Genomic DNA, 72,089 nt, shown 5'->3' with positions numbered 1-72,089 from the left:
TACCGTAATGCTTATAAAGGTAGCTGTGCAAAACGTTTTTAAAAATTTTCATCTTTTTGGATTAACACTAATTTTTCCTTTCTTAACATAGAATTAGTTTTCAATATAAATATTATCTAAATAATAAACTATGGAGGAAAATGAACAAATAAATTGAAAATATAGTATGCTTTTTTGTCCTTTGGACAATTAATAATGCCTAGTGACTAAAGAGAGATTAGGCAACCAGAAACGACAGTTTGAAAAGAAATTTCAAGTAGCAGATAACATTTTCCAGTACTTAATCCTTTCCCTTTTTTGGTGACTTCTGGACAGGGAAGGAAAATATTGGTACTTGATAGCAGAGTCTTTGTTAAAAAGTGTATCTGAAACTGGGGAGAGTGGTGAGGAAGACTCTAAATATAAAACATCCATGGGCTTCTCAGATGCCAAAGATGGACAGCAAATCACTCTTTGAAAGATGGTTCTTCTATTTGTGTTAGAAGAAAATGGGAAAGAAAAAAAATTGGTTATGATTAGGAAAAAAGTTATGATTTAGCTCAAATCTATAAGTAGCAAAAAATGTCTTTGCCTGCTAATTATTTTCTTAGTGAATTAATTCATGCAGTTTTAAGAGATTTTGTAATTATTTTGGAGGGATTAGGAAGACAGGAGTTTAGGGATCCTGCAAATGGGAAACAAGATTAAGAGGACCTAGAATTTCTGCTTTTAGGGTGAATTAGGAAATGAAGGCTATGTGGAAAGAGAAATTCTAAGAAAACCTTTTGAAGATGTATACAAGAGATAACAAAAAATAATATTACAAAACATCCTTTTTTTAAAGTGAGGTTTATGAGGTATAATTTACAAATAATAAAATTCATCTTTTTTCATATGTATTTCTATGAATTTTGATAAACATATATAGTTAGGTAAACACCACTGCAACCAAAGTGTCTGACACTTCCTTCACTGCATAAATTTTTTTCGTGCACTCTTTTTCAGTCTGTCCCTTTCCCCTGCTCCTGGCAACCACTGATCTGTTTCTGTCCCTATAGTCTTCTAGAGAGCTTTGCCTATAATATAAATTGGATCATGCTGTTTGAGTCTGGCTTCTTTTTCTTAATATAAAGCACTTGAGGTTCATCTCTGCGGTTGTATATGTTCATAGTTCATTGCTTTTTATGTACCATCTACTTTTTGGTTGTTTTCTATTTCATGCTGTGGCTGCCTTCACCAGCTTCCCACACCGTCTCCAAAATCTTGGAAAAAAAAGTTTTATTAACTTATAAATTTGATTTTAGCTTTACATTGCTCTGCCTTGGAGAACCAGATACGTTTTTTTCATATTTTACGGTTATTGAAAACTGGAGTAAGCTGATACAGCATTGTGAGAGCTGATCAAAGAGTTATTGGGAAGAGGAGTTGGCAGTAAGAGGTGTAAGGAAACAACTGTTCGCATTCCCTCCCTTAGCTCATCTTTATGAATTTTCAAAGCAGGACTCTAATTTCTGCAACCATATATGATCCAGCTTGAGTCATTTTATTTAGACATTAAAGAAAAGTTAATTTCAGTAGCTAGAGAACCTGGGGCTTTTCTGGTTATAGATGTGACTGAAAGTTTGTTAAAATTGAAAAATAATACCCCAAATCAAATCCAGAGCATGACACTAATCTCTGTCCTGTGAAAAGAGATATAGAGAGAGTGGTGTTGTCTAAATTTTACTTCTGCCTTTGTTTAGTACTAACATTAAAACATAGCCATTATGTTTCTAAGCAAACACAACAGTAAATGGTAATTCCTCAAGATAAAGTTCATTTTAGATTTGGCTTCTGAAGTTCTTATAGAAAATTCATTCTACTTTTATATGAAATTTAATGCAAGGAAAGAGAACACATACTAAGATCTCCAGTAGAAAAAATTGAAAAATATTAAGGAGAAACTTAGCCAAGTGATTTTATGAATTATCACATGCATCTCACAAGTTTGAAATAACTTTGTGTTAAATAAAAAATATACATTATACCAAAAGTCTTGGAAAGGGCCAAGTAGCAGTCAAATCTGAGGAGACATTTTTCCTTATTTTTATGACATTACCTTATTTAACAAAAGTCATTTCCCTAGGATATGAATTAGGGAATATGACTCACTAGTTCACACTTCACTACTAGTTGAAGATTTGAGAAAGGACAAGAATGATTAGTTAACATGACGTATATTGTGTAATAAAATAGAAGTCCTAATTTTGACATTTTAATTTTTTAAATGAGTTATAAGAAATTTAGTCCCTTGCTATAGAGTTGATACTTTGTAAATTGTTTGAAATGCATAGGATTTTTTTACAATGATGTATGATTCTGTCATTTCAGAATACTTTATAAAAATAATATATTGTTGATAAATGACTTTTATCAACAGAAACAGAGTTAATTTTTTGATCAATATGTGCCTTACAAAAATAAAATTATAGCAATTACTCATGGTAACATCGATCACTTAAAGTTGTACAGGATCTTTGTTTTTATATGTACATTTGATTGAAAAATAAAAATCCACTTCCCAGATGTCACTCTTTTTCTTTTAAACCAGAATAATATATTAATTTGAGTGCTTAATTTTTAAAGCATTTTCTTCTTGAGAAATTAGTCTTCTGTCAGCTCCTCCTCTGTACACAGTTGGAATTCATAGCATTCCACCTAAGAGGCTTAGCTTTCATCTTTTATTCCACGGTCTTTTGCTGTAAGAAAAGCTGCAGCTTGTTTTTCTTTTCAATCATTTCTTTCCTAGTAAGACCTTTTTTTAATTTTTCTAATACTGAGTAAGTATATTTCTACTGTATTTTTTCAGACTATTTTGTTTTGCTACATTGGTTTTCTAAAGGCTATATAACATACTCATTAACAATGTGCAGTTCTATGTCCCAAATGGTAGCCTTGATTCAGATTACGTAGGGGATAGACTGCAAATACTCTTTCCCAAGCAGGTGTACATTTTCTTTGACCCTGCTATGCCCTTTCACTCAGATCCCCCATGACTATAATATGTCATTTGCTGTTTGTTTTTGTTTAGAGTTCAAAGGGTAGATGGAAGTGGAGGTAAATTTTCAGTGAGAGGTCAAGACTATGACCTTGTCAACATAATCTTCTGTCAGTGTTTTTACACAAATATTGTTTGCTAGATAGTCATTAAAAAGTAGATTTCTTTCCAAGAAATACTTTGCCAAGAAGATACTTAACTATTTCATACAGATCATTGATATAATCTAAGCATTCCAGTGATTATCCCTAATTTACAGACAAATATACTAAACCCTAGAGCTTACAAGTTTGCATAGTAAGATGTAGCAGATTATGGATTTACCCATGTCAGTTGACTTTGAGCTTCTATTTATAAGCACTGGGCAATAGTGATATCCAAGAAAAAATTATGAGTAGTGAACATGCATTCACTTTTTACAAAATTCATTATTTAAAAAGTAATAAAGGCAAACAATAGACACTAATATTTTAACAAAACTTGATTCTATTGCATATTTCTCTCTCTTTTTTTTTAACCTTTGGCTTTTACTTAATTTCTTGTCTCCTTGTGATCTCATTCAACCACATCCTGCTTTATTTTAAGAATTTTTCCACTCTTACAATTTAAAAAAAAATGGGTAAGAAAACAGTTTTTTAAATGTGGACTAAGGTCTGCACTATATAATATTGGAGGAGAAGGTGGTGGAAAGATTATTGCATTCTTACTACACAGATTCTTTGCTCAGTCCAACTTAGAATCATCCTAATAAGCAAGATCTGTAAAAGTTAGACCAAATGTGTATCTTGGTCTAGTCATATTTGGCTAAATGATTTTACCCCAGGTATTGAATTCTCTAAACTTTCATCATATCTTTTGTAAAATGAAGCTAAAACTTCTTGTCACACAGGCTTGTGAGAGGATTAAATGAGATGACACAGGAAAAGCTCCTGGAAGATATAGAAGCCAAATTGTTATTATGTGTTGCCTATACTGTACTTCCTGTTTGCTGTACTTCAAGTGAGTCAGAACTCTTAGCATAGTAAGTTACACAGTTGTCAGCACATAGCAGTAATCCATGAACAAGGCTTTCTCTTCCCTGATTTCTGTTCCCTCTATTACAGACCCTGTCTTAACTCTGGTCTCATTTTGCTTGACTTTGAACTTTCTGCTGACCTCGATATTCTGACTTTTTTTGTGGGACTATTTTTTATTTATTGACTTTTCATGATTGATTTTAATAACATAAGTGTTAATCCATGTTACCCCATGTATTCCCTGGTGGGACCCTCCTTCTTCAATTTTGAATTTGGCCTGTGGAGTCCAAATATAACCCTAAACCCATGGTCAGCTACTTAGGGCACCTCAGCCTCTGCATCCATTTCTTGTGAAAGAAACATTCAGATACTTCTCCTGTTATGCCACTTGATTTATATATTTTAACACTTAAAAAAGAAAAAAGACTCATCTTGATTTATTTTTAGTGTTCTCAGTTGTTTGTATCTATCTATCTATCTATCTGTCTATCTATCTATCTATCTATCTATCTATCTATCTATCTATCTATCTATCTATCTATAGTTTTCTCAGTGGTCATCCAAAGAGTTGCAGTTCACTTGTACAACTTATAGCCTACTGGTATTGATGTTTTACCATTTCAGTAAAAGTGTAGAAATTTTATTTTTATTTAGATTCCTTTACCCTCCCTATTTTTAAAATATAGTAGCCTTAGGTTTTTCTTCTGCATACAACACATCAGATGGTGGTCTAATTTGTTCTTCAGTCATCAAATATGTCTTAAGACTCATGAGAAAAAAAGATAGTCTATTGTATTTACCCTTGTTTTTACCCATTTCAGTGTTTTTTTTTTTTTCTGAAGTTTCAAAACTACTTCTGTGATCATTTTCTTACTGTTTATAGAATTTCCTTTAGCTGTTTCTTAATGGTAGAGTTGCTAGTGACAAATTATCTCAGTTTTCCTTCATCTGAGAATGTCTTTATCCTGAAGGATATTTTCATCAGATGTAGAATTTGTGGTTATTTTTGTACAGCACTTGAAAAATGGTGTGCCACTTTTTCCTGGCCTTTATGGTTTCAGATGAGAAACCCTCTGTCATTCGAATCGGTGTTCTCAAATAAGCAATGCATCATTTCTTTCTGCTGCTTTCAAGATTTTTTTCTTGTCTTTAGTTTTCAGAAGTTAGAGTATGATGTGTCTTGTCATTGATTTCTTTGGACCTATCCTATTTGGGATTTGTTCAGCACAGCTCCACACAGAGAAACACACATGCATGTGCACTCACAGATCTCTTTTAAAAGAATACAGCTAGAGGATATTGGGTTTAAAGACAATTTGGGCTTAATTTTCAGTCTTTTAAAGTCATAACAATTGAATAAAGCCTAGTAACTCAATGACTTAATGTAAGACTAGTTCAAGTTGAAACTAATAATTACATCTGTATTGCTTCTATATTACAAATGACTACTTAAATCTATGGCTAAACTCTAGTATCAACTTCACAAATATGTTACAGGGAAGTTGAGAAAATCTGTGAATATTTGACTTGAGACTAATTTTCAATTATGAGACTTTTAAAAATAATCTAGTGAATTCCTTTAAAATGTCATCTTTTGGTGGGGATGTTACAGCTTAAGTGATACATAGCACATGCCCAGAGTGCAGGAAGTCCTGAGTTCAATCGTCAGTACCTCCTCCAAAAATAAATAAATGAATAAACCTAATTGCACCCCCCCCAAAAAAAAGCAATAAAAAAACTGATAAAATGACATCTTTTGGAATAAACAGAGATACGTATTTTGAAATTACTTTCAAAAGAAAATTGAAGAACAATGTCTTTGTGTGTAGTTGGTTGAATTTTAAAGGCCACAAATTCAAGTGTACAAAATGAGAAATTGTTTATGTCTTATAGAATTTTACTTAGTTTTCATATAGCATTTTCTCTATTGATGGAAAAATCATCTACTGATTCTAAGGAAACTCATAGCTTCTAATGTTTTTTGGATAATCAGTAATTTCTGCCTCCACCTTTTCCTTCTATTTTTGCCAGATGGTAAAACTCAAGATCAGGTGAAAAATGGCACACTCAAAGGAGTAAAGAAAGAGAGTATGAAGACAAGATTATTTATAAAGATACGGGCAAGGGATTTGAAAGAGGAAAACGCTGTTACTACCCCTATACCTAAAGAGGCAACAGAAGAGGCAACACTGGAACCTAGGGAAAATGAATAGATGTAGGTTATGAAGAGGAAAGCAGCCATTGCCAAAATGTGTCTTGGCAGATGGAGTGGGGTGAGGTATGTGGAGAGTAGGTGGGGCATATAATTAAATACCTTGACCTGTTTCTCCTCTTTCTCTTATCTTTTTCCTGTGCTTCTTATTGTCCAAACCCAACCATGATCCAGGTGGCAACAGAGCCTGCCCAAGTGAGGCAGTCTATATAAGTAAGTGTCTAGGTTCAAATGAAGGCAGAAAACAATAGCTCTGGAGGGATAAATAAGGGATACCAATCAAGGGCTCAAACATTATTCTCAAATAGAGAAAAAAATGTCTTGTCTCTGTGCCAACAAGCATCTTCCTAGTTTCTACTGTGGTGTATAGTTCCCACTGGTTTTCAATCATGGGCTCCTGTTTGCTCAATGTTGGGGTTTTATGGACCCTATCACTGTGAACATTTAGTCTTTCTGCTCCCTCCTCATCCCAGACATATAGCTCTTAGCTATCTCTGTGCTTTGGGGTGGAAATGAAGGAACCTTAAAATTCTTGTGATTCTCTGAATGCAAGAAGATTTTGGGGGCAGTAGAGATCTCTTTCTGCCAGTTCACGCCATGACATTCATTCTTGGAACTTTCTCCTTACAGGTTCCAGTATAAGAAAGTGAGACATCAGTCTTTGTGCAGTTAGATTTCTTTTGAACTACTGGCCACTTATCATTCACTCCCAATCCTGGTAAGCCTCTTGGGGAGTGAAGATCAGTGGGAAAGGGTTTGAAGGTCTTTGTGACCTTCAAAGTTATCTAATTTTCTTAATTTTCTTTCAAAGTTCTTTCATTTCAAGGCATATATCTTTATTTAGTTTGAAACAAGGAATTACTCTTATACTATTATCTGTTTTTTCACTTAATTGTTTTTGGTATCAACTATATACTTTGATTTTTGAAGTAAAAACAAAAATTGAAAACTGTGGGAAAACATCAAAACTTCTTTCAAACAGTCCAGCTATTTAAATTCTGAAGTGCCTTGGTTTAAGACTATAATATAAGCTATGGGTTTTAGAACAATCTCCTAAGAAATTTGGCTGGTTATTTCACTTTTACTTGTACCCTCACCACACAACCTTCACTTGCCCAGGCAATAGATACTACTAAGCCAATGGGTAGGAGATCAAGGTGGCAAGAAAAATTAATCATGGAAAGGAAATCAAATATGCTATTATTTCCCAATATTGTTCTGCCATATATAGTTGAGCAGAGATTTACTTTGGGAAGTTTCACCCTTAAAATGCGGAATGGTATACACATAGAAACCACAGTGCCAGAAGTTTATAAATTTATGTGTCTAATATGCTAGAAAATAATTCTTTAATAATAGAAGCAATTTGAGTACACTGTCACTTCACTTGTAAACCAGTATTATACATTTAAAAATGCATTAATAATAGTATCTGTGTACATTTTCTGTACAAACATTGAAAAAAAAGCATCTGAACCACATAAATCTTATCAATACAATAGATTCAGTAGAGACTCAGAACACTACAAAAATAATGTTTTTATTGTTTTTCCTCTCTTGAGATCAACTCTGCATTTTACTTTGCTTTAAGGTAATTGTCCAGAGAAATAAGTTAGAAATTATAGACTTTATTTTACTGACTATATTCATAGAAACATAAGTTACAACTATATTTGTGAAAACTTTTTATAGAATTTAAGCTTTATAGAATTTAAGTATTCTAGTAAAATTATTTTTCCCAGCAAAATAAAGAAAAGAAGGTCAAAGCATGTTTACGTTCTGCTGCCCATCAGAGCACAACGAACACAATGTGATGTGGTAAACAGAGCCAAATAGGGCAAGGTTTCCTATGATTACACTATTCATTCCTGTTCCTTGTTAGCTTGGCTACAGATTGTCCTATAATTGTTAATAGCTAATGAGAAGTAAAAGAGTCTCAAAAAATTTATCACTTGACTACCACTCTTTCAAATAAAATACTTTTTACTACTTAATCCCCCATAATGTATTCACAATGGTTTGATTACTACAAATATAAACTATTACAACTATAAGAGCATAACTTAAGTATTTAAATGTTGTGAATTATGAAATATTATCATAAGTAATATCTATGAAAGAATTTACCAGTTTCATGCCAATTACTTAACAATACTTATGCAGCAGGGGGTTTCCTGTTGCATAGAAAATATTTTGCTTTTTGCTATCATGTCAGAAAATGATGCAATCTCTTCTTTCAGATTTGATAGATCTTATTCAGACACAATTCAATGATTGTTTTGGGACAGTAATGAAAAAAAATTAGTAAATTAGTAAAAACAATGCCATTCTCAGCTAAGTGACTTAAAAAATAGGTTCAATATAGATATAGATGATATAGATGATGTTTCTCTCCATCTGTCTCTGTGTGTATGTGTGTGTATCTAACCTCAAAGAGTTATGTTATATGATTTTGAAGTGAAGAAAGTTAATAGTGGAAAACATATGAGTGAGTACCAGAGGTTAGAGGTGGAAGAAGGGTATAGCTATTACAGAGTAATAGGTAATATTAAGGAGGTTTTGTGTGTATGTGTAATGGAACAGTTTGTGTCCTTGCTGTGGTGTTACTCAGATCTATACATATGACAATTTTTTATTTAACCATTCTTCTTGCTCAGCACACACACACAAACATACACACACACACAAGACATGCAAAGCTTGAGAAATTTCAATAAACATCAGTAACTGAGTTAATAGTATTTAGTATTTAATAGTATTTATAATTGTCCTAATGTCAGTTTCCTTATGTTGAAAGTGTACTATGGATGTATAAGATATTATTGGGGAAAGTTAAGGGATGAGTACGGAAACTCTCTGAACTATTTTTTCAACTCCTTGTGAATCTTAACTTCTTTTAAAATAAAAAAAGTTAATTTAAAAACCTGACCCATGACTGACATGGATTGAATTAGCAGTATTATAACCATATTTTATATGTTTAAAAAGTTAGAGATCTAGCAGATATAAAAATGACACAAATCAAACTTGTAGAAAAATGTCTGAGATGAAAACTAGCATGTCTGAGTTTTAAAATTGTGCTGTAATTATGTAAGAATGTATGTTTAGTTTAGCTTAAGAAATTACTAGTTCCAAATTATTTCAATACATGTTTAAAAGAGGAAGACATGGGGCTTAGAGTTAGTGGTTTTTCCACGACATCATAGATACTGAATGTTAGAGACTCCCCAAAATTCTTGGCAGAACAATGTACTCTTGTGAAATAGATCCTTCCTTCCTTCCTTTTTTTTTCCCCTTTAAAAATTAAATTAGTTTCCTTTTCTTACATTAGATGACTTACTTTGTCTCAGGGTGTGTTCTCCTTTTATTTTTACTGAAAGTATATGTATCAATATACAAATTGAAGTTTTTAAAGTTATCAACTCCTTGTACAAGATAAGAATAGTGAAAATATGCTGGCTTTATGTATTTATATGATTTATTCAAATGAATGGCCTAAGAATCTAGAGTAAATTATTGTAGTACTGATCTCATGGCAAGCTCATCTGTTACTATGAAATCTGAAGATATGTTTCTGAACTCTGAGTAGAAATTTGGTATTGATAGTAAGGAACTGTATGACTCATTGACAACACTGTAATGGAAATGTTAACAAATATGAACCACATGTTGGGATACTTTTGTAGAAACCATATGACATGTTAGTTTTTTAGTAGATTTTGTTTTAAGGAAAACGAAGTTCAAGATGTGATCTCATTTTATGCTGTGTTTTGAACAAAATATGGTATTTATGGGATGTTTAAATTATGACCATTGAAGAGAATAGAAATTGACTTGTAAATAAAGCTGTTGCTATAATCACACACTGGGTTTCAGGCATTGTTTGACAGATTTTATCTTATGTAATTAAATTAATTCTTATAACAGTGCAACTCTTGTGGCCATTATGAAGTTGAAGAAACTGAGATTAGAAACACAAAGTAACTTTGTCTAAATCACATATCTGGTAAATGAAAAAGGTGGGATTTAATGCAATCTCTCTGATACTACAATAAACGTCCATGCCTCTATACTCTACCTGAATGAACAGCTCTATTTGGATGTCTCACTGACATGTCAGACTCAACTGGTAGGGGCACAGGGCTTCTTGAAGGAATTTTAAATCCATTCTTTTCCCCTCCCAATGCTCACTCACACACATTAATTAATATGGACAAGTGATAATTTCTTCATATTTTTTTTCAAATGGACAAGATGTATTTTCCCAATCATACCAAATGCTATAAATCACAGCTTTGGCAACTGCATGCATCCTGATTGCCAACCATAAAACCATGTTACTTAGAAATTCTGGAAAAGCTGCTGAATTCTAACTAAAATTTTCAAAATTGAATTTGTCATGTATTTTCACTGAACAATAACATGTCCTATATTCCCTCATTTTGATTGTATCACAATCAACTTTCTAATTACACTGGTGAAAAATGGCAGATCTTTCATTTTCTTTTTCCTTGGGCTCCATATCTAATTAGTTGCTGTCATCTATATATTCTGCTTCATTGATAGATCTTCCACTTTGTGGTTTCATTATTTTTAAACATTTTATTTTCTGCTATTCTGTGATTTCTGTCTACCTTGCTTTTTCCATGCCTTCCAGTATCTATGTTTCCTGTGTTCTTTTGTACTGATTTAATTTTATTTTTATTCTCACTGCCTTTCCCTCAAACACATACTCATACATTCATTCTATTAATCTGGAAACAGCATAATCTATGTCTATTTTTAGTGATTATTCTTAAAATATAATATGTATACTTGGATTTATAATTTCTAAATAATGCAAAAACCTTAGAGTCATCTATTTTTACTGGCCTCTGTTCTTTTACATGTTATTGGGTTCTTGTTTTTTTTTTCCTTTGATAATGATTTTACCTGTTTTCTAATTACATACCATATTAGTCATCAAATTATTATTATTGTTTTATATATGTCAACACTTACTTAGATTTGCTCACATTTGCAGTTTTCTTGCTTATTCTGTTTAAGTATTTGTCTTTCCTTCCAGAGTGTCTTCCTAAAAACATACGTTAGGATTGCTTCAAAGAGGGTCTATGCTAACTTTCTGTTCTTTTGTTTTGTCATTTGTAATGGAAGTATATATGTGATTGGCAGCCTCTAGATGGCCCCTATTGATCTTGGCTTTCCGGTATTTACTCACTTGTGTGATCCCCTCCTCTTGAATATTGACTGTATCTAATGTTTTTATTCTAACAAATAGAATAAGGTAAAGAAATGATGGGATTTCACTTCCAACATTAGATTTACCAAAAGTCTATGGCTTCCACCTTTTTGACCTTGTCTTCAAATCTCCATTGCTCATTCCAGTGGAAGTGAGCTGCTATGTTTTGAGCTCCTATAGGCATAGGCTCACAGAACAAGGAACTGAGGGAAGTGTATAGGGACTAGTCATCAAGGAACTGAGACTCTTGAGTCCATCAGCCTGCAGAAAACCAAATGCTGCCAACACCATGTGAATGAACAAGTAGTAGGATCTGCTACAACCTCATTGTTAACCTATCTGGAATTTCTTCTGAGCTCTAATACCACTTTATATGTTTCTATATTATGGAACATCTCACTTTCAATCATGTGTTCAATTTGTATGGTATACATGTCTTAGATCTCCTAGTAGAAGGTCCTAAGCTTCTTTAGGGTTAAGATTTATTTATTAATCTGTACAAAATATTATTGAAAATTCTTGTATAAAACAGTATGAAATAGGTAAAATTTTACTTAATATATTCCTGATACTGGTAGAACAAAATTTTAAGAGAAAAAAAGGCACAGAAGAAAAGTAAGAAAATTAAGAAAGAAAAAAAGGTACAGTAAAAAGCATATAATTTCAGGTAATTGATACAATGATGGATGGTGGTAGCCACATTCTATATAGATAGATAGACCTGTATGAAAAGTACAGGATATTAGGGGAAGGAATTAATTAATCTATTAAATACAGTTTAACTATGCATTTTCTCTTTATCAGACATTGTGTTGATCATATAATATTTAGAATACCTTTGTCGCTGAAGATTTCAGTATTTACTAGAGGAGATAAAAAAGTACAGAAAAAGTGCAGAAATATTTATCTTGTAGTGTGATTTATAAATACAGACTTGTTGACTCAAAAAAGGCACCTAACACATGATGGAGTTTGAAGAGTTGAGATTAGTGAAGGCTGCCCAAACTAATTTATTTAGCCAAAGAAAGCAAATAGGGAGAAGGGATGAGAAACAATATAAGGATCAGAAGAAATAGCAAATGTGAAAGCAAGAAGCCATAGGAGACCAAATTCTTATAACTCTTATCATGTAACATGGCTTTATGGGAAGACAGAGTATATTAGGGTTATGATGAGCATTGAGAATTAGGTGACAAGATTGGGTGTCATCAAGGACAGTGCTTGACAGTCATGCTAAGGAATTTGTGTTTTATTCTGAAGGTTATTGAAGTCACTCGAAAAAAAAAGTTATATTAGTGCTACCTAAATACTTGGTACTTACAGTGTGGCCATGGACCAGCAACATCAACACCACTTGGGAGATTGTTAGAAATACAGAACCTTGGGCTCAACCCCAGATCCCCTGAATCAGAATCTAAAGTTTACAAAGCACTGACTGACATAGACCGCATTGGTTTGTGACTCCTAGATTTTATAGACACTATTTGTGTACACCTAAGTATAATTTCTGCACTATCGCCCTGGCTAACAAGACCCTGATTTCATTCAGGATGAGTCAATATTTGACTGAATCTCATTCCTCTTGCTAGTATGTAGTTTAAAGGGAGCATATAACCTAGGCTAGCCAATGAGATTTGAAGGATGTACTGGGTGTATATATGAGAAAAAATGTCTCTCTGATCTCAAAGAAGAAGCACTTTTCTACTTTTAGATGGTGAGGTTATGTCTGCAACTGCTTTACCCATGAGGGAGGTGAGTCAAAGGATCAAGGTGACATTCTGAAATTGAATGAGCATAAAGGTGTGCAGAACCTATGTCCTTGATGTTACTGAGACACTGAATTAACAACCCTGGAACCAAATGGAACTCCTGTTATATAACAGACACCTTCACTGTTTCGTTTAGCCAAATCATCCTATCTGATACAAATGCTAACTGATGTGTTGGGACCCAGGGCAGCCCACCCCAAAATTTGCCTCAATGGCATATTGGTTGTTTTGAATTAAAATTACTTAAGAAACAGCAGATGCAAGCAGAACACTCCTCTCTGTCTCCCTGAAAGTGGGAAATAAACCCCCCATGTGAAAGGTACCTTCCCTGTATTGGGAGGCAAAAAGACATTCTCATTCCCAGAGGTAAGGAATTCAGGACCAAGAAGCCTGTATAAACAAACTGTGTTACTTCTTTACTAATTTACTACTCAAGCCCTAAATTTACTTAAATTTCTTACTAATTGGGTACTCAACCCTTAGTTTCTTTGCCCCATTAATTCCTCTCAAATGTATTGTTTCTTTGTCTAAAATGTCTAAAAGCTGCCTAATTTGGTCACTTCTTAGGTCGCATTTCTATGAGACCTCTGTGTGTACTGATTAAACTTGTTTCTTTTTCTCCTGTTAATCTGTTTTATGTCAATTTTATAATTATTCCAGCCACAGAACTCAGGAAAAGTAGACAGGGAAATTTCCCCCTTCCTGACAGATAAAAGGTCATGTTATTGTCTCCAAAACCTCTACCAGAATCTCATCCATTTCCTTGTGTCTCTTTAGACATTTCAGAAATGGCCAGAAATGACTTAAATGTTTCCAGAGTGACCATCTATGACTTTTGGTTTCACCTTTCTTTATCTCTGGATCCCAGGGCATTTAATGTGTCTGCCAGTGATCCTATACATTTGTCTCTGGATGAATCTGTGAATGCTTTGAGACCCATACATGGCTTCAGAATATCAAGGATATCTGTATTCTGTCATTTCCATCTGTAGATTTCCTTACTGTCTCTTCTGCTCATCTCAGCTGTGTAGTTCTCTAACTTACAGTAAAAAAGGGCTTCTTTCTTTAAGTGCTTGACTAAGAAAGGAAGATGCCCAGCTTTAGATGTCCTGAGATACAAATTAACATAATTATATAGTGCTTTACTATATGGCACTCATCCTTACAGTTGGCAGAGATGCCTTGAGGATGGGCACATGGATATAATGGGCTCAAGTTAGGCTTCACCATGTACCTCAAATAATAGCTAGTACTTAGCAAATGCTCATCCCTGCAGTTGAAAATAGTTTACCTTTATAAATTCGTTGTTCTCCTGGTAATTTTTTTCCTCAGGGCCACAGTTGGTATTTCCTAAAATCTGGTTACTAAATGGTATTCCTGTCCATCAGACATGTCTATATAGATCTGGACTTATACTGTGAATCAAGTTCAAGTTCTTTCTCTTGATGATTCTAAGTCTCAGCAGCTCAGTTTGTGTGACTTAACTCCCTCCTGTTTGCATGCTCAGATGTTACTTACCCAAAGTATTTTTAATACCACTAACGAAGATGCTGTCTTTGTGAAAGTGCAGTGAATTAGGCCATCAAAAGTTTCAACTAAGATTTAAAAAAATACCCAGTCTGTGCTTTGTATATATCACTGTGGTATCTGTGTAGATGATAGAGTAACTACAGAGACAGACTGGAGGCAGAGGGAATAGTTGATTACTGCTATAACCCAGGTGAGAAACAGTGATTGCCTGAATTAAAGCTGGGACAGTACGAGATGCAGCAAAGAAAGCCAGCATGAGAGAAGTTTTTATTATAAAATATACATGGCGCATGAGGAAAAGGGAAAAAATCTCAAATGCTCCCAGATCTCAATTTGATTCATGTAAATTTGTTCTCTGTTTCCCTCCTATCACCAGAGAATTACACTTTATTAAGAGATGACATAGGTTTAGGGTACCATATAGAGATCAAGTTGACCACATTAACCCAGTGTACACTGTGTAAGACCAAAAGAAATACAGCTACACTAAGGGGATCAGCTTGGGGCCCTAAATAACATGATGCTATGAAGCTAAGTAAGTCTAATGCATTCTGCCTATGCTTTCTACTCTGCTTGCTTCTTCAGGGGAATATTTATTTGTGAGGGAATGCTAACACATATTATGCTGAAAGTATTTACTACCAGCACATACTTATGTCTTCCTAACCTATAGTGTAATGGGAGAAGAGAAAAGGGTTATGGAAGCAATGAAAATATACAGAATATGTATGCAAGGTTCATGTGAACTTTGCAAGCTGAATAGATTTTCCATAGCTATATGAGTATTCCAAAGCTATTTCAGTATAGGCTAGTTTAGGCTTTCACAAACAAGTCAGTATAAGTTGCACAAGTGAAAAGAGTCTTATTTCTTTCCAACAGCTGTGCACTGAAGTAAGCAATTACGTCAGTTAGAAGATACAAAGGGCATAGAAATTTAGACCTTCCAACTGCTCATGAAATTGGTTGATATTTGTATGCACTCCTCCAGGTACCTGTCTTGATAGTGTTGTAGCTAGTGCTCAGTTACATTTCTTAAAGAAAAAAGTCCACTAATCTAAGTGCTGACAGTACTTGCTGTTTACAATTTCTCTAGCATAACCTAATCTTTAAAAAAGCAAGTCTTTGTGCTTTCTCACATCAGAAAAAGATAAATACTTTTTCCCAGTGAATGGAAATTAATAGGTGGTTGTATTTTGATAATTATTCCTTCATTCTCAACTTGTATTTATGGTAGACTCCATGATGCATTCAATTTTGTCTAGTTTCTAAGAAGATCATCCCATAGCCCATTCTTCTGTCAGCTCTGACAGGTTTACCAGTGAGCTTGTTATTTGCCCTCTTTTGGTCCTGACACTTTGATTTAATCATTCCTAAAATTCATTTGTCAAGAGATGAGTCAGAAAAAGGTTTTGTAACATACCCCTGAATTTGACCCTTTGGGACTGGGAGGTTGTTTGCCATTCTTGTTATCCAGAAATAGATCAAACTCTGTGAACTTAATGATACATTCACTAATGTACTCATTAAAATCCTGGCACAGAATACCTTTGAACTGTGGTATTTCCAAACGTGTGTAGTGTTATTGCTTTACATTCAGTATGTTCTGTGATTTTACCTTATATAAAGTTATTATTTACATACATTATCCATTTTCAGAAATGTGCTGTTCTTTTTTTGTTTTCTTTTCCCATATTGCTTGTCAGGGTTTTAGAAAACAGTCAAGAATCAACTTGGACTTACTATGCCATTGAGAGAGAAACTTCCCTAAAGGGAGACCCGAAGCTATATTCTCCTTTGAGTAAATCCCTGTGGAGTGGGGAATGGTGATTGGCAGTAGCTGACCAGGACACTTACATTTTTTTTCAGTCTGTTTCCTGAACACACAAATTCCTTAGCTGAATGCAAAACGTAAACCATGTCGTAAATGCCAAAGGTGCCAGTTGTGATGGGAATTGGCATTTGAGAAATAGCCTGACCCTAGAGAATGCAGAGAAAACACATTATGTGTCTACCATTTGTGAAATGTACCTTTTGAATTCTGTGTTGCTAGATTTGTGCCTCTGGACTTTTTGTTGGTAGCTGCTCTGTTGCCCTTTAGAATCCCAACTGGGAGAGAAAAGAAACTTGAAGTTTTTCTCTCCTTCATTAGCACATTTCGTATGTGTAGTGTTTTGCTGCTGGGTTTTATAGGAGTTCTGTCTTGACTAGCAATCATATCAACCCCCAGTGACTACAGCTAACAAAAGGAACCTCAGGATGGCTGTAAGGAGTCCTACCTTCCTCTGCTACTTGTGGTGCTCTGGAAAGTGGTTGGCCAAAAACCATGATCCCATAGGACAGTTCTGCTTGGGAACTATCAGAAGTAGTGCCATTTTCATCACTATTCAAATCACCATTCAGACACCAAGGTTGAACCAATAACTCTATCTTCATTATATGAGTGCATTCATTCACCTCTGGTGGTGGTTCATACGTCCTGTGCACATGAATAAGTGTTATGCTCTTGACTCAAAGAATAGACAGATCTAAAAGGTACAGTATAAATTAAGATGCATCATGAAGTATTGGATTTTTTTCCTGAAATCTAACTGTGATTATAAATAACAGATGGGATGCATTGGCTTAGAACTTAAGGATAAATGACTATATAGAGATCCGAATTTCCCATTAGATTCAAATAAACATGTCAAAATTTGATCCTTCAATATATTGAAAACTGTGGTCAGCCTGGCTCAGGGTAAATTCATTAACTTCAGTAACTCTCCATGTTTTGTGTGTGTGTGTTTTATTGCTGAATTACTGGTAAACTAGATACTAATTTATTGATTAATCTGACATCCCATAATCTAAAATAAAACTCCTTTATTATGTTGGTGGTACTTGGGGCAGTTGTGATATTCCCCCACTTATGTTCAGTTAAAATACTGGGTATAGACACATGAGATTCTCCTCTAGGAATTAACTGAAAAGCAATTAACCAAACCATACAAAGCCTTAAAAGGTCAGAATGATATCAACGACAAAAAAACTGATTAAAGGAGCCACTGAAATGCAAAATGACTTCTCAGAATATTTCATAGTAGCCTTGCCTGTTGATCGAGAGTTCTTTAGAAGCAAATGTGTATAACTACACAAAAACTGCTTTCGGTAAGTAGGATAGTGACCTCTTCCCCAACAAAGATTTTCATTCTCTAACCCAGGAAACTTGTGAATATGTAATCTTACATGGCAAATATGACTTTAAGATGTGATCATGAATACAGATGTTGAGATTATCCTGAAATAGGGAAATTATCCTGTATTACCCAGTTGGGACAACGTCATCAGGTGAATCTTTAAAGGTGGAGCACAAATGCTGGTTGGTTTAGAAGAATGAAGAGGAAAGGAGGAGGACAGACTTGAAGCATAAAAGAGACCTAACCTCTGATGATGGCATTGAAGATGGAAGAAGGGGACCACTAGCCAAGGAATCTAGAAGCTACGAAGGGCTCTCAGCTGACAGTCAACAAGAAAATTTGCCTCTCACTCCTACAACTGCAATAAATTGAATTTTGCCAAGACCCAAATGATCAAGGAAAGGTTTTCAAAAACCCTAGAGCCTCGCGAAAGAAATGAAGTTTTACTGCCACCTTGATTTTAGCTGAGTGAGTTCTGTGTTGTACTTCTAGACTACAGAACTGTAAAATAATAAATTTGTTTATGCTTCTAAATTTGTTGCCTTTTGTTACCCAGCATAAAGAAACACATATTCTGCATTACAGATCAGGCATCTACCTATCTCATCTATAGATCTAAATATTTGTTTCTATCACCTGTCTTTGCAGGTTTTTTTTAACTTCACAGTATGGCACCACAAATGTGCCTTAGAAATTTTTTTGCAGCAAAGGCTAGAGGAAAGGAGGGGGCAGGCAAATGGATCTCCTGGCACTCACTACACTTCAAGCACAGTTGTTCTCCTTTTACATGCCGTTAGAATAATGGACCATTCTGCTTATGGAAAATGTAAAACCACTATTTCATTGCATTTTTTTTCTGGTTCATTTTATTATATGAGGGAAAAACAGAAAGTGAAAGTACTGGTTCTCTTAACCTAGATTCAGTTGATGTACAAGTTGAAACTCATTAGGAAAATTGAAAGTAGAGACTATTTTGATTCAAATGGGTGCTTATTAGACCTAAGATTGTCAACTGTGTGTTCAGTTGTGAAGGGAAAGATCAAAGTAGGAAATGTGTGAAATGCTTGAAATATATCAGCAGAGATCACATCTAAAATGTGATACGCACTTACAGATTTTATAATATTTTAAGTTCCTGGGAAGGGCATCCCCTTCTTTAAAGCATGCAAGCCATATGACTTAGAAAGTTAAGTCAAACACACTTTTAGCATAATATGTATGAAACATATCCAAAGAGAGGCCAATTCAATTTGAAAAGAGATTTTCAAAAAAGCAGTAAAAAGAGAGTCAGGGAAGCAAATGGTACCATGCCTAAGGTAAGGGGAGAGAGAATGTGTTCTGGGCCACAAGTAATTATCCAATTTTTGCAGCAAGTCTGTCTTACTGGGGAGAGAAATAAATCAGGTACTCATGACTCAGTGGTACTATTACTTTGTACTCCAAGAACGATCTTTCTGATAGTAATTGGCTTTTATGTGTAGACCTGCTGCAGGGACTGAAAATGCTACTTAATATCTGGTAAACTCAGTAGTCATAGCTTCTCCTTCTCCCTCTCTTTCTCTCTAAAGAAATAAAGGGTGAATAACTATATACAAATATATGGGTATACAGTTGGATAGAGATATATGGATAATTGCATATACAGATATGGATATAAAATATGAAGATAAATATAGATATATCCATCATTAAACATATATAAGGCTTTCTAACATGGCATATCATGAGAGAATTAAGTCCTATTGTCCTAAGGCATTTTTGAAGGTTAAAAATTATCTTTTCACCTATGCATTCAGGTAGTACTGAGACAATTAAGATCATCAAACATTTTCTGTGTTCTGTGTAAAACCCTAGTTGAGAAATCTCAAGTAAGATGATTTATTTGCATAAGTTAGCTAGCTACTCAAATTTTCTAGTCTATAGTCCTGTGGACCATCTCTCTCTATGGAGGTGACTGAGATCTTAATTTATTCTATTGTACACATATTATTTGACATAAAACTCTCAATACAGACAGAAGTATGACCTCTTCCAAGAAATCCTCTTTTATTAGTGTAGCCAGATATGATCTCTCACTTTAATTTACCTTTGCTCTTTATTTCATATTTTCTCATCTTATTATATTCATATACTGGCTTTTTCTCCCAGATTTTATGTACTGTAATAGAAGCTGATCTCTATGTTTCTTTTCTGATCCTGATTAGAATGCCTGGAGTTGATAGGCACATAGTGCACATTAGTAGAATGAGAAAATTAATTGCTAAGCATGCTTCAGTGTCTGGGAAGACAGTTCACTAAAGTAGGACGCTAATGATGTGAATTCATGGATTTGATCCCCATGTGGTCACACGCTTATATGTAACTACTGGTTTCAAATTCATTCGAACTGTTTCTCATTAGAAAAAAGTAATAAATAAAGTTAAAATAGAGACCAAGAAGTATGTGGATAGGTTCACATTACCTCACTCTGCCTAGAAAAAATAAAAATGAACCTAAAATTTTTGAGATCTGGAGTGTCATCTTTACATATAAAATAGCATTTTATAAGCTTATTATAGCTATGTCTTACTCATGATAGGATAGCATGTACTTAATCAATTGAATGTCTCTGAATTGGTACTAGATTTAATATTAAATTCTTAAGGTACCATGTATATAGAACTCTGCACATGTGTCTGTTAAATGCAGTTTCACCTCCTAAAATTTATTTTGACTTTATTATAGTTTATATTATCTTCACCATTAAGTATTATATCCCCAAATTAGATTATTCCTTTTCCTTGAGATCTGTATGTTTTTTACTCTTCCCTAAAATCTGAAATGTCCCATGGACAATATTATTAACTAGGATAATTTATCTTTCAATTGTCAAACCCCACTGGATACTAGATGCTGGATCAACAAAGATAAGTAATATCCTTTTAGGAACCCACAGTCAAATGGGATCAGTGACATTTAACCCTGACACTATTGTTAGTTTTTAATTTATTCACAATTTCTTAGTGTTATTAAAGTGTTGTTTCTTTTTATAATAGAAAATGAACAAAAAATGTTCCTAGACATATGTTAATTGAGATTATTATTATTAAAAGTCATTATAAAACAAATGTTGAACACTCATCTTCTAAACTCAAATAAAATTACACTCTTTTAAATTGTTTTAAATTTTAACTAATTTAATGAGTCTTCCATTTCTGTATCAAGCATGTACAGGGTGGAATTATCCAATATTTTTTCCACCAAGGCCTGTTTGTCAAAATTGATACATTTAAAGCATCTATTTTTTAAAATTTTATTTATCCAGAATCCTAAGCGTATTTGGGGTTTGGCTGAGTCCTAATTGGAAGGTATAATTCTCAAAGTAACACACTGGAAATGCCACGAACATTGATAATATTATACATATGACCTTTTGCTCCCAGAACTTTGCATATAGAAAAATAATGACTTATAAACCTGAGGTTGAAAAAAATAAAAGCACTTTAAAATTATTTAAATTCACCAGAACTGAATAATAAATATTGTTTTATTTTTCATTTTTGCACATCATGCAATTAGGCTAAAGACCACAAAAAAGCTGTGTTTTCTTAATTTTACATAAAAATATTTTCCTTTTGCTATTTTCACTTATTTTAGAGAAGTAGATTATAATTATTTTGGCCCAGGGCTTCCAGAGGAAAAGAGCACTTGAAGTTAAAATGCATACTGAAGGCGCACTGTGGCATACTGAGACAGTGAATGAAATGTACAGCCAGTGATGTAGGTGAATCTTAGAAACATGGCATTGAAAGAAAAAATAAAAATAGTACACAAAAATGCATATCGTATAAGAATACCCCCTCATTCTCTGTTTCAAATAATATAAAAATAAATATCCCTATATGTAAACTCTTTCCCAAACCCATAATTATTTATTGAGGATAAATGTCTAAAAGTGCAGTTGTCACTGGAAATCCAGATTTTTGAGGCTTTTGTTGTACATTGATAAGTTTCTCCCTTAAATAATTACATTAATTTGTAATCTCTTAAATATTGTTCATAGGTGTGTCAATTTTCTTTCTTTTCTGATGCCTTTTCCTGATTGTTAATATTTTATTATAATAAATACATAGATAAAATTTTCAATTTGATGTCTCACTGTTTTATGGATCAATTATCTGACTGCTATTTAAAATATCTTCAAATGTTCATTTGTCTTTTTAATTTCATCTTTTGTTGATTAAGTGAATTGCAAATGTCAGTAAATGCATCTGCCTTGCCCAGAGTTGCTAGAAATTGCATCATTGTCTTCTGATAAGAAGCCTGCTTTTGAGACCAGTCAGACAATTGATGGTTGACCAGAATGTTTACTGAGAACTAGACAAATGAATCTCGGAAAGTAAAGTCAGCCATAGTAGCCCCTTGAACCCCAAAAGGTGATGAGATTTTACTTTAGGTGGCCATTTTGCAACCAAGAAGATGCATAAACAAATCTAGACTGGCTTTAAAAAAAGAGAATCCATAAGAAGAAAAACAAAACAGCTTCCATTCCTAACTTCCTATCTCCAAGCTTCAATCCCTATGAAGACTAAATGAAATTCTTGCCTTTCATTTATTTCCTTTTATTTCATGCAGGCTTAAGTGTATTTTGGTTCCTTGCAATCAAACCTTTTCTAGAGTTTATTTTCTTTACAGCTATTTCATTATCTCTTGGGGTATTTGCCAATTTTTTTGGTTTGAATTCCTCATCTTAGTTATTTTTTATTCCATACACATTATAAATTTATATTTCTAATTTGTTGTCTTTTAATTTTGCTTATGTCACTTTTGAAGAAGTTATCAATATTATTAAATGAATACATTTTCTTTTATGTTTTCTTCCTTTTTTATAATACTTCAAAAGACTTTCCATACATAACATTTATTTGTATTTTACCAATACTGTAATCTATCTTATTTACATATTTGTATACTTGTAACATTTAATAAAATGGCTCTCTCTTTGCATAGTAGTGTGTGACTATAAAAATAATCATGCAAACTAAAACCATGTAAAGCAAATTTCATAATCAATGGGAAAATTATGCTTATTCTGTGACTTTTAAAATTTTTTGTCAAAACATTAGAAACTTATACAATAGTTATAGTTGTATAGATATATGAAATATTAGTAAAGCTAATATTTATTTAATACACTAAAACATTGGGGATGTTGAAAACTAAAGTGTTTTATTTATTTGTAAAAAAGCTTATCAAGAGAGTAGTTTGAACAGCACTTCCCTTTTCTTTTCTTCCTATAATTTAAAATGTGAAATGAGCATTTTTTTAATGCTCTGGAGAATTTCCTTATACCTTTCAACCTTTGGAGCATGTTCCACCATTTATCCTTTGTGCTTTCAATGTTTTGAAATATCTCTGAGAGTTCCTTCAGTGTGAAGATTTTGCTGGCATCACTTGCTCTCACTCTTCTCCATCCTTTCCATTACAACTTTACTCATTTATGTTAACAAATTCACCTTCACTAACTTACTCTGGCTATATGTTTAGAGTCTCTTGAATGGTATCATTATCATCATTCCCACACTCAGCTATTTCTACTGTAACTCCATTTGTGTTTGATTTGAATTTCACTTCCAGCATAATCACTTTTCTTTTTCCCCCTCCAGCTTGCCTTTCTTCTCTTCCTTTCTTCCTCCTTGTCTTCCTCCTTTTATTTTCTTGCAGTTTTATCTTTGTTGACCGTATCTCTCTTTGTCTTTCAGTTATCTATTTTTGTAAAATATCACATAGATTTACCAGAAGACAAGAAGACAACACAATTCCATACCTTTTTGTCTGTGTGTGGACTTGCTCAGAAATCAGTCTCTAACAGACTTTGAAACAAGTGACACTTTGAAACAAGTTGGGTCACTGATCATTATGCACATCTATTATTTACTTAGTGATTTGTGAACTGAAGACCTAGTGGTGAAGTTTGTATTACTATGTAATTACAACCCATAAACCATGACAAGCAAAGTTTAAACTGTGTTGTTGGGGGACTGGGGTTACTTAACTAAATCATCATTACTGAGAGTTATGCATTCAAAATCATGCAAAAGGAAGGATTTCTTGTACTTAATCCATTAGTACATCTTAATGTGGCCAATGCTAAGCTTTAGAGAACCTTTATGTGAATCAGACAAACGGTGCTCCCAAACCCCCATGGATGTAATTCTTTAGACAATGTACTGGCACATAGAATATTATGCAGAGTATCACCTACATAGCTCTAAGTTGCAGCACTTGTGACGATATCCACAGCTAAGAGATACTTTATCCAACCCATGAGTATTCCTTCATGTCTGGGAGGAGGGGACAGTGGCCTTCTTTTTGGTAGATCTTTGCTAGGATGTTCTACCTGCACAAGTGCATGTCACACATATGCCAGCTCAACTGACTGATGTTGCCTGTGGCTCTTTTCCTAACTTGAAACATAAAATATCTATTGGTCAAGGATTAAAATCTTGGAATCACTGTTGCTTAATATGAATGAAAGGCTCAGTAGAGAGAACTTTTATTTATAGAAAACAATCTTGAAGGAGCTTTGAATTAAACTAAACCGGAAGAGAACTATATACTTCGCCTCATCTCATGTCCCCTTATCTAGTTGTTTTTTTCTGAGTTGAATGATGATCTTTTCCCATTCACCCAGAATGAGTCTGCTAGATAGGAATCAGCACCATTGAATAAGTTGCTTTGTTTACTATAAAAAAAATTATTGTTTGAATAATACAGCATCCTTTTCATGAGAATTCACAGAAGTATCAGAGAGAAGGATACTTCTCCTACACAACTCTGGTGGTTTTTTTCTTACTGAAATATGTTAGTCATCATATTTCTTATTTCATATTAATAACTAGAATCAATTTCATATTAATTAATTAATTTGAGGTCAAATTTGTATTCTGCAGCCAACAGATATGTAGAAACCCTTGGTGAGCTTTTCGTGTATTAATATCATGTTTGTTTCACCTTAACTTTCCTTTGTCATTTTTCCTTTGTCCTGCTTTCCTCATTCATTAATTTTATTAGTACTTTATCTTATTACATGCATATACATACACATATATATATCTTAAAACCTTTCAGATAAGGTGAGGTACGAATGAGTGAATGGATATAAATGAAGACTAGTTTTTTAAAGTATCTTAATCATTTGCATTTAAAACTTTCGTATTTAAATTTGGCATAGGACCATCTGATCAGCAAATTTTGAGAGGTAAACAAGATTAAAACTTCTGTCAAATTTGGAATATAAAAGCATATACTGATTTGTTTATCCAAATATGAGGAGTGACCAAATGTGTGTTTGAAAGTCATTGATTTGTGAAGAAAGTAAAGATTATAATTTTATAGGATTACTTTGCAAAGAGTTAACATTTTGTTTTCCAAATGATCAAGCCACCTTAGTAATCTAATTGTAAGCTCAAGTAGCCATTCTTTTCTTATGCTGAGGTCACAGTTAACCTGCTGAGCAGGCAAGAGATAATTCAAGGGCATAATACATTTTTGTTTAATTTGTTTTATTTCTGTAACTAAAGACTATTGTGAACAACATAATACAAGTTCATAAATACTGCGCAAGATGAATATTACATAACAGCTATCACATCATCAGAAACAGAATTGTGGGTCTTGCCAAGAGTGACTAAGGAAATGAAACTAGAATTAATGGGAATTGATTGATTAGAATAACATTAGATTTGAACACCAAGACAATAATGGGAAAAATTAGAAATCCTTTTTCTTTCACCATTTAAAATGAGATAAAGTATTTAAGGATCCTTTGCAGAAAGCAATTCAATGCTGAAAGACAAAGGAACATATTACATGGGTCAGAAGGCTGTATGTTCAGGCAGTTAATTTCTATTACCCTCTTGCATTATGTTATTTATTGCACAAAAGATATGCTCTAGAAGTTTTGCTTTTAAATAGCATATTTACTTCTGCTATAAAGCCTTAAAGACTGATTTCCCTTCTTAAGCTGTATTTTACACATAGGAAATGACTGAAAAATTAATGCCATAAGAAATTCTCCTTTAATTCTGGCCTTATTTAAACAGTGTAAGTATGTTTGTTTTTATAGCCAGATTGTATTGGAAAAAAGAAAGAAAGAAAAATGAACCTTGGGGAAAAAAATCCCTACCAATTCATGTTGATTACTTTTGTAAAACTATCATTATAAACACTAACAGGTAGTCACGCTGCCTAGAGCATTCTTTGCAGAACTTTACCATATTGATTGAATGATTTTAATCTTATTTTAAGGACATTTTTGTGTAACATATATAAACAGGATTCTAGGTAATATTATTTTCAGGAGGAATAAAGGCTAATTTTTTTAACATTTAGTTTAAAAATAGAGTATATTTTATTTTGATCATAAAGGCAGTGCATGCTAATCTTAGAGAATTTGTGAAATACAAAGAAATGGAAAGAATCATGGAAACTTAAATTCTCACTACCCAAATAAAATTCCTAATTACATATATTTTGCTATATTTCCTTTCACATGCATTTAGAATAATTTTTTTTCTAATTTTAAAAGTAATACGGTTTTATTTTATAATTAGAAAAATATATAAAATATAAATAAAATACGAATCAACTGTCATACTAATAATAATCTACTACAAAGTTTTAGTGATTTGTCTCCTAGTTTTTCTGCTTTATAGTCCTGTGTCCTTTATTTACATAATTTTAATCGCATAGTGTGTGAAATTTTATATTCTGATTTTTGGTAGCATGGTTATAGAACAGTATTATTTTTAATTGCTAAATACTAATCCATTGTATAAATGAAAGTTATCACATCTATTCCATTTTATTTGGTATATTTATTTGATTGTTTTCATTTTTTCTTAGAGTTTAAAAATTGTTATAATTAATGTCTTTTTGTATAAAGTGTTCCCATAGTTTATTTTTTTGTTTTTTTTTCCCCCTTTGGTCTCTTAAAATAAACTGTCAGAGTTTAGGTAAGAGTTATTAATATTTTTAATCTCTCCAACACAGATTTAAAAAATATTAAATTCTCCCAAATATAGTGTGACTGTGAATAAAGTCTGTGAAAAACTAACATTTGAGAGAAATCCATTTCCAGTAAGTGGTCACCTAGATGATTCAGAGTACCTCCTACCAGAGGCACCTAAAAAGCTGGACTTAAAAAACATACTAATACACTGAGTTATTATATATGCTGAGCATGTTATACATATGCTGATGTCATCATGTAATAATAAGGGGGAGAATGAGCCACTTCATTGTCAGGGGCATTTTCAATCATACCAGACAGCTGAGTGTCAGCAGACAACTGAGGGCGGAGTCCTGGACTTCCAGGAGCAGGGACCTTCTCTGAGAGCTAGGGCTCCACTGCCACCTTGGTACTGGGAATTTCTGCCCATCCTCAGGACACTTCTGAGAGAAAACGTATCATTCAGGAGATCCACCGAGTAGAAAAGATGAAAGTTAACATTAAGTGATCGCTGAAGGTTGAAAGCCTAGTAGAAATCCCTTGCTCATGGTAAGAACCTGGTGAAATTGCCTTCAAGAGGTGGGGTATGAACCAGACTCTGGTAGACCAACTTGAGACAATTCTTGAGTTTTGGTCTTGGTTAATTAGCACATATTTCTGCTTCGCAGGAAGAAACAAAAGTCATCTTCGAAAGAATACAGAAACATCTCAGGCCTCAAATTATTTCTTAAATTAATTGTTCTAAGAAACAAAGATAATAAAGCAAATAGCAGAATAAAAATGCACAAGCTAGAATCAGTAGAACAACATTCAACAGAAGTTGGTCGAGAGGAAGTCTGAGTAGGGATGTTATTAGATATAGATTGGAACACTGATCTTCATGTTCAGGACAGTAAAAATGAATTTAAAATTTAGAAAAAATTAGAAACTATAAAAAAAGATACTGTGTATATGAATAAAAATCAACTAAAATTATCGAATTGAAAAGTATAATTAAAACCACCTAGACAACATACTATTTTAATAGTTAGGCACAGCTGAGCCAAGAAGAAGCAAGGAGAGACAAAATATAGAATTAAAGATGAAGGGATAAGAGAGGATACAGTGAGAGGGTCTAATACTCTTTTAACTAAAATTTTAGGGAAAAAAAGAAGGCCAAAAAATGGCCGCATAGAAATTTTTCACGAGATAATGGCTGAGAATTTCCCAAAATTGATGAAGAAAACAAGGCATAAAACTATTAAAAGTAGCCAGAGATTAACTTCAAAGGAATGACTGAGTGACTACTGAACAACATTAGAGGCTACAGAATTGTGCAGCATCTTCAAGACACTAAAGGACACAATTATCGAGCCTAATTTTTCCACCATAGGTAGTATTTTTAAGAATGAAGGTAATATAAAGGCATTTTCATACCAAGAGTAAAGAATTCTCCTCCAACAGACAAACCCAAAGGAAAATGTAAGAACCTCAGGCAGGAAAAAAAAAAAAATTCCGGATGGAATCTTGGAGATGAAACAAGAGGGAAAAAAAGGCAAATAATTTGAATCTAGGAATATAAATTAATGCTGATGATAGCACTAATTATTGTGGGGTTTAAAGTATATAATATTAAGATGTATAAAATATTATTTAAGAAGCTAGTTAAAGGAATTAAAGTGCTAAAGTGCATGTATAGTGCAAGAGGAGAGTAAATGTGCAGAAAAGTACAATGTTTAAAAGGCAGGTTAGGGATAGCACCTAAAATAACAAAGTGCATATTTAATGGAAATCATTTAATTGGATGTTCACTGATTAAATCCTTCTGTCTGAGAACAAAACAATCGGAATTTGATGATGATAAATGTAACACAGGGTTCTACAGATAATGTTCATTTTCAACAGGTAAAAGTGGCCTTAAACCAGCACTTATTTGAGTATTAGTTTATCATGAAAAAGAAAAAACAGTTGCATGAGTCCATAGAAAAAGCCCATCATATGTGAAATTAAGAACTGTGGAAAGGAGAAAAAATGATTTCTGAAACTAACAGCCATTATCTCATAAGGCCTTCAGACAGATCTTTGACCTCGTTATTCATACATCAGAAAAACGATGAAATTTTGTGTCCACAAAGAGTAATACTATCTTACGTCAGAAGACTAATATTCTGTAAACAGAGGAACAGGAAGCCTAACAAATTAAGTACTACATGCAGAGAGCTAGTACTTCTGAAACACTTAAAAAAAGTATAAAGGAGCACTAGGAATAGTTAATTCAGGAATAAGAAATATTTCAAATTAACTTGTTTTTAATGTATTTTTCTTATTAATTTGCAAGGAGGAAACTTATACATTTGCATTAAGATAAGGTTGAGATCATAACAACTCTAATGTGCTGACAGTTTTATTTTTGTAAATGTGTAAAACACTTAAAATATCAATCCAAATGCATATTTTAACAAGTAAACGGAAATCTATCAATAATTTATGATATTACACCACATAATAAGACATGTAAGATTTCATTTTCTTTAAGTACATTTTCATAAACATGAAAGAATGGCTCATCTCTCTGGTTAATAGATTTTAAATTCATTGGAATATTATTTGATTTGAATTTTAGTAAGGTAAAATCAGAAAGAATGACAACTATTTGGTCCACAACTAGATACTTTTTAATGGGTAGAGATGTTAGTTACTAAACATTAACTAAAAGGGCGTGAATAGTTTGCCCCTTACTTGCTGTTGTATCATAAGGACCTAGCTGGAGCACAGAGCATGTACCTAGTATATACTGCTAGCATTAATATGCTCATTGAATACCTGAAAATAACTAAAGTATGCATTGTAAAAAAATGATATATTTAAAAATCTCATTCATCAATAGTCCTTAACTTTGTTATTTGATAATTGTTATGGTTTGAAATCTATAAAATTTCTTTTTTTTTTTATTATCAACATCAAGGCACTCATGTATGGTCTCTTGTGTTGTGCAGTGCACAATTCTAGGGCTCCTATTCACATATTCTGAGAATAGCACTCTATAGAGTTGTGTAGAGTTATCTTCCTAAAACATTTCTCTGACCCATTCTTTTCCTCTAATCAAAGAACAGCAGTATGGGAGAGTAAAAAGTGCATAGGGTATGGATCTGGTAACCCATGAAAAATCTTTCTCTAAGGTTGTCTCTGGTAAGATATTTAATGTCTCTGAGACTCAGACTTTCTCCTCTGTAAGAATAATTGTAAAGAAGACAATTTTTGAAAAGCACAGGAAAAGCATAGCTCTACCTTAAGAGGAAATGCTACTTAGGTACTATTATGGGGAATTCTGGGTACTAGTGAGCAGGATGAAGTTCTCAGGTACTTCATAAAAGAGGGAACCACAAAAAATAAAGATGATGTAAAAATGTGAAAGGATATCAAATGCCAATCATTCTCACATCAAAACTTGACCAGCACTGGACAGGATAAGTCCCTGACATTACAAAATAAATTTGAATATGGAAGATTTAATTTATATCACCGTTTTTCATCCTTGTTCACCTTGTAGTGAGAACTCAACATGGAACAAAGACACTGAAAGAATAAATGATTGGTGTAATCCTTTAGATTATTTTAAACTCTTCTCTCATCCCACATACTAAATTGGACCTCTGTTAGGATAGGTGGTATAATGGAATTAATAGTGACAAGAGAATTTGGTGCTAAAGAATGATGTGTAAGCTATCCAGTCATCTAACCCTGTCACTGAAATTAGATAATTAATTTGCATGGCAAACAGTTAATTCAGTCAAAGTTTACAAAGCTTACGATGAAGAAACTATCTTAAGATCACTATCTTTCTCCAGTTAATTAAGCTAGCACTATACATTTTCTTGTGATAATTAAAATTATTGCTTTTATAAACTTGCTCCTCAAAATCTTCCACATCTTCTCTTTCACCTTTATACCAGCTAAAATGGTGTTGTAGTTAGGCCAAACAATGCAATTAAATTCGTTGCTGAAGAAAGAAAAATGGGATAGAAAGTAAATATATTATTTGAAAGATTACATTAGCTTCTCCAAAGATTCTTGTTTTGATTATAATGGATTTTTATATGAAAAATAAAATCTTGAGTGATTTAAAACCATCTGATCACTTTATTTTAGAGTGAAAAATTAAAATGTACTCCTACAGAAAAAAAAATACTAAGGGTTTGAAATATATTTTGGTTTTAAATTAAAAAAAGATTGAAATTAGCATTTAACTTTAAAAAGATATTTGCTCACTATTCTGCTTTCCTGTCAACAATGAAATATATTTTAGCTGAATGTTGTTTTCCATTTTGGGGAGGAAATTGAAGAATGCTTTAATTTCTCATTAACTACAACATTAATCAGTGGTTAATTGTAATTACTTAGCCTGTAGAAAAAGTGAAAGTAGAATTAGAATCTGACTGCAAGTCAAATAAACTTTGTCTTTCTTATTGATTTAAGCATTTTTCAAGACAGTTGTTCAATAAGGTTTACTTAACAAAATTTTGGTAGTGCTTGGTTAATGTGTTGAATAATAATTGAAATCAGTTGCTGTGTCAGATTCTATCTCTTTCTGTGTTAACTTGTAAACATTAATATTGTTAAATAATAGAGGCCAACATTATTATTATTTTTCCAATATCAGTACATAAGTGCAAGTAAGTTTTTTATGGATTTCAAGTTTGATATTAAAATCAGTTATTTTCCTATTTTTGAATATGTTTCTTTGCATTTTATTTAGAAGCAATTGAAAATGATATAAATTATCTCTATGGATTTCGTTAATACTATTGATGTCTCTAGCTAATTTTTACCTATAAATATACAAATCTTACATCTTATCAGTTTCAACTCCTATTTTGCATTTAAGTGTACCCTTTTGTTTTTAATATGGAGGAGAAAACTGAAGACCTAACCTTGTCTCCACGGAATGTCAGGAAATAAATAAAATCCTTATTTCAAAATGTGAAAATGTTAATAACATGCCATGTCTGGTTTCTCAGTTTGGGAAAATATGGTAGTTCTAGAGTTTCATTCTTTTTCTAATAAGTATATTCAGAGCTTCTTTATAGAATTTTTTAACAGAAATTGCTCATTGAAAAAGCAACACCTGAATTTAACATTCCTTAGCTTCCCTTTCATCAGTGTCTAAATTATCAATACATTTTCTAAATCCTATGCTAACAGATCTCTGCAGTCAAATGCTAAATGTTATTAACCTCCAACAAATTGAATTCCTGATGAATCCATGTCCTTTTTTGAAATGTCAGTAAGTCATCATGGTGCTCCAACTGGGGATCCTCTAGTGGCTCACTGAAAGGACCCAGGCTTTTTGGACTTCACAATTGATGATTTCTGATGCTGTATTTTGGTGGTTTATGAAATCATTAGTACAATCATTCACACACAATTTTTTCTGCTCAAATATTTATTTGATATGAGTTATGAGGCTAGTTGTGCTTGAATTAAAAAGGTATGTACTCCACAGTATTGCTTCCTTTATTCACTACATTTGGATAGGAGTTACTTTACAAAAGTAAATTTCACGTTTCTGTACTTTCCTCTAACTGGGGACACTGGACATAATTTAGTCTTTCTATAACTTAATAATGAGACAGATTTTAATACAATCTATTAATTTACAGTTTATTTTTAGATGGTTTCCTTACCTTCATATATATATATTTTAAAATGTGTCCTTCTTCCTTGGGGTCATAAACAGCTTTTAGAGTTAAGGTTAAATTATTGCCACATTCAAGTTCATAAAAAAGACGTCTGATCAGCATTATGTTTTCCATAGCCTGAGTGTATATTGGAAGCAAACTATCTAAGACAAGGTGGCAGCTCCAAGATTTGCACTAACAATTGATGCAATAAAATGAATGGTTTACTATGTAACTGAGCTAATCCATGATTTTTGGATCTGTTATGAAATAAAATATTTTCTAGAAAATGAATGCTTTCAATTATATAAAAACCTAAGTAAGAAAAAATTGGTTGTCTACTGCTTTAGACAGTCAAGCTTCTATTTAACATCTGTGTTAAATACTGAATGTGGATATGTGAGCTAAAAGAAGTCCAAACAAAATAGACCTTGGCATTTGAGTTGAAATTACCCTCAATGCTTATTTAGGTAGACCTTTTCTTAAGCTATTTTTGTATTAGTCAGTAGTGTATATAAGCTCAAAATCTCAGAATTTTCATGGTAGAAAAAACAAAAACAAAACATTATAAATCATTGAACAGGATGTGAGCTCAGTTTACAAAAATTCTCTTAATCTAATACTGTATAAAGGATTTGATACATGTAGTTGGTCTCACTGTTTCTGCATATATGAATTTGCCATTCTTCTGATAATGCTCCCATATTGTCCTCAAAATTCCACTTCTAGAGTATCTTGTAGTGTCATAAGATAAGAAAGTACTAAAAAAGTTCCACAATGTTAGAGTTATATCAAAGGGACACAAGTGTCAGTTAAAAGAGTGCCCAGTAACCACAGTTAGAACAATTTGAGCAACAAAATAATGTACCAATGAATTATCACCTAAAGTATAAAATAAAATATCCATGAATTTATACTGATATAAATAAGTGGTTTAATAAATAAATAAATGGGGAGAATAGACAAATATCCCATGTAGGTGAATACCAAATAATTTATGTTGGTACTCTGCCCTCAGGGAGGTGGAGCATAACTCTCTATTCCTTAAGTATGGATTCAGTATAGTGACTTCCTTCCAAAAAGCACAGTATGGAAATCGCAGGAGAAAAAAGCAACTTTACAAGTGTAGAAACCTGACAAACAGTACCTTAACCAAGTGATGAAGGTTAACATTTATAATATTATATTGATAGTGTATACTCTTGATATGATGTATTGAAATGGCAGTTCACCTCTGTGGTCTTCATCCCAATAACGCATATCCCCATTCTAGTCATGAGAAAATATCAGATAAGTCCCAATTGAGAGACATTCTGCAAAAATAGCTTACCAGTACTTCGTCAGGGTGATTTAAAACAAGGAAAGTCTGGAAAACGCTCAGTGAAGAGTAACCTAAGGAGACATAATGACTAAATATAATACAGTATCTTGGATGGGATACTGGAATGAACAAAGGACATCAAATAAAACTGAAGTAGCCTGAATAAAGTATGGACTCTAGTTAACAATAATATGTCAATATTGGTTCATTAAATATAACAAATGCAACAGACTAATATAAGATATTAATAATAGGGGAAACTGGGTACAGGGTATATGGGAACTCTCTTTACCATCTTTGCAATTTTTCTGTAATTCGAAACTGTTCTAAAATAAAATGTTTATTAAAAAAATCCATTTGTTCATTCTGAGATGATGCCACTTTGGTAGAGCTGGCTCAATGCACAGCTCCAATAGTGGAAATGTGAAGCAGGCCTGACTCAGTTGAGCATTACCTCTTACACAGAGATTGTTTCACAGATGGACAAATAATCCAGATCATTTCAATCAGAGCAAATCCTGAAGTGTTTTCAGGAGGAATTAAAAAAAAATTTTTTTTTCTCTCTCTCTTTTCAACCAGACTTTGAGCTGTGTGCTTGTAAGCCTAGAGCCATCTTGCCACCAGAAGGGCAAAACCTTTTTAGGATAGAATGAAAACGTAAGCTGAATTTGCAGAGTGTGAGGTTAATTCTTAACCACATTGTGCTTCTGAACCTAGTAATTTTTAAACTTGCTGTATCATATATATATGAGCCAATGTGATCCCCCTTTGCTTAAGCCAGTGCAAGTTGTGACCATTTCAACTAATCACTGTAATTCTAACTGATGTAATGTATTTGGGATAAAGCAGAGCATTGTCAGGGAAATACAGATCTTCTAATAAGGTTGTCTTTGGGAGATGCTTTGCATAGCTTAAGCAATGGACTTAGTGACAGAGTTACAGTGTGATACGTTGAAGAGAGTTGTCTGATTTATTCCTCAACATTTGTATAAAATGTAGCTGTTTAATTTATTAAAGTGGTTATGTCTTTCCCTATAATAAATGAGTTGATTGAAGACGTATATTCATTCATCATTATTGTTTTTAATGACTGAGTGCTTATATGTGGGTAGCAGCAGTGAACAAACTACGTAACATCTCTGGTTACATTTTTATAGAGGTAGATGGACACTACACAAAAAACAACATACAAAGAAGCAAAACACAAGTGTCTATTAATAGTGAAGTAACTATAAGTAACATGGAACAAATAATGGAGGTAGAGGAGACTAGAAGAAGATGAAGGGAGGGTATTGCACAGATGGCTGGGGAAGGAATGTTAATATTACAGGGGATGGTGCAAAAGCCTTGGATGAGATGTGAAGGATGGGATGGTTAATTGTGTCAACTTAGCTATGTTGTGGTGCCAAAATATTTGATCAAGTGTTATTCCATTTAATCTGTGAACCTGTTTTTTGGATGAGTTTAACATTTAAATCAGTGAGCAGATTGTCCTCCATAATGTGAGAGGGCCTTAGCCAATCAGTTGAAAGCCTTGAAAGAACAAAGAGTTCCATTGATCTATGTGTCTGTTTTATGTGCCAGTACCATGCTCCTTTGATTACTATAGTGCTGTAGTATTGTCTGAAGTTAGGAGGGTTGAATATTATGCTGGCTGTGGGTTTGTCATAAACAGCTTTTATTATGTTGAGATATGTTCCCTCTATATCCACTTTAGTTAGAGTTTTTATCATAAATCGATGTTGAATTTTATCAAATGTTCTTCTACATCTATTGAGATGATCATGTGATTTGTGTCTTTTCTTTTGTTGATGTGGTGTATCACATTGATTGAGTTGTGTATGTTAAGCCATCCTTGTATCCCTGGGATGAATCCAACTTGATCATAGTGTATGATCTTTTTCATGTGTTGTTGGATTCTGTTCACTAGTATTTTGTTGAGGGTTTTTACATCTATATTCATCAGTGATAATGGCCTGTAATTTTCTTTTTTGGTACTGTCTTTGTCTGGCTATTAGGGTAATAGTGGCTTCATAAAATTAGTTTGGGAGTGTTCCCTCCTCTTCAGTCTTTTGGAAGAGTTTGAGAAGGATCAGTATGAGTTCTTCTTTGTATGTTTTGTAGAATTACCTAGTGAAGCCATCTGGTCCTGGATTTTTGTCTGCAGGGAGGTTTTTATTGCTGATTCTATTTCCCTTCCATTGATTGGTCTGTTCGAATGATCAATTTCTTCTTGATTCTGTTTTGGTGGACTATATGTTTCTAGAAACTTGTCCATTTCTTCTAGATTGTCCAGTTTGTTTCCACATAGTTGTTCATAGTATTCTCTCATGGTTTTTTTATTTCTGTGGTGTTGGTTGTAACTTCTCTATTTTCCTCTCTTATTTTGTTTATTTGTGTCCTCTCTCTTTTCTTCTTGTTGATTCTGGCCAGAGGTTTGTTGATTTTGTTTCTTATTTCAAAAAACTAGCTCTTGGTTTGATTGATTTTTTTTCTATTATTTTTTAAATGCTATTTTACTTATTTCCTCCTGATCTTTATTATTCTTTTCGTCTGCTTAATTTAGGCTTTGTTTCTTCCTCTTTTTCTAGTTCTTTTAGGTGGTAGATTAGATTGTTCATTTGACTAGAGAGCTCAGAAATAAACCCACAGATTTATAGTCAATGAATCTTCGACAAAGGAGGTTAGAATATACAGTGGAGAAAATACAGTCTGTTCAGCAAGTAGTGTTGGGAAAACTGGACAGCTGCATGTAAATCAATGAAGTTAGAACACTCCCTCACACCATACACAAAAATAAACTCAAAATGGCTTAAAGACTTAAGTATAACACAGAACATGATAAATCTCCTAGAAGAAAACATAAGCAAACATTCTTTGACATAAATCTTAGCAATGTTCTCCTAGGGCAGTCTTCCCAGGCAATAGAAATAAAAGAAAAATCAACAAATGGGACCTAATTAAACTTATAAGCTTTTGCACAGCAAAGGAAACCATAAGCAAAAGAAAAAACAACAACCTACAGAATGAGAGAAAATATTTGCAAATGATGCAACTGACAAAGGTTTAATTTCCAGAATACGTAAACAGCTCATACAACGTAATAACAAAAAAACAAAAAACCCAGTCCAAAAATGGTCAGAAGACCTAAATAAGCATTTCTCCAATGAAGACATAGAAATGGCCAATAGACACATGAAAAAATGTTTAATATCACTAATTAAATGAGAAATGCAAATCAAAACTACAGACGTATTACCTCATATCAGTCAGAATGGCCATCATTCAAAAGTCCACAAATGATAATTGCTGGAGAGGGTGTGGAGAAAAGAGAATCTTCCTACACTGTTGGTGGGAATGCAGTTTGACGCAGCCATTCCAATATGGAAAACATTATGGAGATTCCTTCAAAAACTAAAAATAGATTTACCAAATGATCCAGCAGTTCCACTCCTGGGCATATATCCAGAGGAACTCTAATTTGAAAAGATATATGCACCTGAATGTTCATAGCAACACTATATACAGTAGCCAGGACATGGAAGCAACTTAGATGTTTATCAACAGATGACTGGATAAAGAAGCTGTGGTATATTTATACAATGGAATACTACTTGGCCATAAAAAAGAATAAAATAATGTCATTTGCAGTGACATGGAAAGATCTGGAAATAGTCATTTTAAGTGAAGTAAGCCAGAAGGAGAAAGAAAAATACTATATGATACCACTCATATGTGGAAACTAAAAATTAAAAAAAAAGAAAACACTAATGAACATATCTACCAAACAGAAACAAACCCACAGATATAGTAAACAATCTTATGGTTACCAGTGGGAAAGAGGGTGGGAAGGGAGAAATTGGAAGTTTGAGATTTACAGATATTAACTAGTGTATATAAAATAGATAAACAGATAAACAACAAATTTCTTCTGTTTAGCACAGGGAACTATATTCAATATCTTGTAGTAACCCATAATTAAAAAGAATATGAAAATGAATATATGTATTTATATGTATGACTGAAACATCATGCTGTACACCAGAACTTGACACACTGTAAAGTGACCATACTTCAATTAAAAAAAAAAAAAAGATTGTACGCAAAAGTATTATCTTAAGGGTAGTGTTTTTGGAATTGCTTAACAACAACAACAAAAGAACAGAGCGACCTCTTTCAACAATAAGGAATTCAGACTGCATTTGGACTTAAATTGCAGCTCTTTCCTGAGGCTCCAGTCTACTGATCTGCCCTAAAGACTCTGGACTTGCATCTCTGCAACTGTGTGAGCCAGTTCCTTAAAATTTCTCTCTCTTTCTCGTTCTCTCCCTCTCTCTCCATATATACCTATACACTAACTCCTGGGAGTATACATAATGGTTTGCTTTCCTAGAGAACCCTGCCTAATATAGCAGGATTTTTGGTGAAGTCAAGAAATAGCAAGGAGGCAATCAAGAGTGTCTGGGGCAGAGGAAGCAAGGAAAGAGAATGGTAGAATGTGACATAAGCATTGTTAGCTTTGACTCACAGTCACGAGATTTTTATGTGTAGGGTCGGGAGTGGGTCATTCAGCAAACTGACAATCATTAAATCCACTTATAGTTTCCATCTTCCTGAGTTCTGTATTACTTAGTTCTTTAGAATAGTCTTCGTACCTTGATATCTTTATATGATAAAGTACACCTATTAGTTTTACCTTTGAAAACTCTCTAATTAAATCTGGCTCTGACAATGATAAGACCACAAACTAACATGTCAAATAAAATTAAATTAAAATAGATTAAGGAAATATTACAGAGAGCCCATAAATAAAGCCCACACTAATAAAGTCAACTGATCTTTGACAAAGGAACAAAGGTGATACAATGGAGAAAAGCAGTCTTTTCAGCAAATGGTGCTAGAACAAATAGGCATCCACATGCAAAAAAAAAAAAAAAAATTTAGGTACAGATTTTAACACTCTTTACAAAAATTTACTTAAAGTAGATCATAGGCTTAAATATAAAATGCTTAAGTATAAAACTCTTAGAAGATAACATTGGAGAAAACCTAGATGATTTTTGGTTTGGAGAGAACTTTTTAGATACAACACCAAAGTCACAATTCATAAAAGGAAAAATTGATAAGCTGAACTTTGTTAAATTAAAAACTTCTTCTTTGCAAAACACACTGTCAAGAGAATAAACAAAGGCACAGAATGGGAAAAATATTTGTAAACAATATATATGATAAAGGACTGATATCTAAAATATACAAAGGGCTCTTAAAACTCTACAGTAAGAAAAATGAACAATCTAATTAAAAAACTGGTAAAAGGTCTGAACAGACACCTTACCAAAGAAGATATTCAGATGGTGTATTATATTAGGATATAAAAAGATACTCAGCATTCTATAAAACAAGACACTACTACACATCTACTAGAGTGGCCAAAATCTGGAACACGGACAATTCAAATGCTAATGAGATGTAAAGCATCAGCAACTGTCTTACATCGCTGGCAGGAATGCAAAATGGTACAGTCACCTGGGAGACAATTTGACAGTTTCTTACAAAACTGAACATACTCTTACCATATAATCTAGCAACTGCACTCCTTGAAAGTTATCCAAATGAACTGAAAACTTGTGTTTACATAGAAACTTACACACAGATGTTTATATCAGCTTTACTCATAATTGCAAAACTTGGACGCAACCAAGGCGTCCTTCAGCAGAAATGAGCTATCAAGTCATGAGATGACAGAGAAAGCTTAAATGTATATTTTTAAGTGATATAGCCAATTTGAAAACACTACATAATGTATGATTCCAACTAAATGGTATTCTGGAAAAGGCAAAAGTATAGAGGGCACTAAATAGTGATTGCCAGGTGGTAAGTGAATGGGACAGATGAACAGACGAAGCACAAATTTTTAGAGTAGTGAAACTTTTATTTAATACTATAATGATGGATACATGTCATTATACTTTTGTCAAAACTCAGAGAATATGCAATGAAAATGAACCCTTAAAATTAAATTAAAATTAAGCAAAACTAAGTAGATTGATTACTTAGTGTTGTGTGAATAAACAGCCCCCCCCCAACCTCCCAATACATTTACAATTATTTCAATAAATTTTCACTTTTTCCATTGCCTTCCTGGCCATAGGGATATAGATTCCATGAAATTAAAATATAAACTATTTCTAAATTAGCTATTTTTTGCAATTGAATGTTATATTTATGCTTCCAAAATTTTGATTCTCTGGGGCTGACACCAAAAGTTCTAATGTTTTTGAATTCATATGAATTGTGATTCATATAAATCACATGTTGATTTTAAAAAGAAAGCTCTCTGGAAAATGTTAACATACATAGCCACAACAGCTAAATAATTCTAGTCCTCCTATATTTCTATATATTTTTCATGAATTCTAGCTCTGATCCCTAATAACTGTACTTTATCTTTTTTAATTTTTGATGTTAACTATAAAACTAATGATAATTTATTAGTTTGAAAAAAGAAGAAACTTTCATTGTGTCTAATGTACTAGGTTTCACCTCTCTCATCTGATTTCAAAGCTTCTTTTCTGTTCCAGGTGAAGTTAAACAACAAAAACTAAATCTTTGATATGATTAGCAGACACATCTAGGCTATCATATAAAGTGTGATTCAAGAGAAATGAAATTGCTTTTAAAAAACGTGCTATACCTATACATTCAAATGAATGGTTTCTTCTAAGTGGTCACCGTTGGAAGGGTTATTTACTTATTCTGATGACACTGTTATTATTTAAAATATTTGTTTCTGTGCATGTTATTTTTTAAGAAACACTCATATATGCTAAATATGATGCAGGCATTGTCCTAGGCGATGTCCATTCTAAATATTCACCAACAATTCTTGTAACAACCTCATGAGGTAGTTAATATAATCTTAATTCTGTCAGTAAAGAAACTGAACTATTGTCCAATATTACACACCTAAGAATTTAGGGAGTTAGATTGAACTCAAAAAGTCTGGCTCTGTAGTACCTGCTTAGTTACTATGTTATGTTGCTTCTAACATCTAACTTTTATTTCAAAATTATCAACCATATTTTAAAATATTTTAAATTATCTCTAGGTATTCTATACCTTGTGAAATTATTTTTGTCTTTACTATAAAATGGCTTCTTCAATGGCTTTTCACAGGCAAATTAAGCAACTTGAAGCAGAACAGGAACTTGAGTCATAAAAAATTCAATCATCTATACATTTACTGAGAAAGGAAAATGGAAAAATTCCTGCTGGAAAAAGTTTTCTGCTTAGCCTTTTATTCAGGCAAACAAGTATGTACATAGCCTTCTTTCTTTTAACTCCTGGTGAATTGAGGTTTTATTGAGGCAAATGTAACATCACTTCTCTTAGCCACCAATTCAGAGCCATCATTCTTGAGTTTAAGATGTGCTATGTCAGCACTATGTTGACTTTCACTAACTTGGTCAGACCATTACTCAGTTGATCTTGATGAATCTCTACTAGTGGGGTGATTTTGATAAGCTATAAATCAGCCTTGATGTCTTTCTCCCCTTAGTCTGTCTTAGTAGACTATAAAAGCAAATTAGCTGAGAAATTTTGTCCAATTCTAGGTTAAAGAAAGCAGAGAAAAAGAGTAAATTATATATATATATATGTATGTATATGTATATGTATATGTATATGTATATGTGGAATTGTGATTTCTCCTTTTCTTTTATTCTTCTATATACCAGGAATCAAAAATCTAATCCAAAGAAGACAATTAAATGAGCCCAAATTTCTTCTGGTTTTGTACATTGTTCATAGGCTTAAATTTTTAAAATGCAGTTGCTTTTCATAGGGAAACTTATTTCTCACAGGAAGAATCACTTAAATAAAATTCTTGTAAAATAGTTTTCTTCACCATTAGCTATAACTTATAACAGGGTAATGATTATCCTTGTTTCATCCACCATTGGACACAGCAACTAACACAATGCCTGGTACATAATAGTAGATGTTTAATAAATATTTATTCAATGAATAAAGATTACATTCTTAGTGTCTAATTAAGATCCTTTTTCTAGGCTGGCAGTGGCAATTCATATACTCAGAATGCTCTCATAATTTTCAGGAATAGACTCAAGTGGCCTCAACATTAGAGAAATAAGTAATTTAGGATGCCAGAATTAATCCCAATACTTTGTACTTTTATAAAACTTTAACTTAGTCTAGCTGTATAATGTACACTCTTGTTATTTGCTGACAAATCCATAAGAATAGTAAAATAGTTTTGTTGCTTCTGCTTTTACAGGTAATAAAATAGACTGGCAGTTTAAGGTACTGGCTCAAGGGTCATACACTGAAGTCAAAAACCTAAGTCAGGGTTTGAGCTTCTTCCCACAAAGTTTAGAAGGGTGTAAATCTGCCCCAGCAGTGTAAATTATTTAGTGACCCATATTCATCTTTTAGCATCCAAAATGAGGCTATCATATTTGCATCTTTGTGACCACAGAGGAGAGAGACAACTCATGACAGCTGGTAAGAAGGGCAAGGAAATTCATTGGCTTATAAAATGTTTATAAACTCACAAAAATTTTAGGAGTCCTCTGAAATTTCAGGAGGGCACTGCCTTTGGTTCTCCTCCGACTAATTCTATATGTGGTTTTTTGGTTTGTTTTTTTGCTTTGTTTTGTTTTGCAGAGCCTAGATCTAATGGTTGGTTCAGACTTACTCTTATTTGTTTATGTGTTTTAGATATTTTGAGTCGTGAAACATTGAGTTCCTCAGAGAAAATGATTATCTAAGTCAATGGTATTTATGAAATGTATTATGAAAAGGCTAATTATAACTTATTATGAAGCCTACCTGCATCTGTTGTTCATAAAGTAAATGCTCTCTTCACAGGAGGCCCTACTTTTATTAACCTTTTCATAGAAGCAGTGATCTCATACTATACACCCACTCTTCCATATCTAGGGGGAAAAAGACCAGTGTGCAGTTGTGGATTGATTTTTCAGGTTTAGACTGTTGAGGGAGGTAGCAAAAACAAAGAAGAAAAAGAGGAGTAATTTTGCTAGTAAAGCTATTGATGCTCATTCAGAGTATTACTTTCTACTTTCTTATGTTTTTCTCCATTTCAAAGACAATTTTTAAAAGAAAAAAAAGGTCACAGTAAATGAAACAGTGACATACAAAGAGAGTAATCAAGGTAAATTAACAATGATGTGTATTTAAAGAGGAGGAAAAAACAAAAGTCTCTTACTTTCTCTGTCTCTCCCTTTTAGTCTCCTTCAGTTCCTTTCTCCAGGTAGTGAGTTAAATCCCTTGATAACTTAAGGATGGAGAAAATGCCAGCCCTTCCATCATTATTCTACCTCCGGTATAAATCTTGCCTCCATCCAACGTTTTGTCTTGTTGGAAAGGCCAGAAAATTCCCAATTCCTTTGTATCTTTTCTAAAAAGGGAAAATATACCAGAAAGGAAAGATACATTCTTTTTGCACACTTTAACACAAAAAATTCTAGACAGCAACTACTGTCTTACCTCTTATCTTTTCTTTTTTCTTTTCTGTTTTAAATGCACTTAGGTTTCCATAATCTTCTTGTAAGCAGTAAAAGGCAACAATTGCAGATTCTGCTAGGCTTTTAGCCTCTGCAACCCTCTGACCCTTAATGTTGGAGTCATTTAAGTTCCTATGTAAATGGAGCTCTTCCAGAGGATTTGAAACCCTTGGGTAGGTTAAAAAAAAAAAAAAACAAACCCAAAAAACTGGGCTTTTATTTATTTTCTTCAAGATTAAGTCAGCCAGGCTTTTGGTCTTACACTGATGTTATACATCAGGCCTAGGACCAGCAGCTTGCTGTATATATTTCCAATTACTGCAACTCTGCTGTATCAGCAAACAATAGGTTTTTCCCTAGTTCATTAGGGAATATTCAAGTTCTACTGAGCCAAAATCCTTTGTTCTCCTGTCCTCCATCCTTCCAGGGATATATTTCCTTCCTTGTTCCTCTGCTCCATGGTAGTCTTTACTACTGGGCTTTGAGGTCCCTCTAAGGCCAGTTGCCTGGCAAACTCCTTAAATGGTATCCTCTTGGAGGCTGAGTGCCTGTCTTCCATGGTCTTTCTCAAATATTCTAACTCATCTGGTTCCCAGGTCTTGGTCATTATTGACAGGACCTTTCCAACCAAGCCCTAGTTAAAATAATACACATAATATAGGCAATACATTTGTACAAATGTCCTAATCATACTCTAAAGTCAAATAATTCTGTTTTTGATGCAAGCATCAGCTATGAGTAGTTTTGAAATTGTTTTAAAACAAATTACATTTGTTTGAGTAAGTACACACTTAATTTACGCAATATACATCTTCATATTCTTCCATAAAGCTTTTTAAAAACCATTATAAAAGATATTACAGTGAAATCTGAATTCTGTCGCTTAACCACAGAAGTGCCCTGGCTTAATAAATCATGAAGAGAATCAATGAGGCTTGCATTGAATGCCTGAAAGAAAGCTGCAGTCATTCATAAGAAGTAACTTTGGATGATTACTAAGTTCTCTAAAATAGTTGAGACTGCAGAAAATTATAAATGCTAGTCCAACAATTATCACTGTCCCATATACGAGTGGAGCCATTTTGAAAGTGTTTCCAATAAATCCACAAGTGCCTTGACTGGAACTGATGGGGAATATTTTTGCAGAAATTCATTGTAACTCTCAGTTACAAAGGTTCCTGCCTGAATGGAATGGTAATGTCCTTTTGTCAAGATGATAAATATTTGTTTGTAGATATTTTGATCAAATGCCTCTACTCAAAAGGAAAAACAACAAAAGGGATGCTGTTACTATGTAGAAAAATGTAATGCACCTAGAAATATGACAGAATCCCAAAACTGATTTATTATAGACTATAGATGATTAAGGGACAGCCATTTAGAGAGTTACTGGAGATAATTTCTCTCCTTCATAGTCAAGAAAATGTATTTCTTGAGTATTTAGTTCTATGTGCCAAGTGCTGTGCTGAACCCTGGAGAAAAAGAAAGATGAATAGAATCTGTATGTCCTGGAGGTACTTAAAATATGGAGAGAACTCATGATGGATAAGCAAGAGCATAATAACATGGCTGGAAGGAAGGTATTTTCAGATACAGACATTCCCTTGGTCACTTTATGCTTTTCAGCATCAGCATAGGGATTGTACCTGAGTTTCTAAACAAACTCTTGAGATGTTGAATACAGAACAACTGATATTGTGGAAGAAGCTTTTCCAGTTCATTTGATAAAAAATAAGTATTTATATATACAGACTCATAATTCCTATTCATTGAGGGTGGAAGTTGCTTAAGTACCAAGACCACATCTTAGCCTAAGCACCGCTAGAGGACATAAAAGGTCTTCATTAACTTGCTGGTTGACTAAATGAACCTAAAGTTATTTTAAATCCAATGAGAAATTATTACTCTCATGGTATGGCCTGTGTTTGTAAACATTGAATATTTGCAAATTAATGACATGTTTAGAGAAAGAAAATGTTAGAAAGAGTTATTAACAGAAAGAAGCTAGTCATTGTAAATGAAGGCCAATGTTAATCGTAATTAAGTCATGAATATATACATAATAATTTTAATTGGTAGATTTACAACAGCAAACTTGATTTGCAGTTATGTGTGTACCATCAAATCAAATGGATGATATGTGAAAACATATTTATTACAGTACATCATTGTACTTCCAATCTGTTCTGAAAAATAACTTATTTTGCAGTGTGTTTCAATACTTGAGATCATTTGGCCTTAGTTCACTGTAATCCAGAGTGTAGAAGAGGGAAGGCATCTGTATCTACTTCAAATGATGATTCTACCTCATTTACATAGTTCTCTGAATCATTTTCACATCTTTCTTCGCACACCATGAGTAAGAATCCAAGTGCTGATTTTTCTCTGAAGTCAGTAGGAATCTGTTATTAGTTTAGCTTGATATGGGTGTTAACAAAAATTATAATTTTTTCCCTTATAACTAAGGACCAGAAAAACCAGATGGTTGTGTGAGAAATGTGGAGGCTGTCAGATAAAGCTCTTGCCAGCAAGATTTGGTGTTAACATAATATATTCAGTAAATTAAAGCATCTTGATGACACCAAATATAGAAAAGGAAGATGCTTCTTGTTTTCTTTGTAACTTATGTGATGATTAGAAGAAAACTGACTTAACTTGGGCTGAGTGATATTTGTTTATTATAGAAAAGAGGTCTACATGTTTTAAACAAAACAAAACAAAATGCTTCCTTACTCATGTATCTGACTTTTATAAGTAACTGATATTATATGTTTTTATTTTTAAACCAAAAGCAATTGTTAGTAATTAAAAAAAATGATTTTGATTCTATGATCAAGTTAAATACATCAGTTATAGGTATGTATACATTGATTGATCAGTACATAAAAAGTATAGCTCATATACAAAAACAATTTGAATTGTTATATATTAGAAATAATAATCAATTTTAAGTTCAGAAAAAACTTCTTTGCTGACTGGAGAATATAATACAATATACAACAAAGCACTTATACTTGCATATAGCTGTCATTGCATCCCAGTACAAAGTGGCAGTCTATGATGTCATTTATGGCACTAGAACAGGTCTTTTTTTTTTTCATTTTTCATTTTGATTAGGTAGAACTGTTAGAATTTGACTGCACATATACAGTGTATTGCATGTAAATACATATGCACAATATACTGCACATATTTTTTAATTTACATATATGTACTGTTCATTGCTTCTAAGAACGTTTAGAGCTTTAGCTTTTTAAACTTACATAGTTATCAAAGGAATAAAGCCAACCACAAAATAAGAATTAATTCAAAAAGATACATACACCCTGCTATTAACAGTAACATTCTTTATAATTGTCAAGATATGGAAGCATCCTAAATGCACATCAATAGATGAATGGATAAAGAAGATGCAGCAGATATATGTGATGGAATACAACTCACCCGTAAGAAAGAAGTATATTTTGCCATTGTGGCCCTTCATTCACTTTTTTTTTCCTTTCACTTCAAAAGCCAGAATTTTATAACTGGCATAAACATTTCCATTGTATCAAAAACAACAAGATACCTAGAAATAAAATTAATCAAGGAGGTTACCTGTACTCTGGAAACTGTAAAACATTGATTAAGGAAATGGAAGATGATACAAAGAAATGGAAATGTATCTTGTGTTCTTGGATTGGAATAATCAGTATTATCAAAATGGCTCTACTACCCAAAGCAATCTACGGATCCAATGCAACCCCTGTCAAAATGCTCAAACAACATTTTTCACAGAACTAGAATGAACAGTTCCAAAATTTATATGGGACCATAAAAGACCCCGAAATGCCAAAGCAATCTTTTGTAGGTCTTTTCTTTCTTCCTTTCTTTCTTTCTTTCTTTCTTTCTTTCTTCCTTCCTTCCTTCCTTCCTTCCTTCCTTCCTTCCTTCCTTCCTTCTTTCTTTCTTTCTTTCTTTCTTTCTTTCTTTCTTTCTTTCTTTCTTTCTTTCTTTCTTTCTTTCTTTCTTTCTTTCTTTCTTTCTTTCTTTCTTTCTTTCTTTCTTTCTTTCTCTCTTCCCTTTGTTCTCTTTTCTTAAGGTTTGATGACTAGAAAAGTCCCTTTAGCATTTGTTGTAAAGCTGGTTTGGTGGTGCTGAAATCTTTTAGCTTTTGTTTATCTGTGAAACTTTTGATTTCTCCATCAAATCTGAGCAAGAGCCTTGCTGGTTAGAATATTCTTGGTTGTAGGTTTTTCCCTTTCATCACTTTAAATATATCATGCCGCTCCCTTCTGGCCTGTAGAGTTTCTGCTGAAAAATCAGCTGATAAACTTATGGGAATTCCCTTGTATGTTATTTGTTGCTTTTCACTTGCTAATTTTAAAATTTTCTTCTTATCCTTACTTTTTGTCAATTTGATGACTATGTGCCTTGGTATGTTCCTCTTTGGATTGATCCTGTGAGGAGCACTCTGTTTCCTGGACTTGGATGACTGTTTCGTTTCCCTAGTTGTGTAAGTTTTTGGTTATTATTGCCCCCCAGATTTTCTCAGGTCCTTTCTCTCTTTTTTCTTTTTCTGGGACCTGTATAATGTGAATATTGGTGTTCTTTATGTTGTCCCAGAGTTCTCTTAAACTATCCTCATTTCTTTTCATTCTTTTTTCTTTTTTGTTCTGCAGTAGTGATTTCCACTTCACTGTTTGATAGCTCACTGATCCGTTCTTCTGCCTCATTTAGTCTGTTACTGGTTCCTTCTAGTGTGTTACTCATTTCAGTGGTTTTTATTCTTCAACTCTGGGTATTCTTTATATTTTTCCAGTCCTTTGCTAAAAACTTTGCTCTGTGCATCTGTACTCCTCTTGAGTTCTCTGAACATCTTCACCATCATTACTTTAAGCTCTTTCTCGGATAAATTGCCTATCTTTTCATCACTTATTTCCTCTTCTGGGATTTTATCTTGTGCATTGGCCTGGGGAATATTTCTCTGCCACTTCATATTATCTATTTTTCTATTTGTATTTTTAGGTAGGTTAGCTACATTTCTCAACCTTGAAGAGGTGGCCCTCTGTGGGAGATGCCCTGTGAGACCCAGCCATACACACCTCTCTTGTCACCCAAGGGCCAGAGTCCAGCTGGTCCCAGTGTAGAGTCTGGCCTGTGTTTGTGGATTCCTTCCACAGGCTTTGGGATTGTTGTTTTCTTGTTTCTGGTGTCTGTCCCCTGGTGAATGAGGCTGGACTAGCGGCTTATGCAGGTTTCCTGGCAGGAGGAGCTGGTGCCTGCCCTGTGCTGGGTGAAGCTTGGTCCTAGACCTCTGTTGGGTAGGGCTGTGTCTAGAGGTGTTTGTGATTCAGGAAGTCTGCTGATGGGTGGGGCTTCGTTCCCACCCAGTATGTTGTTTGGCCTAAGGCTTCCCGGCCCTTAAGCCTGTAGACTGTTGGGTAGGGCTAAGTCTTGGTGCTAATGATCCAATCAAGATGTCAGCCTCTAAGAAAGCTCATGTAGATAAACACTCCCAGAATGTCTGCCTCCAACTTGTATTTCCCAGAATAAATCTTTAATGGCACTCACCTACTGTATGCCTCTCTTTATTTTCTTCCCCTCCACCTCTTTTTGGCCTACATCCCAAGATTGCCTTTCTCTTAGGCAGCTTGTCTATATTCTCTTTGTATCTTCTTTCTTCTCATGATTGTGTTCTATGATTATTTTCCTTTTTTTTTTTTTTTTTTTTTACTTTTCAAATTTATTTTTCTTATGTTTTGACAGGCACATTTACAGACATTTTCAATGATGAGTACCATATCTTTGGAACTAAGGCATTTAGAGCCTCAACATTTGGAACTGTAGATGTCCTGGAATAAGAATTAGTCATTGTATTATATTTTCTGCTGGTCAATTTAGAAAAAAGAAAAATAGTGCAAAATAGGCAGCTCAGTCCATAGCTGAATATGATCAAGGAAGCCTCAAGGAATAGAAAGACATGGAGCGTAAGGGACCAGAGAAACAAATTATCTTTTCCATGCCAGTTTTTATGTAGTCATGAGATAAGGATCCATATACTGATAAAGAGATACCATAGTATCTTGAAAAAAACTTGGAGTAAGATAAACCTAGATTTTAAAGTAACAGACCTAAAATAAAACTTTTTTTTCCCTTACTGACTGTATTCTCTTAAAGCAAGTCACAGCTACTGTGAACCTGATCCGTCCTCCCCAGAATGAGCATAATGGTACCTTACTTTAAGGTTGTTGAGGAGCTAGAAATAATGTCTATAAAGAATCTACTGTAAGATTGTAATTGTTCTTCTATTTATTTTTATAATTTCCCATATTAGAACAGGTGAGATAAATGATAGTATGTGACATTTCTGATGAAGGCCAGATGCTTATTTTAATGCTTTTGCTTATGCTTTTTTTTTCACTTTTTTTTTTTTAATGTATACTTGGTACACTAAAATAACATCAGAAACATGTTACTGCTAGGTTTTTAATTTAACCTTGGCAAGTTTGGTAGTTTTTTTTTTTTTCACTTTTAACTTTTCATTTGTCTAAAATTCTGAGTGTTTGATATTCCTAACGTGGAAAGCAGTTTCAGAAAATTGTTCCACTAAACCAGCAAGTAGCTCTTAGACTTCATTTCTGTAATTATAATAAAAAATAACAATGCTCTTATTCTTATATAGTGGTTCACAGATGCCAACATCTTTATAGTGGTATAGTATAGTCAGAAGATATTTTATCCACAGTTTTCAGAGAAAAAAAACAGGGAGGACAAAAAAGCAAATTATTCAAGGCCACAGGGTTTTTGAATGAAGAATTCAAGACAGAAACTCCATACTTTATTAAGCTCTTTTTCCCCCTGTACTCCATGACTTCCTTATTCCTTGGACTTCTGTAATCTTTGATTCTGTTTTGTAGAGAAGTAACTTCTCCTGGATTAGTAGATTCGTAGAATAATACTTACATGTTTATTTCTAGAATTTAACCAAACATTCTTAGATTTAAGCATATTTTCCCACAAATAAGTCAGATGAAAATAAGGTTCCATCTACACTAAAGCAACATCATGTGTGGTTTCTCCACAGGAAAGGAACCTTGTTTGAAAATCAGTATGATGTTAATTTTATACTACCCATAGGTAGCCATGGCATTTTGATTAGAAACCAGTCTTTACAGCAGCACTTCTCTGTAGCCAGAATTATTTTTCGTATGAGAGAAAACACATATCTTATTTTAAAGGATCAATAAAAAATAAAAATTCCTTTATTAGGCATTTATTTTTCTTAAGCTGTGCCGCTGTTTGAAAATAGTAAAATTTAATATGAATATCAACTTTAATAAATTGTTCTAAACTTTTAAAGCCTCAATTATTTTCATTAAATTTCTGATATTATGTTTTTATAAGGCATTTAGAAGATCACTGATTTTCATCTATGTGTAAAATACTGTCTTTCACTCTTCTTAACAGAAAAACTCCAAAGCTGGCCACCTAAGCAAAAATATTTTTTAGAGTAACTTTATTTTATCATTATTTTTCCTGAAGCATTAATAGAAATTTTTAAGTAAGAGAAGAGGCATTTGATATGTTACAAAGTACTTTTTAAAATATAAATATGTTGTATGAGTTATTGGTAATTTGCTGCACTAATCTCATTTTTTTCTCATTAACTTGTATGTTTCACAGGTGTAGGTGAGTATTCTTTAATCAATTTACTTATCATGGGAAATGATCTTAGGGATTCTAAAATCCCATAAAATATAGGAACTTCTGTAATATAGCTAAAACTATTCATTTAACTCTTACTTGAAGATGTCTGTGGTTCCCAATTCCTCAGAAATTCATTATATTCCTTTTTTGAATATGAAATAACATCCTATTTCCATAATCATTACAGAGTTTTTTCTTATGTTGACCTGAAGTTTATCTCCCTGTAATTCCAACTCATTAGTTCTCACTTCCACATATGAAACTATACAGATGAAAGTTTTGTTCTATTTCTACAAGACATTCCTCTAAATATCAAATATTAAATATCCAGATTTCAAAATTCTTTCTAAAATATTACACCCAGAGCTGAAAACAATGTTCTGTATCATCTAATGAGTACAATGCATAACAAAATTGCTCCCTTTTCTGTGGACCATGGATACATGTTAGTACTAAGGTCATTGTCCTTCAGCCACTCTGCTGGTCAAAATTGGATTAATTAACAACTATACTGCTACTCCTCCTGGTCAGTTATTATGTATCAGGTACTATGTTAAGCAGTTTGATTTATTTGTGTAACAACCATCTTAGTTGAGTTATTTATATTTGTGTGATACAGACAAGGAGACCAGTATTTTCTGAGGTTACATAACTACAAAGGAGATTGAATGAAAGCCTGGGCTTTCTCATGTCCAGGCTCATATTCTTAGCCACTGGACCATATTGCATTCCTAAACTAAAATACTGAGGACTTCATCACATGATCAGTGGGGTCAGATAGGTACTGCTGATGAGAGTGGTTTCCTCAGAAGACTAGATCTTTTGTGCCTTTGCTTTGGACTAGATGCCTGGCTCCTGATTTTCAAGTCTGATTCTCCATTCCTCTCAATAATTGTGATTTATGCTTTGGCCTTTTAGAAAAATTAATTTCTTTTTAATAATCTATTTTTAGGATATCTTTTTTTGTGTGTGTGTGACATCCATTTTTTTAAGGAGAAAATAGATACTCAAAATGTTTTTAAGCAGGTAGCAGATCAAAACTGATCACAAGTCTCTAGTGCCTCTGATTCCTGTGAATACACCAGTCTCACCTGCTTCAGATGCCAGGCAAGTACAAGGCAACAGGGAAGGGTGGAACTGCAGAAAACTACAGAAGTTGGAAGCTGCTGCTTGGCTTTGTAATAATGAGGTCAGGTGAGGGTAGGATATCTTTTATATTATAACTTTGTTTTTCTTTTTTAATCAGACAGAATTTGATTCTGTTTACAACTAAGACTGCTAGACTCATTTGAAGGATGTTATGCTATGATTAAGATGTATTATATTATGGCACTTTTCTTGTCTTTCTATACAGTAATCTTATTAAACATGAGGTTAACTTGATTTGTTCCTTGAGAGCTACATTCCTTTCTAAGTGCTTACAAACTCTCTTTAATAAGTAAATTTATCTATATTTTTTCTGGGGATTATAATAAAAACAATTTATTGTAGTAACTTTGTCACTTTCCAATTTTGAAAATTATGAAAATATTTAGCCATACTCAGACTTCTGTTACTAATAATTGAAATAAAATTGTTAACATTTTATGTGTAACGTTTTGACACTTTGATGTAAAAAACTAGTTGACAAATTAATCTAGTAAGAAAAATGTATTTTTTCCTGATTGTTTTAGGAAGGAAACAAACAATTGCCTGCGTAATCAGTATATTTGACAACAGGCTTGCTCTATCAACATTTTCTCTGACAATGACTTACTCTCTTTTAGTCACTTTCCAAACAATTCTCATTCCCACTCTTATCTCCACCCCTCTTCCCTTCCTGCATTCCCAATCCTACACTTAAATAAAAGGCCAAGATAAAGTCTAGTCTTCAACATGAAACTTTTTTCGCTTTTGCCACCTACATTAATAACTGATTTTTCTGATTTCTAGTAGACGTAATAATTCATATCTTACTACCTAGCATTTGACTTTGGCTAATTTGGTTCTCTGGATATATCAAATATATCACACTCTAAATAGATTGCAACACCTTTAAAAGTAAGAAGCTACTGTCTACTTTTCCTATGCTACTTCTGCTCTGTTTCTCTATGGCAACTATGAGAGCCTTAATCTTTACATGTTAGCCCTCTATTTTGTTAGACTGCTTAATTATGAATTTTCCCTGAAGAAGCTACAGACCTATCCTTATATAAATTCAATATCTGAAAGCTGACTTGCATCATTATACTTTCTGAATGTAATAGTTCAAGAAACTATTTCTTTTGCTTCTTTTTTTTTTCTTCATAACCTAGGAGTCATTTATTTTGTATACATTATGAAAAAACATTTTTATTTGTTTTTAGATAGTGTAACAGAGACCTTTTAGACTGTCTACCAAGCTCCCAGTGAGGGTCCTGGCAGGTGTGACTATACTGGGTGGCTTCATTTTCCTGGACATAGCTATTTGCGATTGGTTTAGACACCCAGATAGAGCAGGTGTTTTGAATTGAGAATTGAGAGATACCAGTCAATTTTGGCTGTTTTCTAAACAGAAGCTTGCAAACTGCAAAGCAACTGGGCAAATATCTTTTCCATATGAAAGAGAACAGGAAAAGACTTCAGGCAGAGAGAGTGGAATTTAAGATACTCAGAATGAATCAGATTTGAAAGACTCTGTGGCCCTAAAGAATGAGGGAAGAGGCAGAGGAGGAGGGGGATAAAATGAGTGAGAATGACCAGAGGGATTGCAGAGAAACTGCTTTAACTCCTGATGCCTTTTTAGTTCTCTCCCCTCCGAGGCTGACCTCATTGTCTTCCCCTGAGCTTCATGAGTTACAGCTTTAGTTTTATCACACACTTCCTATATACTTTTTAAAGCCTACTTGAGTAGCTTTCTGTTACTTGCAAACCAAAGAACTTTAATCCAGACATGCAGCCAGGGATGTAAAATGGGGGGTGGGGGGAGTAAATTTCAAAATTAAAGGAAGATAATTCAATACAGTTAAAGTTATATTAATATGGTTATAACTTCTCTTTGATTTGGAAAACTTTCCAGTCTGAATTAGGGAGCAAGGGGCTTCAGATCTTTTCCTCTTCCTCAAGTATAAGTGGAACATAGAGGTAATTCAGCATCTGCCCACAGAGACACACCTGTGGAATGAAATGGTGCACAAAGAGGCAATTCTAAAGTTTAACATTCATAGAGTGAAACGAAAACAAGGGACTTTATTATATTTAATTGGCATTATAACAGCATTTAGAATCTGAAGTCTAAACAACTGCAAATTATTTTTCAGTCTGGAAATTATTTTCAGTTAGTGTAATGCATTGATACAATTTACAACCTACATTCGAACAGAGAACCCACTGGTTCTAGAAGAATATGATGAGCTGTTGTGCTTGCTGATGAAAGATATAATCTGAGTCATTAGAAAAAAAATTCTATGGTTTTGTTAAAAATTTCACTTATTTCTTAGTGAGACATGATCACACTGCATAGAATTAGCAGATTTTCATGAATTTGACTCAAGTTAACTACCTGTTTGATATTCTATAGTAGAAATATAGTCTTTCTTGTAGAGTTATTTGGTGTTTTATATATGAGTATGAGATTTGTTTTTGTTTTTTTCAAATGTGTCCAAAATAAATGAGAGTTGTCTGGGTGGCTCCAATACAAAATTTCCTTTTAGACTGTTGGTCCTAGAAAGAGAAATATAACAAAAAGTAATCTTATAGAGTAGCCTTTATTAGGGCTTATTCCTATCTGTTGTTTCAAACTACATATGTAAACCTTTGCTGCTTTCAAGTTTAAGAATCCATGAGAGTACTAAAATCAAATAGTTCAAACTGATGTCTTGCTGACCCTAAAAGAGAATTTTATCACTAGGCCTGATTCATTGTTTCTTAATCAGGGAAGATCTGTATATAAAGTAGGATACAAAGCAAAATTCTTGCAAATGATGAAACACTTTTGATTATTAAAATACAGTTATCTGTATGATTTTGCTCATTCATAATGTGATAGTAACATTTGCTTCTCATTAGTTGGCATTGCTGTTATAGTGCTTGAGGCTATTCAGTCTTTATGGTATTTGTTCAGTCCGTCTGCACATAGGAATAGCATTGCAGATCACAATTAATGGCAAGAATTAGACTGTTTTCCATGTGGTACTCCTATCCAGTCCATCTAAGTTGAATAGAGTTTCTAACTCCGATGTTAAAGATTTTTTCATAACTTCATGTGGACTTCATAACAGTTAATGTTGCTCTCAAAGCGTCAATCTTTTTAAAGGTTTGGTGAATTCAGGAATGAGTAAAGAGTGAGTTTTTTTTCCTACGTTAGTAAATGCTAAGTATTGTATGTAGTAGGTTAAAAAATATTTTCTTTGATAAACAAAATAAGTGTATCAGCATATGCAATAGATGGTAGAATGGTATTTCAGTAACAGAGTTGGGAGATTTCCTAATTGAAAGATGAATTAAATGAGAAGACTGGGATGCAGGAGCTAATATTATTGCCTATTAGACCAGGTAGCTGAGGTGTAGAGGTGAGAAGAAGAAAGTCTGTAAGACATTTCTCATTTTAAAAGAACTGGGAACAGGTCTTAGCCCTAAGCTGAGGATCTAGAACAAAATTAACATTAAATAAATGTTAGATGAATGAATGGATAAATCAGGAATGGAAAAAAGAGAATGAATATATGAGTATACTTTCCTAGTCCTTTCATCTAAAAGAAGTATGTTAGCATTGAATTTGGTCTATGTTGAATGACAAGAATTTGCATGGAAATTGAACACAGTATTAGCAATTGAACTTAAATAAATACCTTTTATCCATTAATTTATCATATTTTGTTTATCTGAATTTTTCAAAGGCATGTTTTAACATTGTGAGATTAATGTAAATGAATAAAACACTCATTCCCTTGGAAGAAATTTCCATTATTCTAAAGATATGTAATTGTATACAAATGATGCAATAATCACTGAAGTAATCAAATAAGAGGAATGAGTGTATGGCCAGTAAGTGAGAGATATATGGAAATGCTGAAGTAACTAAATTTTACTACAAACAGACTTGTTTCCTTTTTTTAAGATTTTCATTTAACTATTAAATATGGGTTTTCTATTATAAAAGTAAAGTACATTTAATGTAGAAATTTTTCATCAGGTAGACAATGAACCAAAGAAAAAAATCAATCAAATTCTCACCCAACCCATAGATATTAACACATATGTATACTAACTTTTTAAATATACACAAATAGGAAGATTGCCAAAGCAATATTTAAAACACCAAAACACTTATAACAGCCAAAAATTTCAGTCATTTTCACTAAATGGTTAGTTAAATTTGATGTAGCCAAACAATAAAATAAGGGGATATTCTAAAAGCATAGAGTACTATAGAAAGATCCAGATTAAAAATGCATATGATGTTTCCAGTGTCATAGATTTCTGTCTATACTTACATTTCTATCTGTATTTATATATGATCTGTATATATGTCTATGACTGGAAAGTCAACACAGCACAGAAGATAATTTACTAAAAGTAAAAAAACATGCTTTTCAACCAAAAATTCAAAGAATGAATAAAAAGGAAAGCTTATCAATGTTGAGATTTGAATTAATAGTCTGGGAAATCAAGTAGAAGAACATTTCAAAACAGAGCAAAATGGTAAAGAGATGAAAATCATGAAGTGGAAGAGGCAAGGAGAACAGATACAGAAGACACAACATATGAATAATAGAGGCTTCAGAAGGAGAAAAAGGAAGAGATGGAGGAGATATAGTAATTAAACAAATAAAGAAAAAATTTCCCTCATGTGATGAAACACTTGAGTTTGAAAATTAAAATTGTTCCCTGAATTCCAAGCAGGATTGGTGGAACACACACCTGGGTATATCTTGGCAAAATTCCTGAACTCCAAGGTTAAGGAAACATCTTTCTGCCACACAGTTGAAGTTATATGCAAAAACAGAGTATAATTTCTCACCAGTGATGTCAGATATTACAAGAGAATATACTATAGATTCTTGAGAGAAACAGGCTTAAGTCCAAGAATCTGCATCCCAGGTAAGGTAGCTTTCACTTGGCAATGAAATATTGGAGCAAATTTAAGCCTTCTTAAGCTATATTAGCTTCATATTTAATAACCAAGTAAAATTCTTAGCAAACAAAGAAAATCAGATTAGTGATCTTAATGGGAGAAAGAGGAGAAAAAAATACACTGGTTAAAAAATACATCCTTGCTGGATAATAAGGGTGGTAACTAATTATATATACTGTATCCTAGTTATGGTCTCTTAAAGTAGAATTAGAAGTTACAAACTACTATAAAGGAACTAAAAGTACTGAACAGTCACAGAAAACCTGCTGAATAGGGATGGAGTGGAAGAGGATATAAAGTACTTCCCATAGTTTCCTCTCTTGTTGGGGTTATCAGAAAGTAAAATTATTTTCAAAGTCTTATTTTCTCTTTGGGAGGGGAAGAGTGTAAGAAGAGAGAGAGTTGGTATGGATAAATTATTGGTGGTTTTTATACAGTTGCTGAAGATGTATTTTTGTCAGGAGTGTTAAACACAATCACTTGGAAAGCAGTCAGATCTGTTTGTTGTCACAGCAAGTGTGAATGAGTAACATCTGTCTTGAATGGAGAATCCTGCCTGGCTCCCTGTGCTTTCTGCATTTCTAATTAAAAAAGGAAAGAGAAAATGAAACCTGAATTCTAGTTCAAACTCACTCAGAGAAATCTCAGGCATCTATTCTAGTTTAGGTCCTAGAGAAAGAATATTTGTTAATATGTTCCATAGAGCTTTCTGTCCCTTCTCTTAAAAATTCTACTAAAAACAGATTATTTCTTTATCATCTCATATATACTACCTAAATAAAAGACAGAAAATTCCGAAACAAAAAAAATCTAACTTTCCTTTCAAAAATGAAGTCCTAAGCAAGGATCTCACTCTTCCTATATAGCAAAGGATCACCAGTGTCCCTCCCCCCGCCAAAAAAAGAATGTTCGTGTTTCATCATTTGCACAATAAAGACAATGAAAAAAAAAATTCTAAAAAGGAACTTGAGTCTAATTTGTTTGACCAAAGTATTGTAACTGAGGAAGACCCTATTGTCATCATTGGTGACCATCTAATGTCTGTAATGCTGTTTATAACTGCTTAACTATATGTATAATGTTTTAAAGGGTTTTCCTTATGCTCTTGCTGACCAGGGTTAGGCTACAAAAGAGGGAGTCTTGGATGGTCCACCCAGTGCCCTCCCGTGCTGCGTGCAGGGATCATGCTCAATACCGTGCTTTTGCCCCCTGTGCTCTGTTTTTGACCCCAGTGCCCTCTTCTTGACCCCAACACCTCAGAAACAGCAGTTAGGCATTTTGTGCATCTTGTTCAAAACTCACCCCAACTGAGTATATCTGCAGTTATTTTTAGCCCTTAACAGTTTCCTTGTATCCTCTTGTTGAAGGTGCAGGTCTCAGCATACAGCAAGAGGTCCCAGGCCTCAGCCTGCCTAAAATGCTGGATGCATTTATCAACCTGACTTTAAACCACACAAGTTTTTCTCTAGAGCATTTTTTCACAGACCCCCTTTTTAAAGCACCCTTTGTTCTAGGAACTTCATACCCAGCATACCCAGCAGAGGGAAGGGGACCTCTGCATCTGCAAAAACAAGAACAACTTTGCAACAGTTTGTTACCCTCTATGCTATCTCCATGGAAACTGGCTCTGCCCTTTGAACTCTTGAACCTTTACTATAAAACCTCCTGCCTTCTCTCCCCAGCAGGCTTATAGTCTTAGAGGCATTAGCCTGCTGTGACCTCCTTTGCCTGGCAAAGAAATAAAGCTTCCTTTTCTACTTCATCCAAAACTCTATCCTTTAGTCTCAATTTGGTAATTAGGGTACAGAGTCAGTATTTTGGCAACAGTATGTTTCTGTAGATTCCATTTAACTAAATAATTATTGATTCAACCAAGTTTTATTAAGTGCATAGCACTGTGATTGTTATGGGAGAAACAAAGATGAAAGATATAATACTTCCTCTTAAGAAAATTACACACACACACACACACACACTATACTCCTATAAAATAGGTGCTAGAATCAGTGGTAACTGTATGCAAGCTTTTTTATAAGTAGGTTAGAAAAGTCTTCTGAGGGGAAGACTCACTTTGAGAGGGGCTTGAAGGATAAAGAGGAATATTCCCAGGAGACTACCGTGGGAAGAGTATCTGGGAAACCACAGAATTAGAAATCAGCTTGAGGGCACTGACCATTGTTGCATTGTATGTGGAGGTCATATAAGGTTAATAAGGGAAGACCCAGATGAGATGCTATAGGGATGGTAGATCTTGCTGAAGGGTTGCACTTTCTGCTGTAGGCAATGGAAAGCCACTGATAAGCATTAATCAAAATCTTCTTTATTTAGACCTGTGATTTAGTCCCAGATTCCAATTGTAGATACAGCTATTGTCATATTTTCAGATCTGGACATAAAGACAACTCTTTTTAACAAGACATTTTAGTAGTTAGTTTTAAGTAAAATAATGAATTAAACTAAGTTATAAATCTGAATTACAGAGTTTGATATTTGTTCTAATAAAAAGTTTTTGAAAGATATAATATACTTTCTGGTAGCAGTGGACTCATAATTTGTATAAGCCTCTAACTTCCGGAAATAATGAGGAAGAGGAAGGGAAATACATGATGCAGTTTTTATCATCAGTCTACATCCCACTTATTTACACATTTTAATATCTTTAAAATCAAGATGTCTTACAATCAATATCATTTTACAGCTTTAATCTCAGATTTTTTTTGCCTTTTTTTCAACTTCTGTAAAATAACAAAGAATCCCCTCAGTTTTAGTGGAGTTGCTCTATCTGGTGAGCAACCTTGATTTATTTAGCCTCTACAAGCAGGAGCAAAGTTTTCACTCAAGTGCAGTCTCTCAGGGTTGGTTGAAGAGTGTAGAGTCCGCTGTTAATAAATATACAAACCTGATTTCTTATATTTTTACAAACTGAATAATTGTACATTCTTTACATGTGCTAGCTAAAAATAGAGAAAGACTCTCATACTACATAATTTGAGAGAAAACAAAGTTGAATCAAAACATAATTCTTAAAATTGAACATGAGGGGAAAATGCATAAATAAATATAATATTTTAAACCCAATATCAAGAAAGTTTGGTTTTATTCTGATACATTTATGACATATAACAAATACAGAATGTTCAAAAACACTGTTACCTCCTGGGTACAATAAATATAATAAATCATTGCAAAATTGCACATTATTAATATCTTTTTATTGAAAATTTCACTGCACATTCATACCTTATGAATTGATAATGATTCATTAGCGTAAAGTGTCTTATTTTTTATATAAAGTCTATTTGTCAGAAAGGTTAGGAAATAAGCAATATGAAACATTTCAGTAGACAAAATAAATCTAAAGTTAACATGTATGTTTATATGCACAAAAATCATTGAGGGTTTTTATAACTTTTTTCTTCTGTTGAAAACACATTGGCTGACATGTCAAAATATATATTTTATAAAATATCTGATTATTCTGTTTGATGTCCTGAAAGCTTTCAAGTTTGCCCTTTTTCTTCTTTAACTTACATCTCTTTTAAAGAAAATAACTGTGATCCTCCTATCTCTGCAAGGAAAGTGTCAATAAAGTGCAAATTTGAACTTCTGAAAATGCTTTTTACCTGAAAAGCATTATCACAAGTAAATCCCTCCACAGAGTTCATAAAAGGTGACAGAAATTACTGAAGGGATTATAGATTAGTAAAATGTCATTTATCTGTATATGTGTTCAGCATCAAATCATTCTATACAAAGACTATCAATGCTGTTTTATTCCATAACAAATCAATAATGAGGCAATGACTCTCTTCAGAACACGTTGGGCCCTAAGAATCAAATAATTTTGGACCTAAGAGACTCCATCTCCTGAAGACTGCCATCTTACTAATGTACATTTAAAATGTCTTTTAAACTGGTTTAGAAGAAATACAGGATAATTAGTACACACCTTGGGGCTGAGCGTATAATAGGTGTTCAATAATCAAAGAATTAGGTAATTTATTAATCCACTTCTGTTTGAAATATCTAGCATATTCTAACTTACCATAATAATCACAGGAAAAGTAACCATGGTTATGAGTGTTTTCACTACAAGCTTTTTGAAAGCAAATAGAATATAATTAACCACATTGTAGCATCATTTTTCTACTTTAATTTATGTATTATCTGACCACTCTCTATAACTCTTCTGGATTTTTTTAATGCATGATACAATGTAGATCATATTACGTTAAGAAGGGAGGAAAAGGGAAAGAGAGGGGTTCTTTTAAGAGAAAAAGGAGAGGGTGGATATGGCAGAAACACTGTTGGTTTCCTACCCATTATCTGCTCCCTCTGTTTCTTCCTTCTAATTTGAACATTAATTTTAGTTTTATAATACATGGTTGTAATAAATATTTAATTCAGGTATTTATGTGTTGACTGTGTGTTTCAGATTAGGGACGATGATTGGGCTAAAGCCATTATTTTCAAATTTTAGCACATATTGTATTCACCTGAGGGACATGCCAAGCTACAGATTGCTGAGTCCCACACTTTGTATTTCCTAATTTAGTTCATCAGAGGTCCTGAGAAATTCCATTTGCAACTAGTTCCCAAATGGTGCTGATACTGTTAGTTCAGAGAATACAATTTAAGAACAACTAATCTAAGACAATATTAGTAATTCCTATTTATAAATATATAGATAGTAGAAACCTGAATATTCATGTATGTGGATTGATGACCATTTTCCATTCCAGTTATATTCTCTTTTTATGGGTGACCATTGCTACTCTGGTGGTTAAATATTTAAATATTACCCTCAAATAAGGTTTTTTCCATTATTGGCTTAGAAAAATGCATTTGGTCCAATTCTGTCCCATAAGTAATGAAAGGAGGTCTAATGAAAACTTCTTGAAAATATTTTTCTTGTTTTTGAAAAAGATGCATGGAAAGAAAGACACTTTTTCTAGATCTGGGTATTGTCTTTTACCTACATGTGACACCTGGTAATATGGTAGCTACCTTTGAATCAAGTGGGGAGTTAGCTTAAGGAAAAAAGCCAATTAGAAAAGGCTGAGCAGAGACAAGGGACTTTGGTGATATTGTTGAGAGATCTATTTGGGGGAACCACCCAACCTTCATATTTTTGATATGTGAGATTACGTGTTCTTATTTTTTTAAGCTCCTTTTCATAAAGTTACTCTTTTCCTTATAGCTAAAATCATTCTAACTGATACAATGGATAATTCATATAGCATAGTATATTAAATAGTACATAAATAGTAGATAGGCCAAGTTCATCTCTTGGCCAGAGAGAAAAATGTGAAAGGAGAAACCTGGAAGATAAATATTAATTAGATTAAAAGTCATTAGTTTAAAATAATTGTACATGTATTCAATAGGAAAAAAATCCACTTAATTATTTAATGATTGAAAGTACTGTGTGATTTTAATTCCTTTGGAGTCTCAAAAAAATTCTAACAAAAAATAACAGATGTAACATTGTCATTTTGATAGAAACAAGGTGCAGCTTATAAAATAATAGTTTTTAAATTTAAATCAGAGACTCATTTGTCAAAAAATTATCCCCTACTGCTAATTATTTTGGGGTAAGATGAATTTAGGGAAAAGAACTATTACCTTTTGGAAATCAAACTAATTTTTGATTTTTCATAATTTAAACAGAAATCAATTATCTCCATTGCTAACTTTTTTATCTTACACGTAGATTCCTCTATATTAAAAACTTGCCTCTCTCTTTTAATCCCATTCCACTCATGTATAGTTTTAATAGTTCTAGACAGGATACATCAGATTTTATATTGACTACTCTCTGTCATTAAAGAATGATCCTGACAAAATTAAAGAACAGATTCAGGACTGACCTGGAAACAACAGAACTTTTAAGGTGTAGAGAAACTAGTAAGTCCACTTGATTGACAAATTAGTACTAAAAACCTCCATCTTTCATCCTGAATAGAAATAATGCCTCCACTCTTGCCTTCCTGAGTTCACAACCAATTGAAATGCAGATATGGATCAAACATTTGGACATCAGAATTATATTTATATATACAGCTAATAAAGTTGATTAAAGAACATGGTTTTGGATCAACCATGGGAAAAGTGGTCTACTTCCCCTAAATTCAGCAGATTCATTTACCCAGTTATTGGCCCGGCTGGATAACCACATCCTGCCCCAACCGAACAGGCAAAATGCAGCCTCTTCACAGGAAGGCAAATGTGGAAAGACAGGATACAAAAAAACTAAATTTTTTTTCTGCCACAGTCATTCATCAGATAAGCCATTCCTCCAATGGGGAATGAGTGAAGGCACAGTGCAGTTGGAAATGTTTCTTCCATTTTATTCAATTGAGTAGCAGAATAAAATTTTGCTGCCTTCTATACATGTAGGAGGAATAATGAATATGTTCCTCCCTGTATCCCTGCCTAACACTTCGTAGTTTCCTGTCTCTTATTAGGCTTAACAATTAGGTTTTTAGTCAATTAAGACATGACTGGTCCTTAGGGAAGGAGCTCAGCAGCTCAGCAGTCTTCTCCATGATACGTAATACTGCTCTTTTCAGGGGAAGTATTTTTGGGAGGATACTAGTGTTCAATTTACATTTTATCACAAGAGAGTTCTAAAGTAGTTCAGAAAATGGCATTGATACAATTAACTCCAAGACCAAAACTGTATTCCTTACTTTAATTTGCACATCAAATTGTGTCCAGGTATCTTGCACAACAGAACTTATCAGAGGTTTTGCAACAGAAAGGTCAACCACATCAAGATGCCCACGATTTGAATTCAATTCTGAGGAAGACATTAAGAATCCAAAATGTGATCTCCTTTCCTTAGTAAGTGAAAGTACAATGTGATCAAAGTCCAAAGTAATTAATTACAGATTCAAAAATAAAAAATAAAATCTGGAAAAAAAATCCCCAATTACTTATTCTGCTCTGTCTCAGAACTGGATTTTTTTTTTTTTAAGTCTGAGTACATTTGGGGTTGTTCCAGCCTGAGCTGTCTCTAAATAGACTAGGTACAGTTTCTTCCATATTTCCAAAATTTGAATTAATCGAACCAAAAATTCATGAATGCTCTTTAATTTTTTTAAACAGTATTAACAGTTTAACTCTTGTAATTGGATAAATTAGATGCACGGTACAAACTCCTATTGTAAATTTTAGAATTGCATGTCATGACCCAGTTGCTAGCCTTAGGCAAAAATGATGTTCCCAGATGCAAAACTACATGTAAGCTAGACAACTGATGTTCATCCTGCAGAAGAGCACAGGAGGGTATCAGTGACATCTGTGGGAAGAATCAAGCCACAACAATTTAGGAATCCTAGAGTTCAGCCTCACTGGTCAGCCTATCACAGTTGTCCAGAGATTGTGACTTATGAACTAAAACTCAGTGGGGCATAAATACTTATTAAAAGACTATTTATGACACTATAGCTACCTCATTTAATGTCTCCTTGGGGAAAAACTTACCTTTGTATATTGTTAGTACTCTCTGACTGTGGCCACTGAGACATTACAGCTTTTTTGCAAAGTTGAGTAATTTATCATTTGGCAACTACAGTTCACCAAGACTTACTTGATATGCCTTCCTTCCTAGACAGCATTTTCTAAGTCTCTTAATGTCTATTTCCCCATTGACTCTGTGTATCTGGTATCTTGGACTGTATTCAGTCATTTCAGTCTCATCCTTGAGATCTTACCTTTCTTTGTCTGTTCCATAACTTTGGCCCCAATTCATTTTTTTTTAATACAAGGTAGTAACTAAAAGAGCTATGTCCTGTTTTGTCACATCTTTGCCAGCAGTTACATCCAGGCACATCTTTAGTATTTCTTATTTCAGGCTTGTCCTTTAAAATTATGACCTTTTTTTTTGCATTCATTTTTTTATTGAAGTATAGTCAGTTTACAATGTGTACAATTGTACAATGTGTCAATTTCTGGTGTATAGCATAATGTTTCAATCATATATATACATACATATATTCATTTTGATATACTTTTTTATTTTATGTTACTACAAGATATTGAATGTAGTTCCCTATGCTATATAGTATAAGCACGTTGTTTTATTTATTTTATATATAGTAGTTTCTGCAAATTACAAGCTCCTAATTTATCCCTTCCCAGATCTTTACCCTCTGGTAACCAAAAGTTTGTTCTCTATGTCTGTGAGTCTGTTTTCGTTTTGTAAATAAGTTCATTTGTCTTTTTTTTTTTTTTTTTTTGAATTCCACATATAAGCAATATCATATGGGTTTTTCTTTCTCTTTCTGGCTTACTTCACTTAGAAAGATGATTTCCAGGTCCATCCATGTTGCTGCAAATGGCATTATTTTATTCTTTTTTGTGACTGAGTAGTATTCCATTATATATATTTTTGTTTTTGTATACAGTATTAGAGAATATTCTATTTTATTATTTTATAGGTATCTGTCCAGTTTTCCCACCACTACTTATTGAAGAGACTGTCTTTTCTCCATTGTATATTCTTGCCTCCCTTGTCATAGATTAATTGGCCATAAGTGCATGGGTTTATTTCTAGGCTTTCTATCCTGTTCCATTGATCTTTGTCCCTTTTTTTGTGTGTCAGTACCATACTGTTTTGATTACTGTATATATATATTTTACTATATATATATTTATGCACGTATACATACACACATACATATATATATATATATACAGAAACACACGCCACACACACACCAGTCACCTGTTGATGGACATTTAGGTTGTTTCTATGTCTTGACTATTGTAAATAGTGCTGCTATGAACATTGGGGTGCATGTATTTTTTCATATTATATTTTTCTCCAGATATGCCAAAGTTGGGATTGCTGGATCATATGGTAAGTTAATTTTAATTTTTTAAGGAAACTCCATATTGTCCTCCATAGTGGCTGCACCAAACTGCATTCCTGCCAACAGTGTAGGAGGGTTACTTTTTATCCACACCCTCCCCAGCATTTATTATTTATAGACTTCTAAATGATGGCCATTCTGACTGGTGTGCGGTAATAGCACATTGTAGTTTTGATTTGCATTTCTCTAACAATTAGTGATGTTGAGCATCTTTTCATGTGCCATTTGGCCATCTGGATGTCTTCTTTAGAGAAATGTCTATTTAGATCTTCTGCCCATTTTTTGATTGGGTTCTTTGTTTTTTAGATATTAAGCTGTATAAGTTGTTTGTGTATTTTGGAAATTAGTCTCTTGTTTGTAGCATCATTTGCAAATTTTCTTCCATCCTGTAGGTTGCTTTTTCATTTTGATGATGGTATACTTAGCTGTGCAAAAGTTTTCAGTTTCATTAGGTCCCATTTGTTTATTTTTGCTTTTATTTCCATTACTCTGGGAGCTGGTTTGGAAAAATTATTGCTGTGATTTCTGTCAAAGAGTATTTCTGCCTATGTTTTCCTCTAGGAGTTCATTGGTATCTGTTCTTACATTTACGTCTTTAATCCATTTTGAGTTTGTTTTTGTATACAGTATTAGAGAATATTCTATTTTATTATTTTATAGGTATCTGTCCAGTTTTCCCACCACTACTTATTGAAGAGACTGTCTTTTCTCCATTGTATATTCTTGCCTCCCTTGTCATAGATTAATTGGCCATAAGTGCATGGGTTTATTTCTAGGCTTTCTATCCTGTTCCATTGATCTTTGTCTCTTTTTGTGTGTGTCAGTACCATACTGTTTTGATTACTGTAGCTTTATAGTATTATCTGAAGTCAGGAGCATGATTGCCCCAGCTCTGTTCTTTCTCAAGATTGTTTTGGCTCTTTGGGGTCTTTTGTGTTTCCTTACCAATTTTGTTCCAGCCCAGTGAAAAATGTCATCAGTAATTTGATAGAAATTGGATTAAATCTGTATATTGCCTTGGATCATATGGCCATTTTAACAATATTGAGTCTTCCAATTCAAGAACAATGTATATCTTTATATCTATGTCATCTTCAATTTATTTCAACAGTGTCTCATAGTATTCGGAGTACAGGTCCTTTAACTCCTTAGGTAGGTTTATTCCTAGGTACTCTTTTTGTTGCTGTGGTAAATGGGATTGTATCTTTAATTTCTTTTTCTGCTGTTTTGTGGTTAGTGTATAGAAATACAATGGATTTCTATATGTTAATTTTGTACCCTGCAGCTTTACCAAATTCATTGATGAGTTCTAGTAGTTTTCTGGTTGCTTCTTTAGGGTTTCGTATGTATAGTATCATGTCATCTGCAAACAATGACAATTTTACTTCATCATTTTCAATTTGGATTCCTTTTATTTCTTCTTCTCTGGTTGTTATGGCTAGGACTTCTAAAATTATGTTAAATAAAAGTGGCAAGTGTGGGCATCCTTGTCATATTTCTCATCTTAGAGGAAATGCTTTCAGTAGCTGTGGGTTTGTCATGTATGTCCTTTATTATGTTGAGATATGTTCCCTCTATACCCATTTTCTGGAGAGTTTTTATCATAAATGTATGTTGAATTTTATCAAAAGCTTTTTCTGCATTTATTCAGATGTTAATATGGTGTTTATTCTTCAGGTTGTTATTGTGGTGTATCACATTGATTGATTTGCAGATATTGAAAAATCCTTATATTCCTGAGATAAATCCCACTTGATCATAGTGTATGATTCTTTTAATGATTTGCCAGTATTTTATTGAGGACTTTTGCATCTAAATCCATAAGTGATATTGATCTGTAATTTTCTTTTTTTTTTTTTGTGACATCTTTGTCTGATTTTGGTATCAGGGTGATAGTGGCCTCATAGAATGAGTACGCATATGTTCCTTTCTCTGAAATTTTTTGAAATAGTTTCAGAAGAATAGATGTTACTTCTCTAGATGTTTGGCAGAATTCACCTGTGATGCCATCTGGTCCTGGACTTTTTGTTTGTTGGGACTTTTTAAATTACTGATTCGATTATCAGTAATGATAATTGCTCTATTCATACTGTCTATTTCTTCTTGGTTCAGTCTTTGCAAATTGTACCTTTCTAAGAAACTGTCCATTTCTTCTAGGTTGTCCTTTTTGTTGGTATATAGTTGCTCATAGTCGCCTCTTTTGATCCCTTGTATTTCTGTAGTGTGGTTGTAACTTCTCCTTTTTTATTTCTGATTTTATTAATTTGGGCACTCTCCCTTTTTTTCTTGATGAGTCTGAATAAATATTTATCGATTTTGTTTTTCTTTTCAAATAACTGGCTTTTAGTTTCATTGATCTTTTCTGTTGTTTTTTTTAATCTCTATTTCATTTATTTCTGCTCTAATCTTTATGATTTCTTCTCTTCTACTAACATTGAGTTTTGTTTGTTCTTCTTTCTCTTGTTGCTTTAGATATAAAGGTAGGGTGTTTGAGATTTTTCTTTTTTCCTGAGGTAAGCTTGTATTGATATAAACTTCCCTCTTAGAACCAATTTTGCTGTGTCCCATGGGTTTTGGGTCATTATGTTTTTGTTTTCATTTGTCTCTAGGTATTTCTTTTTAATTTCTTCTTTGATTTCTTCAGTGATCTATTGGTTATTTAGTAGCATATTATTTATCCTCCATGTGTTTGTGGTTTTAAGCAGTTTTTTTCCTTGTAGTTGATTTCCAATCTTATAGCATTATGATTGGAAAAGATGCTTGATATGATTTCAATTTTCTTAAATTTACCAAGGCTTGCTTTGTGTGCCAGCAAGTGATCAATTCTGGAAAATGCTCCATGTGCACTTGAGAATAATGTGTATTCTACTGCTTTCAGAAGCAATGCTCTATAAATATCAGTTAAGTCCATCTGGTCTAATGTGTCATTAAGGCTTGTATTTCCTTATTGGTTTTCTGTCTGCATGATCTGGCCATTGATGTAAGTGGGGTATTAAAGTTCCCCACAATTGTTATGTTATTATTGATTTCTCCTTTTATATCTGTTAATAGTTGCCTTATACTTTTAGGTGCTCCTATGTTGGGTGCATATATATTTATAGTTACATTTTCTTCTTGGACTGATGCCTTGATTATTATGTGGTATTCTTCTTTGTCCCTTGTGATAGTCTTTATTTTACAATCTATTTTGTCTGATATAGTATTGATACTCCAGCTTTCTTTTGGTTTCCATTTCCATAGAATATCTTTTTCCATCCCCTTATTTTCAGCCTGTATGTGTCTGTCTCTAGCTCTGAAGTGGGTCTCTTGCAGATAGCATATATTCAGATATTGTTTTTGTATCCATTCAGTCAGTCTATGTCTTTTGGTTGGAATGTTTAATCTATTTACATTTAAAGTAATTACCAATGTGTATGTTCTTATTGACATTTTATTAATTGTTCTGGATTTGTTTTTGTAAAGGTCCTTTTTTTTCTTTTCTTTTTATTCTCTTCTCTTATGGTTTGGTGATTATAGAGTTACATTTGGAGTCTTTCTTTTTTGTGTGTTTATCTATTGTAGATTTTTGGTTTGTGTTTATCATGGGCTTTTGGTATAGAAGTGTGTGTGGGGTGGGTGTGTGTGTGTGTGTGTGTGTGTGTGTGTGTGTGTGTGTGTGTGTGTGTTTGTGTGTATAATTGTTTTAAGTTTTAAGTTGCTGGTCTCTTAATTTCAAATGCATTTTAGATACCCTGCATTCTTACCCCTGACCCCTCACAATTACTTTTGTTTCTAGTTGTGGCCTTTTCTTTCTAACCTAGAAAAGTTCCTTAAACATTTGTTGTAAAGCTAGTTTGGTGGTGCTGAATTATTTTAGCTTTTGCTTATTTGTGAAGCTTTTGATTTCTCCATCAAATCTGAACAAGAGCCTTGCTGGTTAGAATATTCTTGGTTGTAGATTTTCCCTTTCACCACTTTAAATATCTTTTTCTACTCACTTCTGGGCTGTAGAGTTTCTGCTGAAAAATCAGCTAATAACCTTATGGAAGTTCCCTTGTATATTATTTGTTGCTTTTTACTTGCTAATTTTAATATATTCTTCTTACCCTTACTTTTTGTCAATTTGATTACTGTGTTACTTGATGTGTTCCTCTTTGGGTTGATCCTGTATGGAACTTTCTCTACTTCCAGGACTTGGGTGACTGTTTCCTTTCCCAAGTCAGGAAAGTTTTCAGTTATTATCTCTTCAAAAATGTTCTCAGGTCATTTCTCTCTCTCTTCTCTTTCTGGGACCCTAATAATGTAAATATTAGTGTGCTTCATGTTATCACAGAGGTCTCTTAAACTATCCTCATTTGTTTTCATTGTTTTTTTCTTTTTCTTTTGTTCTGCAGTAGTGGTTTCCACTACTTTGTTTTCTAGCTCACTGACCCTTTCTTCTGCCTCATTTAGTCTGTTCTTAGTTCCTTCTAGTGTATTATTCATTTTAGTAATTGTATTCTTCAACTCTGTTTGAATGTTCTTTACATTTTCTAACTCTTTGCTAAAAACTTCTCTGTTCATCTTTTCTCCCAAATTCTTGATCATCTTCATGGTCATTACTCTGAACTCTTTCTCGGGTAGATTGCCTATCTCCTCATCACTTCTTTCTTCTTCCAGGATTTTATCTTCTGCCTTTGCCAGGAACATATTCCTCTGCTACCTCATTTTATCTAAACTTCTTTTTGTATTTTTATGTAGGTTAGTTATGTTTCTTGACCTTGGAGGAATAGCCCTCTGTATGAGAAGTCCCATGCATCCCAGCCGTGCACTCCCCTCTTGTCACCCAAGGTCCAGGGTCTGGCAGGTCCCAGAGTAGAGTCTGGCATGCATTTGTGGACTCTTTCCACAGGCTGTGGGATTGCTTTTTTTTTTTCTCACTTCCAGTATCTGCCCCATGGTGGGTGAGGTTGGACTAGAGGCTTGTGCAGGTTTCCTGGCAGGAGCCGTGGAGCTTGGTCCTATCCTTCTAGTGGGCAGGGCTATGTCTGAGGGCATGTCTAGAGGTGGCTGTGGGCTCAGAAAGTCAGCTGATAGATGGACCTGTGTTCACACCCCAGGGTAAGCCACAGCTGCCGCCTACCTCCCCAGAAGAACTTCTAAAACTAGCAAGGATGTCTAGCCCAGGTTCCTATGAAATCACTGCTTCTGCCCTTTGTTCTGGTACATGTGAGATTTTTTGTGTGCTTCCCAAGAGTGAGGTCTCTGTTTCCCCCAGTCTCATGGAGCTCCTTCAGTTAAGCCCTGCTGGCCTTCAAACCTAGATGTTCTGGAGTCTTCTCCTCCCAGTGTCATAGCCCTGGGTTGGGAAGCCTGGTGTGAGGCTTAGAACTCTCGCTCCTGTGGGAGGGTTTCTGCAATTTAATTATTCTCCAGTGTTTGGGTTGCCCAATCAGGGGATATGGGGCCCAAATATATCATGAACACATCCCTCCTACTGTCCCGCTGTGGTTCCTTTTTAATGTTTCCAGTTGAAGGAGACCTTTTTTGCTAGGTTCAAGTCATTTTTTTCTCTATGATTGTTTGGCAGTCGGTTGTGGTTTTATTGTAATTGTGAGGGGACATGAGCTTGTGGTCCTACTACTTTGCTATCTTGACCAGAAATTTGACCATTCTTTTAGGAAAATATCTTAATATTTTTTTCCCCTGATATTTCTAGCATTCTCACATTGCTCCAGTCCTGAGAGTTGTACTGACATATTTTTAAAAACAATCCAGTTACCATTTGAATAATTAAGAAAACTGAGATTTCCAAACACAGGCCTAGTTGATTGTTTTATTCGTGTTTCAATGTACAAGAACTTCATTAAGACATTTCCTTCCTCAGTCAAAGAAGATAGAGTATTCTCCATGTCAGTGATCTTTATAATAGGATGTGTGAGCTTCCCTCACAGTGCCCATAAACTGCTTTAACCCACTATAGACAATCCCATGTC

This window comes from Camelus ferus, chromosome 5, assembly GCF_009834535.1.
Source record: "Camelus ferus isolate YT-003-E chromosome 5, BCGSAC_Cfer_1.0, whole genome shotgun sequence".
Taxonomy (NCBI): domain Eukaryota; kingdom Metazoa; phylum Chordata; class Mammalia; order Artiodactyla; family Camelidae; genus Camelus; species Camelus ferus.
Note: the sequence above shows the minus strand (reverse complement) of the source record.